We start from the raw sequence: 58851 nt of genomic DNA, 5'->3' as shown, positions 1-58851 counted from the left end.
TATGGGTGGTGGCTTGCCAACTCCAGGGGTTTCTGGATGAAACAGATGATCTAGATCCATTTCAATCTGGTTTCAGGCCTGGCTATGGAACAGAGACAGCCTTGATTGCCTTAGTGGATGACCTACGCAGGGAATTGGACAGGGGGAGTGTGTCCCTGTTGGTTCTCCTGGAACTCTCAGTGGCTTTTGATACCATCGATCATGGTATCCTTCTGGACCGCCTCTCTGGGATGGGGCTTGGAGGTACTGTTCTACAGTGGCTCCATTCCTTCCTGGAGGGGCGAACCCAGAAGGTGATACTGGGGGACTCTCTTCAACCCCCCTGGCCATTGACCTGTGAGGGTCCCTCAGGGGTCTGTGCTGTCCTCAATGCTGTTTCACATATACATGAAACCGCTGGGAAAAGTCATCCAGAGTATTGGGATGCAGTGTCATCAATATGCCGATGACACTCTACTACCCCTTTCCACTCCAACTGTAACTTCACCAAGGATGGTTACATCTTCAACATGAACCTCCATTGTATTTGGATTCAGGTTCACTTTATGGATGCTCAGGAGAGTGGTGGAGTCTCCTTCTTTGGAGGTGTTTAGACAGAGACCGAATGGCCATCAGTCACAAGGAGTGCTTTCATAGAATCATAGAACTGGAAGAGACTACATCCAGTTCAACTCTATTCTGCCATGCAGGAACTCACAACCAAAGCAGCCCCAACAGATGGCCATCCAGCCTCTGTGTAAAAACAGCCTCCAAAGAAGGAGACTCCAATGTAATCCAAGGGAGTGTGTTCCACTGTCAAAAACATCTTACCATCATGAAGTTCCTCCTAATGTTTTGGTGGAATCTCTTTTCCTGTACCTTGAATCCATTGCTCCATTGTGTCCTGTTTTCTGGAGCAGCAGAAAATAAGCTTGCTGCATCCTCAGTATGGCATCCCTTCAAATATTTAAGTATGGATAACATGTCCCCTCCTTAACCATCTCTTCTCCAGGCAAAACATGCTCCAGCTTCTCAACATCCTTTTTGAATTGTGATGCCCAGAACTGGGCACAGGATTATTCCAAATGAGGACTAACCAAAGCAGAATATAGTGGCACTATTTCTTCTCTTGATCTAGACACTATACTTCTATTGATGCAGCCTAGAATCACATTGTCTTTTTTAGTTGCCACATCCCACTGTTGACTCATGTTCAACTTGTGGTCTACTTGGACTCCTAGATCCCTTTCACACATAGTCTCCTTATGCCAGGTGTCCCGCATCCTTTATTTATGCATTTCAAATTTTCTACCTAAGGGCAGTACTTTATCTTTCTCTGTGTTGAAGTTCGTTTTGTTAATTTTGGCCCAGTTTTCTAATCTATTGTATTGAGGTCATTTTGAATTTTGATCCTCTCCTCTGGCGTATTAGTTACTCCTCCTGATTTGGTGTCATCTGCAAATTTGATAAGCATACCTTCTATTCCTTCATTCAAGGCATTGATCAAGATGTTGAATAGCATTGGGCCCAGGACAGAACCCCACTGGACATCCCACTGGTCACTTCTTTCCAGGATGAAGATTCTATTATCTTGACCACAGTTTGATGTTGCCTGGTCCCAAGTATGGAGTTGCATCAGCTTGTGCAGGGATGTAGCCAGGATTTTGGGAAGCGGGGGGGGGGGGGGGGGCGGCCCAAAGGCCCCCCTATTAAAGGGGGTTGGGGGGGGGGGGGGGGGGAACCCCCCCCCTCCTTTGTTCCTGCGGGGGGGGGGGTCCAGCCCCCCCCGCCCCCCCCCCCCGCTTGGCTACATCCCTGGCTTGTACTTGTGCTACATGGCTGTGTTTCTCCCCATTTGAATTGTCACAGCTCCATCTTGGGTCATCCTTGGAGGCTTGCATTGTTCTCAATTGGGGTGGTCTTTTGGAAGCCAGGGGGCTGCCTTAGCCCCCCCATGAGACTTGGAGCACCGTACTCCTGCCACAAATCTCCCATGCAATAAAGAAATTGTTTGCCCCAAGTTTTGCATGGGCTTTTCACCATGTTTATAACTTCTAACATTTGAAAACCAAGACACATGTGGCCAGCAATATCAGAATGTGGTCAAGATGGCAGGAACGAGGAAGAAGACACAGCCTAGCAGAGGCTGTGGCAGTTTGCTTTTACCTCTACCTTTCCCTTTCCTCTCCTCTCCCACCTCTTTATTCAACAAGGGTCCAAATCACACTGCAGAAATAATCCAGTTTGAGACCGCTTTAACTGCCCTGGCTCAGTGCTAGCGATACAATTCCCAGGATTCCCTAGCACTGAGACACGGCAGTTAAAGCAGTCTCAAACTGGATCATTCCTGCAGTGTGTCTTGGACCTAAATGCAAACTACTTTTGCGCTTTGAATTAAGCTTCAGTTGAAATGTGTGTTCAACAAATGGAATAGATTGTACAATTAATAATTATTTTATCACATAGTTTAGAATTGGAGGCTTTTTTTTCCTAGGCACTTTAGGAACTGTTTGGAAAACTACTATGCTTCAAAGTGTTTTAATAAAAAAATACAGTAAGGACAAAGGGAGAAATTTGGAGAGGGAAAGTCGTATTTTTGTCCCCAATTTTGTTTTACATCAGTTCACTTTAAATATGGAGCATTTCCCAAATGCCTTTATTTTTTTCCCAGACAAGCTTTCAGAGTCTAGTAGACTTTGGTGCCCTGGTTTGCTGTGTGAGGGAGCAGCAGCGGACAAACTGCGCAGCTCCCTTGCGCAGCAAAAAGAACACGCAAAAAGTGGGTCCTTTCTATGGCGCAGTTGTGATGCTGCAAGGCGCCAATGGAGCACTTGCGGCGTCATAAAGACGCCGGGACATGCGGACGCTAGGCATCCGTCACGTCAAAATGACAGTGCCTGAAGGTACAGGGCACCGCCATTTTGACACCCTTGTCACGGGCAAGGGGCGAATCGCATCTGGAAGCGCCGCCCCTCGCACGTAACAACGGCACCCCATAGGGCCCATCTGTCCAGCGCCTTTGTGATATTATCATCATGTCATCCACATAAATTCCCAGCTTATATTGTTTAATACTCTCACCTTGTTTGATGCCTCTCAGTAGGGTTTCTAACACCAAAATAAACAATAAAAGTGAGAGGGGACAACTGTCTTGCACCCTTTTGTATTTAAATAGTTCTTGCTGCCTTGCTGTTTATTAAAATCCGGGCCTTTTGAGCTGAATAAATTGTCTTTATTGCCCAAATAATATTTTCATCAATGTCCATTCTCTTCAATACTTGAAACTAGCAATTCCAGGAAATACTATCAAACACTTTCTCAACCTCTAAAAACAAATCAGAATAAAATACTAAAACAGCCTTTTTGTCATTATGATGTTCCAAGAATTCAATAATGTTAAGGACAGTTCTTACATTATTCCTTAACTGCCTTTTTGGCAATAAAGCCATTCTTGATTCTTGTATTTGGAGAAATATATTCTCTCAATCTGTAGTACAGGCTGAGCCTCCCTTATACTTAAATGCTTCGGACCAGAAGAGTTTTGGATTTCGGAGTTTTTCAGATTTTGGAATACTTGCATATACATAATGACATATCTTGGTGATGGGACCCAAATCTAAATATGAAATTCATACTGTCAGACTGGGTATCTCAGATGCCTTGACTCCATCATCCAAACCAAGATCCCTTCATCTATGGTTTGAAGTTCATCTGGGATTCCTGATGGGAATAATCTAAGATAGCCAAAGCTCTTTTCATGTTACACAGTTATAACACATTGATACGGCTTGAAGTGCCATGGCAGCTTCCTATGGAAATCCTAGGATTTGTAGTTTGATAAGACACAAGAGCTCTCCGGCTGAGAATATCTCAGGGAATTAAAATCCAAGGATTCCATAGGATGTTGCCACAAAAGTTAAAGGCCTAACATTGTGTAGAGACACGCAAGGGAAAACATCTCTATCAAAGCAGGTAAAAGCAAAGAAAGGCTTGATTGGAAATTCAGGCCAAATGTACTCAAACCACTTTCCTCTCCCCACCCAAAAGAAATTGGTGCCCAACAGCTGGAAAAAACAAAACAAAAATGGGGGACTATTTCTTGCTTCTGGGAAGCGCTCGCACACACACACACACACACAACCGCCAGACAACACCAAGAGCCAAGGCAGTGACGACTTTGTCCCTCTTTTTATTGTCTCGACTAGTTCATAAAAAGATCCAGAACCATGTTAACAGTCATGGAAGCATCCCAACATCAGAGTCCCAGACCAGCTCAGAACTGACCCCCGCTTTGGGGTATTTTCCTCCCATGTCCTCCAATGTGTCCCCCACTGTCACAACTTAGGCTCAAAAGAAAACACAAAGGCAGAGAGAAAAAGATAAAGAGTGGGAGGATCACATGAGATGCAAAAACAATGCTGCTGTACATTGCTTGGGGCAGGAACGGGGAGCGCCTACCCTTCTGGACATGGCTAGACAGCACCTCCCATCATCCTCACCACTGGCTAAAGCCCTTTGGAAGGGCAGTCCAGCAATGTCTGCAGAGCGTCTCCTTTGTACTTGCTGCTGCTGCTGTCCTGGTTCTCATAGCCATATTTCTTCACTATGCATGGAAGAGACACAAGGCAATGTTGTAACGGAACAAAAGGGGCTTTGATCCAAATGGCAGTTAACCAAAAGGGGCAGAGAAAAAAGGAGTGGAGTGTTGTGGACTGGAGAAGGTGAGCGTCAGTTTGGAATGGGTGACCATGCGCTTTAAAAATGGATTCACCCATGACAGGAAAGATCAGACTCCTAGACAGGGTTTTCACAGCCTCCACTTCCAACAAAGTAAAGACACAAGAGCTCACAGGGCTTCTGTGTGCTTCCAAAGGACCTTTCTATCCCACATGGTGAGGAGCTCCTTCTGTACCTGGCCTGGAAGGGAGAACGGGGCAATCCTGGAAACAGAGCTGTGCATTTCACCAGCAATAGCAGCATCATCATACTCAAACCTCTCCTTTCCCCCTGGTAATACAGAGAGAGTGAGAGCGGACAAACTCTCCCGTTCCTGACACAGCAAGGTAGCAGCTGTAGGGTGGTGCGACACATGGCATCCTTTGCATTTCAGCTACTGGAACTGGCCTATTTCTGCCCCAGGAAAAGACTAGCTTTGCTAGAACTAACACTGGACTGCTTTTTTGGAATGCACAACCAAAGTCTCCTGCCCCAAATGCACAGTGCCACTTCTCCTCTGGCAGGAGAGGCAACCATGAAGGGTTTCCGCACCCACCAGTCCAACTGGAATGTTGGCACCTACTTGAAGGCTGCCTTAGTGCGCAATCTCTCTCACACCTGTAAAACCTGGTGACACATTCAGATGCAAACAGCCATGGCGCAGCAAGCTCTTCTTCTCCAGGCCAGTAGAAAGAAATCCTGTCCTTCCGTGGAGAACCCGTGGGGTCAGGGCCAACAAGAACAAGGGTAGCGAGCAGACACCATCCATCACATTGTCCTTTGGGGGCTAGGAACAACTGGAATTGGCATCCTTTGCAGCTACGTGTGCGTGGGAGCTGGCGCTTTCTCCGCAACCCCCTGGACAAGCCAATGGCTGACCAACAGGAGGGGGATTCTTCTGGGATGGAGAGAGATGATGTCATAAGGGATAAATAGAACTTTATTTAAATAAACATTTGTCAACAGCTTTTTTTTTTTTTTTTTTTACAAATTACAAGTCCCCATGTCCAGATCCTCAGTGACGGCGGTGGAGGCAAATGTCAGGTCTAGGCCCCAAAGCTGCCAGGAGGCCCTTTGAGTAGATCCACTAGGATGTCCAGGAGTTGGCTGTGCTGGTGGTGGAGATCCCCAGGAATAGCTGCCATTTCGTAGCAAAGGCACGTCTCCACCATCTTGGAGAGCGCCACGCGGAAATCACGCAGAAGCCGGATGGTGTAGGAGTCCCCTTCCAGCACAAGGAGGTCGCTATCGACGAGGGAGACAGTTGCTCGCCAGCCATCATCTTAAAGGGAAAAAAGGAAAAGGAGAAAGTGAGACAGGAATCCCCAAGTAGGACCCAAGAAAGTGCCCTGATCCAGCAGGAAGGATGGGGGAGGAGGCATTTCACATCTACAGCCCTTGCTAGAGGTAGCAGGTCTAGCAAAGTGATGTCCAGGTGAGTGAGAAACCTGAGTCAAAACCTTCCCCATTGTATGTCTGAAGGCATAAACTAGTGTCTCACAATCCTTTGGACCACTGAATGTCAATTTACATAATAATAATTTTCTTTCTTTCCCTTCTCCTCAAGGCAGGGTACAGGATGTTAAAGTATCAACACAATCAAAAACAAATAAACCCAGTTAAAATTTGTTTTTGTGTGCCTTCAAATTGTTTCCAACCTATGGTGACTCTACTGTGGGGTTTTCTTGGCAAGATTTGTTCAGGGGAAGTTTGTCTTTGCCTTCCCCTGAGGTTGAGAGAATGTGACTTATTCAAGTTCACCCAGTGAGTTTCATGATCAAACTGATAATATAACCAAAGGTGCCTATGAAATAGTTTGGGTTACGGGAAATTCTCCAGAGGAACAGCATGATAGATCTGAGAGGGATGTTGTTAAGTCTCATTTTAGGGGTTGGCGCGAGAAGTGGGATACCAAATAAATAACTCAAGAGCCAACATTTGGCCTGTAAGAGGCATATCTTGTTAAGGCTGCTGTAGATCAGTAGTCCTTTTGGCCCTTTATAAAGACAGATGTCAAAAACAGAGTCTCATGATGTGTTAAAAAAAAAAAGAAAGAAAAGAAAGGTATTACTTTTCAAACAAGCCCAATGTGTTTAATCCAAAAAAGATTTGTGTGTCCTTTTCCAGGGGTTGTTAAAAGGTGGCCCAGTCTTGCGGCTGTGAGAGTTTAGCGCATACCATGCAGCTGCGGACAAGTCTACATAGGGACCACCAAACGCAGTGTGAAAACAAGAATCAAGGAACATGAGAGACACTGCAGACTGGGCCAGCCAGAAAAATCAGCAGTAGCAGAACATGCCACTAACCATCCTGGGCATAAAATACTGTTTGAAAACACCGACGTTCTGGACCATGCCAACCACTTCCATGTCAGGATGCACAGGGAAGCCATTGAGATCCACAAACATCTGGATAATTTCAACTGGAAAGAAGAAACCCTTAAAGTGAACAAAATTTGGCTACTAGTCCCGAGGAATAGCAAAATAAGGACTCAGCAAATGCAAATGGGAAACCATTTAGAGTCAGGGGCTTTCCCAGCAGATAATGATCACCAATTAGCAGACACTAATCCTCATTTGCATTAGCCTCCCAGCCTGAGGCCAGCCATCAGCACAGATCAATCCACATGCAAATCACTCCTGCCTTCCCAGGCTCAAACAGTATATATACACCTAACTTTTTCCAGGCAAAGCATTCTCTGAAGATGCCAGCCACAGATGCTGGCGAAATGTCAGGAAGAAAATTTTTTCTAGAACATGGCCACAGAGCCCGAAAACCCCCCACAAAAAACCAATTTTTTATTTTTAAAAGCCAAAATGACTATCCTATTGTGCTTTGGACACATTGCGAGACAACCTGACCCGCTAGAAAACATAGTAATGCTGAGAAAAGGGGAAGGCAGTAGGAAAGAGGGAGACCACATTACATTTGGATAGATTTAATCAAGGGTGCCTTGGATGCCCCAAGTTAGCAAGACTTGTGGATGGTCCAGGACTCACTCATAAGTCAAGCCAACTTGAGAGGGCAGTATTATTGGGTGTTTCCAGTCCCTTCCGTAACATTTAACAAAGCAGGCAGGCAGAGGTCCTCACTTACCACGCACGTGGATGTCTGTGTCCGTCATGAGCAGCACAGCCAGTGGGTGCACCTGAGATGAGTCACGCACAAACACCCCTCCATTGGATTTGACTGCCATGAAATATGTTAGCCAGCGACTGTACAGCTTTGAGGCCTCCCTACAGGGAGAAAGAAAGACCAATCTGACACCTGAGGCACCGCTCCCATCCCCTTTTTCCTGCCAAACAAGACCAGTAGAGCTGAACCATCCCTGGACTTGGCCCACTCACCTGTTGATTGTTGACTTGTGCAGAAGAACAGTGCCAGCCTTGGTCCGGTATGTGTAGCTATTGGGCTTGAACTTGCCCTGTCTGGTCACTTTGCCTTGCCTCACCTGGGAAGAAAATGGGCAAATGGATTTATGATCAAGACTGGCTGAGGGGATCCCACAGAAAATAAGGACAAGGCATAGATTTGTGTACTGAAAACAAGGACCAGGCACACATTTGATGCTGAAAGAGAAAAGGAAAAGCAAACATCTCCAACATGGCATGACAACAGAGACCTGTATAGAGAAGAGACCACTGGAAATTCACTGGTGACCCCTACAAATTTAGGGTGCTTCTCACTGGCACCCGAGATTCACCAACAAACTCGCCTACAAGGGAAGAGTGCTCTACTTCTGGGGAAGGGATATTACTTAGTGCAAGGGGTAGAAAACAGGCATTAGGGGGCTCCATTATCATCACAGAAGTAAAAACTTCCCCAAATTCTTTTTGAATATGTTTTTACTCTCAGCCTATGTATATGGGGGTAATTTCACCAATTTTGGAGCCCTCTCTAACCCAGGAGAGCCTTTTTTTTTTTCAAACAGGAAGACTAGGAAGCCAACTTCTGGGTCACTTTTTGTTGGAAAATAGCTTCTCTTGGGCCTAAAATAGTCAGGGTGGGAAAACAAGGTGAAATTGTTTTCAATGGCTCTTAAGGCATTTTGGGTGACAATTATTTTCCAATAAAAGTTTTGGGCCATGGGGGTTTGAAAATTGTCCTGGAGGCCACATGGGTCACATTTTCTCTCTCTTAGTGGGATAGGAAAAAGCTTCCTCTGTGATACCCTTGGAAAAGACAACCACACCAGTTTGCCTGTCTCCAGATACTACACTGAAACTTGGTACATTGGCAGAAGCCTACATCCCAAGGAGTAAGTAGTATCACTCCCTAAAAGGTAGGATGGGAAGACATGGGCTTATCCTGCCTAACCCAATGCTCACAGCAATAGAGGAGTATCCTTTAGGGGCCTACTCACCACAGGCAAGCTTCCCCTCTTTGCTCCATGGAAAGGATGCTCTTACCTGGATGAGGTTGGGATACAGCCCAGCCATAAGAACACCCTTCACCAGCTCCTCCTCCTCACTGTACTGGTTGCACACCGATGATGGCAAGAGGCAGTCCGAGGGAGTTGGCACCAGGTAGGCCTCATAGAGGTTTTCTGAGAACTGCTTCACCAGCCCTGTGGGGCAGAGGGAGGGCTGAGAGAAAGAGCACTCCAACACTCCAAGCACAATGGATACAAGCTACAGGAAAAGAGATTCCACCTTAACATTAGGAGGAACTTCCTGACAGTAAGGGTTGTTCGGCAGTGGAACACACTCCCTCAGAGAATAGTGGAGTCACCCTCCTTGGAGGTCTTTAAACAGAGGCTTGATGGCCACCTGTCACAAGGAGGGCTTTGAGAGTTCCTGCATGGCAGAATGGGGTTGGACTGGATGGCCCTTGGGGTCTCTTCCAACTCTAGGATTCTATGATTTACAATAGCTAGGGCCTCCCTCATTTCTCAGAGTCAGGAAAGAGCTGGGAGGAAGGCAGGTCACCTAAAGCAGTAGAAGGAAGCTGCAAAAAAGGCTCTTTGTGAGGTTGTTCTGCAAACCAGGGAGACACAAGCTGCTACCATTCCCTTTCTTTCCACACTTGCTGGTTTCTGCCACAAATCTGAACCCAAGTCTCCAATTTTCACATCAGGAGGAGGCAGCAGTTTTTCAGGGCCAAAAAGAGAAAAAGAGAAGGACACACTCCAGGCAAACCAAGCATCTAGGTAAGTTGTCACTTAACCCCAAGGGCTGTCTAATACAGGGCTACTCAAAGTGGTGGTGTGTGGACCCAGTGATGGTCCATAAGCTTTTGGCTGCTGGTCTGTGGAAAATTTTCAGGAAACGAAACTGGGCTGACTGCTGGATAGAAATATGGTGCCAGTCCCACGCACACTGCAAGTGAAACATTTCTAGAAACATTCCCCCATAAAAAAAATTCCTAAGGGCCTCCCACCTCTTCCGTGGCCATGAGGATGGGCTAATGGGGTTTTAGCTGTTTTAACTGTTTGTTATTCTTATTGTATAATTGTATGGTGTGTTTATTTTTTAATCTATTGTATGTTTATGCATAATGTATGTAAACCGCCCTGATCTGGGGAAGGCGCGGTATATAAATAAAACTTTTATTTATTATTATTTAGTACCTTACTTCAAACAGTCTACAACTCTAAAATCCCAACAAAATAATTATTTCATCTTCCATGCTTTAAAAAGAGAACTACAACAGGTGTCTTAATGCTGTTGAAATCATTTGTGTGCTCTGAACAAAGCCACTAAATGTAAACCAGAATTCTGAAAGTACTCCAATATTCTCCAATTTATAACATGAAGTAAAATCCCACAATAGAGAACACATTACTCTTCCTCTCACAAGGAACACTGTGGAAACTTATTAAAGCAAGATGAGCCAAAGACTTGAATTTTGGCAGGGGAAATCTGAGAAGTTCTGCCACAAATGGAAGAATGGTTCAACCTTGCAAATACCTGTCTGTGGAAACAAAGCCTGCTGACTCCCCCAGTATTTAGAGCCATGATGAAAGGCTACTGGGCCACAGGCTGGATTTTGCTGCCGAATTTATAGCACCAATATTTTGTTCTGTCACTGTTAACTGAGGTGGGACTTTCCAGGTGTTGTTGCACTGCCACTCCCATCAGCCCTAGCCAGCACTGCTAATGCTGATGAGGAATGCTGGGAGCTGTGGTTCAAAAACAAGTGTGAGGATACATGATTCCCAGCTGGGTTATAAACTATCATAGTCAAAATAATCCATCCCACAAGTTGCCCACTTTAGAAATGACAGCCCCAAATCTTCACAAAAGTGGAAGGCTCTGAATTCAGCAATGGACTGTGCGAGCTTCCTACTCTATGGCAAGTATGACACCTGTTCCCTTTCTGCAAGACTCACCATTAATAAAACGCAGGCTGGGCGCATAGAGAAGATAATCCTGCAGGTAGTTGTCGCGGGCACGGCTGTCTCTGCGCCGGAGCACATCCTCCCATCCTGCTACTGCCCGCACAAAGGCCAGGTGGTCGCTGCCACTCTCTCGGCTCAGAATAGCTTTGGCCTAGAGAATACAGAGGAGTCTGTTTAGACACCCAGAAGACCCTCTCTCACCCATCCTTGTTTCCGTCTGCCAAGCATCTGTCTTGACGGCGCATCTCACCTTGTCTACCTCTGTACGGTTCTGCAGGCTGCTGCTGAACGGATCCCGTGTGAGGCAGGAGACAATAACCAGGAGCGGATGGATGCAGCGGTAGATGGAAGCCAAAACGATGGCCTTGGCCAGCCTGGGGTCTGTGGAGATCTGTGCCAGGCGCTTGCCCAGGGTGGTCAAAGCCTCTCTGTGGTCTAGCACACCTGCAAGGGCCTCAGGGTCAGCAAAGGCATGCTTGGGAGGGAAAGTCTACAGTCTACAGCAGAGGAAAGGGAGTATCACTCTCCCTATCGGCCACACACCTTCAGTAGCCATAAAGACCCACAGAGTAGCCCTGGTCTGCCTGCACCTGCAACCTGAGCCTCCCACTCTCCCATCACTCACCAATCTCTTGTAAAAGGATCACTGCTTCATCCACAGCTTTGATGTCTGGACTGTCCAGGGCTTTGGAGAGGAATTCAACAGCCTATGACCAAAAACCGCACACATGTAAAAATCTCAGAAATTGCAAATTTTGAAAAAGAAAAATGGAAAAATACTATTTCTCATGAAGAAGAATGAGGAATTTTTCAGAAAAATTGGGGGAAAAGTGATATTAGTACCCTTCACAGACTGAAAGTTACTTTGTGATTTAGGAACATAAAATGTATTTTGTATAATTTGATTTGGTATATTAAAAGTATAAATAAATAAAAGTATTTATTTAGATAGTTTACTTTTTAATTTTTTAAAATACTTTTTGTTATAAATGAAGATTCAGGGCAATAACAGCGAGGAACACCCTGAAAAGTAATAATGAACCTTTTTGGGTTTGGCCTTTTATGAGGAGCTACCAAAATAACCCAGTAAAAACACAAGCCATCAACATAAGGACAATGAAGAAAGTTATTTTGTCTCCTCTAGTCCTTCATAGTGTCAAGCAGGCATACTGCATTCATTTCCATAAAAAGATTTAAGAAAAACAAGACAAGATGTGAGACTGCAATGATCTAATACTGTACATGGCAGCTAATGTGGTGTAGCAATTTGACTGTGGCACTATGATTCTGGGAGAACAGGGTTCAAATTCTGGCTCAGCCATGGAAACCCACTGGGCGACTGTAGGCAAGTCACTCTCTCAGCTTCAAAAGGAAGGCAATGGCAAACCTTCTTTGAATAAATTTTGCTGAGACTTCATCTTAGGGTTGCTCTAAGTGAGAAACCTGAAGGCACAGAACAATACTGTGCATAGCCTTATGAAAAAATCTTCATCTTATAGTGTTCAGAAATTATTTGGGAGAGCAAATAAATGACTTTCTTGTCTTAAAATACATTATTTGCTACTGTAAAAGAAAACATTTCACAATCCATTTCCTTTAATTTTTCTGGGAGAAAAAGTTTTAAGGGGGGAAAAGGGGGGGGGAGAAGCTGTCCCCGCTCAACATTTTCATGGTTTTTACCCCTGGCCTTTGCACCTTTCTGCATGATCACCACCATAAGGGGAGTCCTACACTGCCACTAAAGAAACACAGGGAAGGAGCTTTCTCAGTATCTTCCAGGTATAGTTTTGGTTCTGTTAGAGAAGAGTACCATTACCAAGGTTTAGATCACATGGACCTAACTGTCCCAACTGCTCAGCAATGGCTTCTAGATGCAATCTTAAAGCTTGATACCAGTACAATCACCTCATCATGCTTCTATGCTGGCAGCTTATGAAACCTAAAGATGGCCAATCTTTTTTTTTTTTTGGGGGGGGTAGGAAAGAGTGTGCAATCATGCTTATATACCCCAGGCACTACTGGCAACACAGCTACAAACAATGACCAGCAAACTATGCATCAAATTATTTAATAACTAAGGTCAAACAAATCTAAACATGAGATGGATTATCAATATCATTGGCTGATAGAAGTGGGCTGATAGGCAAAAACATCTCTTTTTTTGTTTGGTTTTGTTTGATCTGACTGTTAAATCTTCTGATGTATGTTTGCTGCTTGCAAATTGGGGTTGTTTAGAAGACTGATATGCCTGGACTGCATCACCAGGTAACCACTTTACTACATGCACAATCCTGGGCAGAGATAAACATGGAAGAGGAGAAGGCTGGGATCCAAGGCACAAGCCTGTCCTTCCCACAGACAGTTGTATTTTGATTTGAGTACATGAGTCTTTTGACAACTAGACAAAAAACTGAGGTCTACCATGGGAGAACCCTGGTCTAAGTACACCCTGAGGCCCCCAGGCAACCCACAAGAACCAGTTGGAGAGACAAAGGCAGTGAAGAGGAGCCCAGCAAATTTTACAGCCACCTCAGAGAAAGATGTGTGCATGTTCCACCTACCGTCTTCTCTGGCATGTGGATCTTGGCCTGAACCACCAGGTTCTCCAGTGGGGTGCGGAGTATTTCAGGCACTTGGAAGGTGGGCATCCTGTCCAAGCGACTGCGGGGGAAAAGGTGGTAGGCAAAGCCTGTCTGGCAGCGTCCAGCACGTCCTCGCCTCTGGATGACGTTTGACTTGGATACCCATACCGTCTCTAGACACGACACCTGGGGATAAAAAAAGAAGTTACAATCTCATCTGGCATGTGGATTGGCTGAGATGAAACTCATACTGGCTCTAGTGCCAACGAGTGTCAAAAAAACACTTCTGTAGAGAACAGTGCTCCAACCTAACAGCAGAACACGAAATACTGGATCCTAGGTTGTCCCAGAGACATAAATGAGATGGTGCCGTGTAAAATGCAAACTCTTCCTCACCACATATGCAGTCCCAAAGTGCAGATGCAACCCAACATTCACACAGCACAGTACTGGAGAAAGAGTTTCTGAGCAAGAGGAGGAAGCCCACCTTGGTCTTGAGATCATAGCGCTCTTCCTTGTGAGTCCCACTGTCAACAACATGCACAATGTCGTTGATGGTGATGGAGGTCTCGGCAATGTTGGTGGCCAGGACAACCTTTCGCACCCCAGGAGGTGGACGTGGGAAGATGTTCTGTTGGTCCATCATGGGGATGTTGGAATGAACTAATGGGGGAGAAGGAGTTCAATAAGGAGGGAGAAGAGACTGTCATCATCTTCTCCCATCTTCAGTGGGTGGGGCATCAATATATCTTGAGTGAGGCCTTCCTTGAGGCAGCTGGGCTGAATATTTCACTGTCTTCTTTCTGCACAGGCATCCACCCCACCCTAAGGAAAATAATAGCAGCCTCCTGACCTGGTAAGACAAGATAACGGCTGTTGTGAGATCCCAGACTCTCCAGGAGACGCTGCTGTACTCCTTTGATCTCCTGCCAGCCAGGAAGGAAGCAGAGGATCCCACCTGCAACACAGAAGAAAAGGAAGCTGCAGCTTTATTCTTATCTTCCTTCACATGGATTGCTCAGAGTGGCAAGCAAAGAGTGCTCATGGGGGTCTTCCAGAATGGCACTAGTCAGAGAAAGCTGTGCTTCAGAAAGGTAATTGAACTTGTGGCTGCCTCTGGGCTTTGTTCCTGATTCAGAGAAAGGTCTAACTTCCCAGAAAGCCAGTGGCAGAGAGAGGGCTTCTAAGGTATTTCTTCTGGCCCACAAGCTCCTGCTTGGAACTTTACAACTGTAAGGTTTCCAGAGCTCTTCACCTTCCCTGCTGACTTCTGGTTAAGGTTAAAGCTACTGTACAAGAATTTAGCTGGCTCTTACTCAATTCTTCCCTTCTCCTGCTCATATGGAGAAAGTGCATCACCACCACTTCAAAACTTTGTCCCCTTTGCATTTTCCCCACTAGTTTGGATTGGTTGTTATCAGACCCTTCTGTCCTAAATGAAATTTTAAATTGGGAAAACAGACACAGTTACAGACTCTGCCTCCTTCTGTTTGTGAATCAGTGAAGCCCACTGACCCATTGAAGCAGAAGAGGAAGATGGGAACAACAGGAGGCCAACATGTACCTGGTTCTCCATGGGCATCAATCTGAAGGATGAGATCAGTGATCAGCTCAAGGTCTAGGACACACTCCTCATCTGATTGCTGAGGGAGAAATGAAGAGGAGCAAAGATTTGGTTCAGTAACCAGGAACTGAAGCCCTGGAGAGAGACTGACCACCCTGGAGCAGTGAGAACTCCAGAAGGCTGGTCTACTACTGTAGGGAAGAATGTGAGGAGACTGCAGGACAGCAGGAGTAAATTCTGTAAGAATTTCTTACAGCAGTTATTACATTTTCTTAAGCAGACAGCTCAGAACAGTGGAAGGAGAGAGAAAGAGACAGACAAATGAGGTGAATGTGCCCTAAGCTCACCTTGATCTCGTAGTGCCGGTGTCTGTGACGCCCCAGCATGTTCATGATCTCTTCCAGGTAGTATTCCTTGACCGGATACATGAAGCCTGGCACCTTGACCACAGGGCAATCCCCAAAGTACTGTGAGAAGCGCTGGTTGTCCCCTGTGGCGCTCATCAGCACCAGCCGGAGGTTGGGGTTTTGCTTTTGGATGCCCTTCAGCAGGATCAACAGGAAGTCTGTGTTGACGTCCCGCTCATGGACTTCGTCCACGATGACATGGCTGACCCCCTCCAGCCGGGGGTTTCCCTGCAGTTTCCGCAGAAGGATGCCCACTGTGCAGAAGAGCAGGGCCCCTCCCCGGGCAGGCGGCTTGCTCTCCAGCCGCACTTGGTAGCCCACGTTCTTCCTCATGTTAGAGCCCAGCTCCTGAGCCACCCGCTGGGCCACAGAGATGGCACTGATTCGCCGGGGCTGGGTGATGATCATATTGCACTGGGCCCCACGCCCATCCAGGATGTAGTGTTCCAGCATTAGCTGGGGGATGCGGGTGGTCTTCCCACAGCCTGTGTCCCCAGCTACCACCACCACAGGGTTCTGCTCAATGGCAGAGAGAATTGCTTCCCGATGGGAATCCACAGGCAGGGAGTGACCCTCTGGCCAAGAGGAGCCTCTCCGCCTCCACAGTGCCAGGAGGTTCTGGCTGAGGCGCACTTCTTCTGACTCGGACATGGGGATGTAAGTCTTGCCTGTGATGGAATCGCTGAGGGACCCCGACTCCTTGCTCAGGTTCATCATGTCGTCCGCCAGCCGTGGTCTGGATTCTCGAGTGTCCACTGGGAACTGGGAAGGAGCAGAAAGTCAGCCAAGAATTTCTCCTTGGTGCTATGCCTCTGCCATGGACTTACATGTGTCACAAGTATTCCCATGGGTACAAAGGTTCTTTGGGACTGACTTAATGCCAGAGAAATAATTAAAAGTGCAAAGGGGAGACTGCCAAAGTCTCTAACAGTTTAAACAAAGAAAAAGCAAGGGTCTTCTCAGTGGCTGCCCTCTAGGCTCGGGAACTGTTTTAGGGGGGAGGCTAGAATGTTCTCCTCTCTGCTGTCCTTCCATTACCAGGTGAGGATTTTAAAAATCTGACAGGTTTTAGAACTGAATGTTTTAAAGGAAAGAGCTTATAAGAGAATGCTATACTGTTTTAATTGTACTGTTCTGAACTACTTCTATTGTTTTCAGTGCAAGGTTTTGATTGTTTCAGTATTGTTAATGACCTAGTTCTATTATAATGCTGATCATTTGCATATTTTAAACTATACTATAATCTATTTGATTTGCAATTTGAGTCCAGGTTTTAAGGATAAGGCAGGGTTTGAATAAAGCTAATCTCATCATCATCCAGTCCTCATTTTCAGTGGAAGTGTTATGTTTAAATGCTGTACAGTGCGCCCTTTGTTTACGCGGGGATCTGTTCCAGACTCCCCCGCACAAAACAAATAATGCCTATGCTCAAGCCAGATTTAAATTAATGGGGCTTGTGCACACGGCAGTGTGCACCCCATTTGTCCCTATGGGATGTGCTGCCCCTTCCTCCCCGCACGGCTTTCAGCATATCCTGAAAGCCGCGTAAAGTGCACTTGCGTATGACATGGGCGAGTGCACTGGCTATAAACTACTTCATCACTCTTGGCTGACAAGCACCTTGGTCAAAGGTCTGCAAGAAGGAGAACGTCTGTAAAGGCAGTGCAGAAGCTGAAACAGATGACTTTAGAAGGTCCGTACACTAAGCACCAGGAGAGTAAATTTACTGGACTAAATTCAGAGGTATGAAGCTACCATCACCGCATGCAAACCTCTTTGACGCCTAGCCAGCCCCTTCATCCTTCCTAATTCTGCCTCCTTGTTCTTAAACAGGCTTCCTGATCTCCCCAAGATCTTCACAGCCTTTCCTTTCCCAGGGGACTGTAGAGAAGTGTTTCTCCCATCCAAAATGTGGATTCCAAAATGACATTTTACTTCATAGACAGAATTCATACTACTAAACAGTATTGTTAATATATTTATCCTAGGCAGATTTGTGAATGTTTTGTAAACATTTTATGGCAACACCATACCTCAGCAAATTATATGACAGAGATACTGTAAAGCAAACAAGTCAATTTAACCAAATTTAAGACTGCTCCAACAGTTTTCCTATAGTGGGGGCATAAGAAATACAACAATCTTCTGCCCCTCTCCCCATAACCCACATTCATTCATCCTTTGGATTTGCACATATGCATAAACCCCCTTTGGCTTGTTTCACTTGGAAATTCAAGCCGCTCCACCCAACACAATCTCTAACACAAGAAAGACTTACATGGTTCAAGTAGTTCTCTATCTTGCGTAGTGTAGCCTCAGGGACTTTGATGTGGCAGGGCTTCCTTTGGTTCTCACCCAGCTCCCGGAGGGAAGTCATGTTATACATGGCATGGCTCAGAGGATTATTGTTCTTGTCTACCAAACCAAGACTCTGTAAAGGGGAAAGAGCAGAGTTAGGTCGGAGGACAAGCAAGGGATGGAGAAAGGCACTTAATAGATACCATGTTGACCATAGCCCTTCCCATATCAGGCTGCCCAAAATTTGAGATCCTCAGCAGAGGCCCTCTTAGATGTCCTGCTACCTCATGAGGAGTACATGTGACAGGGACTTTCTGTGCAGAGGCAGCTCACCTGTGCAATTCCCTCAGCAGCAGTCAAGCTATCTCCATCCCCTCTTGAGTTCTTAAAATGTAGCTAAGACTGTGATATTTTGTATAACCTCTGGTCCTTATTACTAGGGTGGCTGCTCTAGCAACTTCAACTACCTGCAATTCTAAAACTGTTTTTAAAGAAAAGTTGTGGTTTGTTTTCAATTGTTTGTATAGTGGACCCTTGGTATCCACTAGGATTTCGTTCTAGGTCCCCTGAGAATACCAAAATCTGTGGCTGCTCAAGTCCCATTAAATGAAATGGCAAAATCAATGTTTTTGGAATTTATATTTTAAAAAAATATTTTCAAGATGGAGACAGTTGAATCAGTGGATAATGAATCCATATATTTATATTTCTTTCCTCTGCTGTATGTTACCTGGGGCCTCCTGATGAGTTAGGAAGCAAATACAGGCAAACATCAAGCAGCTGCACATTTTTAGCTCTCTCACCACATCACCTTGGAGATCCCAAGAAAGCCCCTGCTTTGGACACAGTGCAGAAAGGGTGGTTGGGGAAGAGTAATATGAAAATAATGGGCACAAATGGGGCCTGCAGGAGAATGGTAAGTTTTTACCTGCCCAAATGAGAGATGGGGAAGGGACAGAGAGGAGAATTCAAAGATGGCCCCTGACAACTGAGTGATAGGGTTTTGGGAAAAGCTAGCTTTTTACCTTCAGCTTCTGACAGGCCAGAGCAGCTGCTTTGTTTTCCGCCTCCACCTTACGGCGCCCCTTGGCAGCAAATGTCATGGGGCAGGGCCAGCGCAGTGTCAGCTTGCAGATCTTCGTCTTGGTGCCCACAGTCCGGAACTGCATGTACTCCTAAAGACAAAGGAAAGGTCAACAGAAAGCCCCTGTAGTGTCCCAATAGTCAGACAATCTCATGTCATCAAACAACTGGGTTGAAGTAGGTCTCGCTAGGGGAGAACACTGCATTGGTGAGGGGCCACAGCTAAAAAGGCCTTCTCGTTCACAGCTAAAAAAGCCTTGTGGCTATCTTCCAAGCTTTTTTCAGAGGAAGGCCTCAAATTCTGACCTTTAGATCTAGGTAGCCTAGTAATGAGAGATGTATTGTGTCAAGTATTGGGGCCTTGAAGCATTTACAGGTAAAATTGCTCAAAAAAGTGTGTGTTGATTTCTGTGTATTTGTGGTTGTGTACATTTTACACTGTATTGATGTACATTGCTTTGAAATATTTGGACATAAGCTGCATATAAATATTTGCAAATAAATGCATAATAAAACCTGCACTTTGACTTGGATCCAGAGAGACACTGACAGATGGGGCTGCATGACAAGAAAATGTGTTCTGTCTTCAATCCTTCTGGTTCCTATATCATCTGTTCAGCACTAGGTTTGTTTGCACATGAACATATCTTCTCTCCTTTTCCATACTTCTGGCTACTCCAGTTCAAATTCATTACATATACCACCTTAAGAAGAACTATTCTTCTATTCTGCTCAGTGCCAGTCCTGCTCTTAAATCCCTGTGCTGGTTGGATGCTTTAAGAATTCTCTTTTCCTCCCTACAAATGATTTGCCTTGATCAAGTCAGTAGATAAGGTGATCCATGTGTGCAACAACTCACCTTGACTGTAGACGAGGAAGTGGCAATCTGGATCACCTGAGCCAGGAGGTTTTTGGGAAGGGGAAACTGGGTCAGAGCCCGAAGGGCTGTGCTGTCATCTGTCATTTCAAGAGAGAAGCCATCCCTACAAGAGAAGAGAATAACATACAGAATTACATACATGGAGAATTATTATTGGCCTAGAACAACCAATAGCTTAATCGTATGCACAGCTGCATAGAGAAATTATGCTCCTGCTTTATTACTGGCAGCTCAGTTGGAGTTGGGGGTCCGTGTACACGCAAGAGGCCATATCTTGAGGACAGGTTTGGAATGCTGGATAATAGATGCATGGGGACAGAGAAATGTAAGTGGGAGACAAGGACAGGAAATGAAACTACAGGCCCTTTTTCCATGAGCAGCCATACTTGCTCCTACCCGAGTTGCAAGGCAGAAACGGTCTTATTGTTTTTCCTGTTTCTCTTTCTAGTCATCAGGACTAGACCGCTGTTGGCTTAAAAAGTAAGAGGTGAGCTGACATTGCTAAAACAAGGTTGTGTGGGGACACACATCTCAGCAACACTGGTGCCAGATGAAGATCACTAGAAAGACAACCTAGCAGGTGTCACTTGCTACCAAAAGCAAGGCTGTTAAGGGCTCTTAACTGTTTGCATCACAGTGGCTTACAGAACGTCCATGATATTCTAGAACACCGCCATTATTATTCAGCACCTGCAGACCTCATTCAGTAACAGTGGGATTATCTCGAGGTGAAGGTTGCATTAGCAGACAGCAATGCAGAGTAGCCGGCTAAACTCGCAGTGATATAGAACATAAGAAGCTGCCTTCTATCAAGTCAAACCACTAGTCCATTTAGCCCAAGAGAATCAATTCTGACTGGCGGTAGTAGCTCCTTATGATTTCAGGCAGGATTCTTTCCTAGCTTTGAAATGGTATTTCTTGGTGGTTTCTTACACAAACATTAAGGCCTCACTCTGCTCAGCTTCTGCAAGCAAATGAGATTGGGTATATTTGGGTTGGACTTGATTCCCTGAGTTTCAGTTTGGGAAGAGAACTAATTCTTATTCTATGCAAGGAGGCACAATCTGTGTCCCTTCCTCATCCCTCCACTACCAGAGAGGGTTGCACAGCAGGTTGAGAAGGAACACAAGAAAGCAAACACACTAAAGCAGGGGTGGGGAATAGGAGGTCCTAAGCCCAGGAGAGGTCTTCATTTCTCAAGAAAAGAGGACACTGCTGGGCCTAAACCAACACAGAGATGGTGAAAAATGTAGTCAATCACCCTCACACCCCCTAGGTTGTGTGTTTGTGCCAATCTGTCTTTTAAATTTTTTTCAGGGGACACATAGGGTAGATATGGCCCTACAAGGTCTCTGGTAGGGGCAATGTGGCTTCTTAGCCTCTGACAATTGTATAAACCAGCACTAAAGACTGATACATTTACAGCGCTTAATAAATAAAGCTTAACAACAACAACAACATTATAGCCATGTGAAGGTAGCTCGGACCAAAAAAAAAAAAAAATCTCAGAAATGTAGCAATTTTGACTCAGAGAGTTTAAACTTGTTCCTCATATTGTTTTAAGCAGTTTTGTTTGATCTATATTGTAAACTGCTTTGAATCTCACACTAGAAGAAAGATGGGATATAAATCAAATAAATAAACAGTTGTTGCACTCGTGGTCTATCCTTCTCCGATGCTGCCCTCTATGGTTTTAGTTTGGGAACCAAAGCACTACACAAACTCCGAAGCCTCTCCTGATGCCTAGGAACAACCACACATAGAACAATGTCCCTTGCCTGCTGGTTTCCATGTTTGTGGACCTACCTCATATCTCTGGGCGGAGTGTGAGCCCCTGGATGCGTCATGGAAAGGTAGTCGGAAACGTCGATGGTGTCCTCTTCCAGCTCTCCCTCCTCCAGCTCCCCTTCCTCCAGTTCCCCCTCCTCCAGCTCTTCCTTCCTGATGGGTTTTGGCAACCGGCTGTGCTCCAGGGGCTGGATGGGTTCATCAGGCTCCATCCGTCTCCAGCAGGTGGACAGGTCAGCCAGCGATGGGCCAGATTTGGAGCGCCACCGGCCCTCAGGGCACCATCTCTCATCAGGGCAGCCCAGCTGCTCAGCAATGATGCGGTACCTGGCAGCATCAAAGAGCTCATTCCTGGGCCCCAGCAAACCCCAGCCCTAGTGGGAGAGCAAACAATAGATTATCATAGAATCATAGAGTTGGAAGAGACCACAAGGGCCATCCAGTCCAACCCCCTGCCGTGCAGGAAATCCAAATCAAAGCATTCCCAACAGATGGCCATCTAGCCTCTGTTTGAAGATTTCCAAGGAGGGAGACTCCACTACACTTTGAGGGAGTGTGTTCCACTGTTGAACAGCCCTTACTGTCAGGAAGTTCCTCCTAATGTTGAGGTGGAATCTCTTTTCCTGAAGTTTGCATCCATTGTTCCGCGTTCTAGCTTCTGGAGCAGCAGAGAACAAACTTGCTCCCTCCTTAATCCCTTCAAATATTTAAACAGGGCTATCATATCACCTCTTAACCTTCTCTTCTCCAGGCTAAACATACCCAGCTCACTAAGGTGTTCCTTACAGGACATGGCTTCCAGACCCTTCACCATTTTAGTTCCCTCCTTTGGACATGCTCCAGTTTTTCCACATCCTTTTTGAATTGTGGTGCCCAGAACTGGACACAGTATTCCAGGTGGGGCCTGACCAAAGCAGAATACAGTGGCACTATTACTTCCCTTGATCTAGACACTATACTTCTATTGATGCAGCCTAAAATTGCATTGGCCTTGTTAGCTTCCGCATTGCACTGTTGACTCATGTTGAACCTGTGGGCCACTTGGACTCCTAGATCCCTTTCACGCGTAGTTTCGTTCAGCCAGATGTCCCCCATAATCCTATATCTCTGCATTTTATTTTTCTGCCCTAAGTGCAGTACCTTACATTTCTCCGTGTTGAATTTCATTTTGTTAGCTTTGGCCCAGTTTTCTAGTTTCTTCAGCTCACTTTGAATCTTGATCCTGTCCTCTGGGGTATTAGCTGTTCCTCCTAATTTGGTGTTATCTGCAAATTTGATAAGTGTGCCCCCAATTCTTTCATCCAAGTCATTGATAAAGATGTTGATCATAGCTACAGTTGGTGAGGACATGGAAGAGTGCCTTCTTGGTGCCTGCCTTCAGGTTATGGAATTTCCCCCCCCCCACGCGTCTCAGTGGGCTCCCCCCCCCCTCTTTCTGGCAGTTTTCAAAGACCTTTTTATTCATCCAGGCCTCTAACTTTTATTTATTTTTTTAAATTAATTTTTATAAGCTTTTATACAACACACCATAAACACCTCTAACTTTTAACTGGGCACTGTACAAGGTTTTTTAATTGTAATGTACTGTAGTTTTATCATTATCTTGCAACTGTTACAAAGTAAGCAGTTTTTAATATTGCTGATTATTTAATTCCTTTTTTAAAAATTGTTATAACATATAACATATCCTGAACCACTTTAGATTCCACCTTGGGAGAAAGGCAGAAAAGAAATCCAATAAAAGCTCACCATCTCCCTAGGGCACAGGTGGGCAAGTGTGGGTCTCAAGCATCCCTCTTTTCTTTGAAAAAAAAATGCCCCCATACATTGGAAATGACTTGAGGCACACACACATAGACAAAGACACAAGCTCACATGCTAGTTGGTGACAGTAACAGTCAGGATGAAGGACAAATAAGCTGACTAAGAACAAGGGTTATTCCTGAGAGGAGCTATGCATGAGTTGAGATGGTACTCCTCTACACTCAGCAAATGGCACTCCCCCCCCCCCCGACATGGTCAGGAGGAGGAGAAGGAAAGCAGGACCTCATAAGCCTTTATTTAGATAGATAGCTTTCCTATTCCCCAAAGCTTCATATAGGTACTGTCATAGTGATATGAAGGAGAACTACTGGGCACCTCTCTTTGCAGCCTTGCCTGGGTGCTGCGCCTTATTAGCATTATAATGATAACCATGAAACTTGTTTTCTCCCCTCTCTCCTTCCTAAACCCTTTTTCCTCATGTCCCCTTCTTAAAGCGTTGTGCAAACTTTACAGCGCCCAATAAATAAGTAAGTAAGTAAATAAATAAATAAATAAATAAATGTATATAAATAAATGTTAATACTTATACTAATACTAATCCTTGGACTGGGATGATCTTAACCGTGTACCTTGTCAGTTGCTCTCCTAGTTTGTTTTGGCTAAAATGTTGGACTATAAATGCTTTAAATTAATAATAACTTAATCCAAACATTAGCTACTCAACTCCATCCCAAATCCTTCCACCCATTCCAAATAAAGAGATCCTACCACTTTGTCCCACTTCTGGGCTCTGACTACAGCTTGGCATAATGGGCAGCAAAATGTCAGATGTGCATGTGCACGCACACACCCCCCAATAGGCAGAGGAGAAATCCTCCTGCTTGAAGCATGACAAGCAACGACTCAAATTTTGTTGTGTGGCTGGCTCTGTTCACAGGTATGATGGTGTTTCCTCTTCATAAGGTTTAATTTGACCTTGGATATCCACAGAGACATCCTTGCCACTTGCCAAACCAGTCCAGGAAGCCACTGAGAAAATAAAATCTAAGACATGCCACAGAAGCTATGCCCAATAAACACACTGGAGGCTAGGGTTACCATCAACAGAGCTGGGAGATGAAGATGAAGAGCTGGGAGATGAAGAACAGCCCCCTCATCCCCTGATCACCTTGAAGAGTTGACAAGCAGCTGCAGCAGCTTGTCGCTCAGCATCAATCTTTTTGGTCCCATAGCCTTCTACCTCCACGTTCTTCGGCCACTTGATGACCAGCGTGACTTTCTGTTAGAAGGGAGAAAATAGCAAGAACTTAGCTAGACCGCATGTAGAACTGAGCTTGTTTTTCCTTTTGGTGGAAGGCTGAGAGTATGAAGTTAAATTGGCAAAGAGTAGGATCTTCATTGCACAAAACAAGCCCCCCCCCCCCCCAGGAATATAAGCCCTGCAGCTTGTTCTTGGACCTATGGGATAAAAGAAGGAAAGACAAGGGGGAAGATACTGAAGGAGCAAAGCACAAGTGAGGGACTCTGGGTACAGCCAGGGGAAAAAAGAATGAGAAGGCTGTGGCCAAGAAAACAAAAATATTTCACTTTCAAGTCATGAGTCTTCTTTGCCTGCCTTTGGACAGTGATGGGACAAAACCCAATATGCATGGAAGCCACTTTTATTGAATTCAGTGAAATATACTTGTAGATAGATATTATAGGACTGCAGCCATGATGCAAAAGGAGTCACATACTTGCTTTTTCAGGTGACTCCCAGTCCTGGAAGTATGCTGGGAGTATGATTCTGAGGCACATGCTCTTGGAATTTCTCAATGGATTCTTTGGGTGATGATGTTGAGGTTAGAATATACCAGTAGTAAGTCAACTGGTTCCTCTGCCTCAGTATTTTCTACACCAAGGCTTCCAATCATTTTGAATTGAAGAGCACATTTGGAATTTTGAGGTGGTGTCAAGGATAAGGGCAAGATCACAATATGGCTGCCAAGTGGGCTGCCCATTCACAAAATGGCTGCCATTCAGTCACAGAAAATCCCAGAAAGACAAGCATGGTGCAACTAAGGGACAACTCATTCAAAGACCCTATTTCAAATCTGTAGGTGGCTCCTTGCGCTGTAAAGTGCAGCAAATAAGCTGAAGCCACCTTCATTTCTTGAAAATAGCCATGTCTTTCCACTTACACCTGAAAACAGGAGATTTCTATAGACAATGGTCCCTCCACATTTGCTGGGGTTAGGAACACAGGACCCCCACGGAAGTGGAAAAAACACAAATAAATTTCCACTATTTTTTTCCTTTCTAGGAATTTCTAGGTCCTCTGGTGCAACTCTATAGTCAATATCTGTCAGAAGTTGACCACAGAATAATGCTGGAGGACCTACAAATACCTAAAGAATTGTTTTCCCTAGGAATCTCTAGGTTCTCCAGTGCAACTCTATGGTCAACATCCGGCAGAGCTTCACAGGAGGACCTAGAGATTCCTAGAGAGAATGTATTAACCAAATCTGCAACCGTCAAACCTGCAAATGTGGAGGATTAATTGTATATGTTTGAGGATAATTTACAAGTAGGAAAGAATGATGGGCCCTCAAAGGGGCACAGAAATAGGAAACAAAAGAGCTTCCTTCTTAAATGTGACACAGTTTTGCCATGCAGAGCATCCTGGCCTTCAGTTCAGGCTACCTTTTTCCGTGGCCCATTGGTATGGATGTACACCAGCTTGTCCCTTGCATGGGAGATGCCGAGAGCTCTTCCAATTACGCTGTTGAGCAAATTTTTAGGCTGGGGAAATTCCTTCAATAAATCCCTTGAATCTGAAAGAAAGGGGGGAAAGGAGAAATGAACTCTTGTCAACTGATTTGACTTACCATCAAGCATGCAATGCATCTGGCATTCATGGAAGGGCAGCATCGCACCAAATTTAGCAGATGGCAGAACATAAACAATTTTAAGCAGATTCGCCTTGAAGTTTATAGACCCTAATTCAAGAAGGCAGCAGCAGCAAACAGGTGTCTTAGCATGATTTTAATAGTCAACCTCCTGTCCACCCCCCCCACAGTGGCAGATAAAAAACAACAACCCGGTTGTATGGATGGACAATAAAGTTTTGACATGTGGTGAAGACATGTTTTATCTAATAGTCTGCTAATGAATGAATTCTACTCACTCAGTCTACCCTTGTACACCAGTTTTAATTAGCTTGGATGTTTGAGCTTAGGACTCAGCTCAAGCATCTTAAATATTTTCACACACAACAGCAACATAAAACCTTTTTTAGATAACGGAAATCCATTTCCTAGAGACACACACACTCTCACACACCCATATACCATTCTGTCAATGGGACCTGTAAACCAAGGAGAAAGGAAAGTGAAAACAACTCACCTACTTGCATTGTCCTATCTAAGAGGAAAGCAAGAAGGAAAAGATCCAGAATAAAAATAAAGATTTCTGAAAAAAACAGCTGTACTTTAAAGAGAGGGGCATATTTCTGGGGTACCTTCAATAGCTCATTAGTCCCAAAAAACTAGCTAGTCATAACCATGTTGCACCATGACAAATGTAATGCTATATCTCACCTCATCTGAAGATACCCCAAAGTAATAAAACATGCAAGATAGCTAGTGCATTACATAAACTAAGAACATGAGGTCAGATGCTTAGTTCAAATCATACGTTCACCCCCACTGCCTCAAATAACTCCACTTCTAATATGCTTCCATGCTTCACTGACTTCATACTGTTGCAAGAATTGGTGCAATAAATGTGTGTTATTTCTCCTTTGACAATAGTTTTAAACTTGTGGATTTCTGTTTCAGTATTATGTCAGGGATAGCTAAAGAGTAGCCAGAGCCAAAATTTTAAGCATCCTATTGCACATTTAAGAAACTGGTTTGATCAAAACAAGAGGTTTACTTAAAAAAAACATAAAGTACCAAATGCCCAGCACAGCCTCTTCCTCTTTTGAGTCTGGCTACAAAACAAAACAAAAAACCCAATGAAGTGTGAAATCATAAAACATATTGCAGCTGGAGACAAGAAATTCCAAAAATATAGCATACCTCAGTTAACAAAGCCTCTGACAAAGAAGCTCCTTTTTACAAAGTCTTTTTATACCTGCCCATTTCCCCCTTTTCCTCATCCTCTCTTTAGCTGGAATGTTTTAGCATCATCAGGAATATGGTGAAGAAGGACTGGAGATACATAGATTTTCAGTGTCAGGTTGCAGCAGCATGTCTGCATTAAACAATGCAGTGAAGCTTAAGGTGGGAAAAAGCAGGATTCTACTCTAGTCAATCCTACAATAGACAAAGGAAACACCAGTTGCCTCTATAATTGCTTACTTAGATAAAAGCAGAGAGCAGATAAGCCCGCCTCATCAGTTTCCTCCAACATGTTTTAAAAAGCACAGATCTACAAGTCTAGCTACCAAAATGGAAATCATAAGGTGAGAGAAAACACTGGTCCTGCATGCATTTTGGAAGAAGCTTTCAAGTGGTCTCTATGAGGTTCAAGATACTTTTGTTTACTTAATACAAGGCTTACCAGAGTCTTTAATTTCACATGTGCATATGGTTAAGTTTGGGTTAAAACAGTTTGCTGAAACTTACTGAACTGCTCTTCTTTATTTGCGATGTAGGAACCTATCCCTATTCTTTTCATGTCATTTCTCCAATTGGTACCAAAGTTTCCATTAAAGAAGTAATGCCCAGGAACTCATCTACTTTGCTAACCGAAGTACTGTATACCTGTAAGTGAAGGGGAATCCCATTTTGGGAGAAAGGTGGGATAGAAATCCATTAATTAATTAAAATGTGCAATAGTGAAATATTTACTGGTTGGATTTTTTTCCCTGCTAAAAATTCATCACACTGGGCAATACCTTCCTTAAAAAAGATTTATCCACAGCCTAACATAAACAAATCCTAAATTATTAAGTATTAAATGCTACTACAAATATACCTTAATAAGTGATAAAATATACTGCTAACCAAATATGCCTTCCAAAAATCAGTCACAATGCTTGAAAAGTGAAAATGAAGTGAAAAGAAAAAACTAAGAAAGAATTCTTCATATATACAGCCACTGCACTACCAACGTAAACATAAATTGCACCTGTGTGTATCTGATTTATAAGAGTTACACAGTTTTGCTCTTCCAAGGGCGGGCATCTGTAATGTCTGATGGCTTTAACGGTGCTTTGGCATATTTTTTTCTCCTTGACCTTATGGTTCCTAATTTACTGCGAACAGCTTTAGATGCAAAGGTATTTCTCTCCCTGCCCCCAACCTGTTTGGGAAGGAAGCCTGGCCAGCAAAGCCCATGAGCACTCCTATTTTTTTAAAGCATGATCTTAAGTATTCTATAAACCTGCTGGATACATATGAATGATGCTTAGCTGGGAGTCAGCAGATTGAGCTCCCCTCCATCCTTCCCAAAGGACTGCCCCATTTTCAAGCCTACCCAAGGCCCCTTTCCCCAAGGCCTGGCCAGTGGCTCTGTCACTCAACCCAGCAGCCCATGTCTCTCTTTGGTTGTATGAAAAAGGAGGTGTTTCTAATAAATAGGTTGCTGGCATAAAAAAAAATCTATCAGACCTCACCTGCTTTGTTTCTTTTACCTAATCTGAATGTACCTTCTGTTTCTGAATCTTTGGCATATACAGCGGACCCTCCATTCGCTGGGGTTAGGGGCACAGGACCCCTGTGTAAGTGGGGAAACCTCAAATAATAAATAATAATACTCCCCCCCCAGAGAACACTTCTATAGAAATCCAGTGAAACTCTATGGTCAAGATGTGCTAGAAGTTGATCATGGAATCACGCTGGAGGCCCTACAAACACCTAGAGAAGCTCTCTGTGGATTTTTCAGGCTATGAGGCCATGTTGTAGATGAGTTTATTCCTGACGCCTCACCAGTAGCTATGGCTGGCATCTTCAGAGAACTCTTCCAGAACACGGCCTCACGGCCTGAAAATCCTACAAAAAACTATGGATGCCATCCATGAAAGCATTCAACTTCACACGCCTAGAGAAGCATTCTCTTTAATTAGTGGTCCCCAAACGGTGCTCTTTAAGGGGTTTTGGACTTCAGCTCCTAGAATCCCAGGCTACTGGCCAACAAGGCTGAGGCTTCTGGGAGATGAAGTCCAAAATCTCTTAGAGGGCACATTTTGGGGAGCACTGCTCTAGATCCTCCAGTGTGACTTTTGGCAGAATTTGACAATACAATCATGCTGGAGGACCTAGAGAGATTCCTAGAGAGAACACACATTAATCGAATCTGAAAAGGGCAAAGCTGCAAATGCAGAGGGCCATCTCTAATCTTTTTTTCTTCACTGTGAGCTTATGGCTGCAGATGTATTGCAAGCACCTTTAGATATGACTGTATTTCCTCCACCTGCCCACTGCTTGGGAAGGAAGCCTGGCCAGCAAAGCCCACGAGGTGCTCTGACTCTTTGCAGCATGGCCTTGATCTCCTCAGAGGGAGAGAAAGAGAAAGGCAAGCCAGCTCCACTGGGCTTAGTCCAATGTAAAATGAAGAGACCTGCCTCCTTGCCCATCCATCTGCCATGGCCCCAGAGGGAGAGAAGAACTGTTGGACTTATTGCCCTTTCCCACCACCCTTCCCTTGACAGAGGAACACACTCCTTCCTCGGAGTGTAGTGGAGGCTCCTTCCTTAGAGGTCTTTAAGCAGAGGCTAGATGGCCATCAGTCAATGGGGAGGCTTTGATGGAGATTTCCTGCATGGCAGAACGGGGTTGGACTGGATTGCCCTTGTGGTCTCTTCCAACCTAGAGTTCTATGTTCTAGGTAGGGAAGGAACCTTGAGGGTCAAGCATTTGCCCCGTCCTCGTCTCCTCTTCCACCTGGAAGAAAACCAAGCAGTGGAGGAGCCAGAGGGGAAGCCCAGATGGAGTTGCAGGAGAATGATAGGAAAGGCTCCCCTGCTGCTCAGCTTTCTCCTGAGGAGAGAATCAATGTCATTTAATAAATAATTAATATTAATTAGCATTATTAATTAGCAATATTTAATTAAAGTGTATCTGCAGCCCAAAGAAGTTTAGCCTATTTGGCCCTGTCACACTTTGGGACATAAAATGAGAAGGCCTGAATTGTTGGAAAAGACAGTAATGTTGGGAAAGGGGGAGGGAAGCAGAAAGAGAGGCTGTTCTACGGATGGATGAGAGAGAAAGAAGACAGGAAGCAAACCCATTCATTGAAGATTATGTGGGGCTGGAGGAGACTGCTGAGGATCCCATGGGGAGCCAAAGGGCAAACAAAGGGGTCCTAGAGCAGATCAAGCAAGAATCATACAGAAGGGACCCCAAGAAGGGCCCTGATCCAGTCCAACCCCTTCTTCTGCCATGCAGGAACTCTCCGTCAAAGCATCCCCGTTGACAGATGGCCATCCAGCCTCTGCTTAAAGACAGCCTCCAAGGAAGGAGACTCCATTACACTCCGAGGAAGAAGAAGCATCCCTAGAAGCCTGGATGACCAGACTTAGACTGCCAGGCTTTGGACACATCAGGAGAAGGAAGGGCTCGCTGGACAAGGCCAGAATGCTGGGAAAGGTGGAGGAAGGAGGGAACGAGGAGGCCCCGCCGGGCCAGAGAGGGGAGGAGGCGGCTGCAGGAATCAGCAGAGCAGGGTCTCATCCACTGGGCGCCGTGGGCCCAGGCTGAAGCCAAGGCAGCGAACACCAAGAGCGACAAAAGATGGAGGCTCTCACCCAAGCGGCCCATGGTCTCCCCGTCGCCTTCCCCGTCGCTCTCCTCCGCCTGCAGCTGCTGCTGGGGCTGCTCCGCCCCGGAGGCTCGCTCGCACAGGGCCCTCGCCCGCCACCCGCTGCCGCCTCCGCCGCTCAGCCTGGGAGGAGCGCGCCACAGCAGACCCTGCAAGAGCCGGCTGGGCGCCGCCATCTTGGGAAATGGCGCCGCGCCGCACAAGGCGCCGGCTTCACGCCAGGAGGAGGAGGAGCCTCGCCCGGCGCGCGCATGCGCAATGGAGAGGAAGCGCGCGGCCGGCCTGCCTGCCTGCCAGCCTCCGCAGCGCCACCTAGAGGGCTCCTGCCCGAGTGAAAGAGACCAGCCACAAAGGTCCAAAACGCACTGCAGAAGCAATACAGTCATAACAACCCAGTTTGAGAAAGCTTTAACTAAGCTCTGGCTCAATGCTAGGGAATCAGCCTAAAATGCACTACAATCCACTCTGAGACCTCTTTAACTGCCCTGGCTCAGTGCTAGGGAATCCTGGGAAGTGTAGTTGGTTGTGGCACCAGAGCTCTCTGGCAGAGAAGGCGAAATGCTTCACAAAAATGTACCTTCTGTTTCTGAATCTGGCCTATACAGCAGGCTCTCCACTGTGAAAGTGAGAAAACCACAGATGATAATAATTAATAATTAATAGTAATTAATAATAATAATAATAAAACACTATTTTTTTTCCTGAGATCATGCTTTTCTAGTATTCTGTCGCTCCCAGAATTCCCTGGCATTGAGCCAGGGCACTTAAAGCAGTCTCAAACAGGATGGTTATTGCTCCAGTGGGTTTTGGACCCTAGACAGCAGGAAAAGCCCAAGCTTTGCAGTCTCTTCTCCTCATCTGGAGCTGACCCAGAACAGGGCTGGTACCTGCCAAGACTAACACAAGCACGTTTCGGTATGAGTTTCTGCCAATGCTGTTGTTGTGTGCCTTTCTTGGCAAGACTGGTTCAGAGGAGGCTTGGTATTGCCTTCCTCTGAGGCTGAGAGCATGGGACTTGCCCAAAGTCGGCAACCCCAGTGGGGTCCATGGCCAAGATGGGAATCGAACCCTGGAGTCAAATCACAATACAAAAATACAGAAGTCTTGAGTTGAGTCAGTGACTTGTGTCATTTATAGCCCAGTTGAGTCCAAGTTGATTCACTGAGTCCAAGTCAATCGACTCAAGTCTACATCACTAGTTTCTGCAGAGTACAGTAAAGTGGAGTCCAACTGAGAAAGACTGGCTTAGTAAGTCTTCCTTTCAGAGCCACACACGCTTCAGTTGGCCCTGGTCGGCCTTGGCAGGTACAAGCACCAAATCCTGCCTAATTTTGGAAGCTAAGCAGGGTCATCCTTGGTCAGTACTTGGATGGGAGACTACCATGAAACACCAGGTGTTGTTGGCTATATTTCAGAGGAAGGAACTGGTAAAACCACCTTTGAGTCTTCCTTGCTTAAGAAAATCCTGTCAAATTCATGGGGTTGCCAAAAGTCAACAGGCGACCTGAAGGCGCATACACACACAGTGCAAGGTCTGCTAATTTTAGATTTATCAGAGCTTATCACACTGTGACGGGAGGATTCTGGGAGCTGTAGTCCTCCACAAATGTGACTTTCTCTAAGCTAAGGATGTGATAAGCATCATGAAACCTCCCAAATTTTACTGGACTGCAACCACAGTTCCCAGTACGCTTTGCCATTGGCTCTGCTGGCAAAGCTGGCTGGGAGTTGCAGTCCAAGTACATCTCTGGATGCTTGCAGCATTCCTGGCGCTGCTCTGGGACATGGGAGAAATTTCTGGAGGAAATTCCATGTTAATCTGTGTATTGTTTTGGAATTTGGAATTTCCTCAGATCCAGGGTCACACAGTTTGTGTGTGTGTGTGTGTGTGTGTGTGTGTGTGTGTGTGTGTGTGTGTGTGTATCCAGCTCTCTTCTATTCCAACAGTCTCTGAAGATGCCAGCAACAGATCCTGGCAAAACATCAGGAATAAACTCTTCTAGAACATGGACACATAGCTCGAAAACCCAACAAAAAACTATGGATGCTGGCCATGAAAGCCTTCGACTTCACCTCCTGCACAAAATTGATTTTGCAGTGGAAGGCTCTCCCAGGACAGGAGAAGGGTGCTGGAGGTCCAGCCTCAATGAACAGGCAGCAGCAGGACTCAAGGCTTCCCCATCAAGCAGTAACCACAAAGGAAAGATGGCTGGACAGGTTCCAACATAACCTTTTGGAAGGCTGCTACTTCTTCATTGGCCATAGCAGGAGAAACACATCATGGCTGTCAGTCATAAGAAAGTGATTCTTGCCATATGGCAATCAGTGCTTCCCTCACCCAGATGCTAGAAATGCTGTCCTGGTATGTTGCAGGAATCCATGGCTATCTCAGCCCCTTCAGACTCCCTGGACTGATCTTTTATTGACCAAAAAACCTACAAAAATAACCTCTTCTGAAATGTTTCAGAAATATTAATTAGCCTTTTAAACGGTTGCAGGAGGTTTCTCTGCATTCTTTAATGTCAGAATATACTTGTCTTTCAAAACAAGAAGTGCCCTCCTTGCTGTGTCCAGTGTGGTGCCCCTTCTCTCATTTTTTGCCATTCTCTGTGACTCTCAGAGCTTTGGGGCAAAAAAAAAAAGTCTTCCCATACATGTCACATTTGCCCATGGGTACCCACTATGGAGATGTGTTTTTTTTCTTGCTTTTTTTCTGCTTTTTTACTGTTTGGGGGTAACATCCTTGGCTTCTCATTCCTACTGACAGACACCACAAGGTACTTTCCCCCCCTGCTTATCCGAAGTCATCATTAGGGCTGCTCAAATAGCATGAACAGGTACATTGGTGGCAGCACAAATAAAACAAGCACCCTTTTTGTATCAGACAAACTGGTGAAGGATGAGCCAGAGAAGCAGGCAAGAAATATGCAATCCAGTTTATCAAAAGGAGGTGGTTGGTGATGTAAAGAAAAGAGATGGTGAGTTTAGGCTCAAGAGGCTTCATGGAGGGAATGGCCAGAGTGACAAGAAAAAAAAGGAAAGAAAGGGCATGGGGATGGACGGTTTAGGAGACATGGAGGAAGTCTGGTACAGTAGGGAATGAAATTGCAAAGAAATAAGAGGGCTAGGCTTTGAGGATGGAATGGATCTGAGGGGAGGATGTGCCACTAGATTTTTCACAGTATCTCTATAGCTACTCTGGAGATAAAAGAGCTGTGAGCGTGTGAAACACAAGAAGGGAAGGGGCAGCAAGAAGAATCCCATCCTTTTCCAGGAGACAAGGAAAAGGCTGAAGGAAAATAATGCAAAATGGAATAGTGAAAATAGATGTCACAGAAAGCCCTGTACAACTTTTCTGCTCTCTGAACACACAGCGTGTAAGAAAGTTGCCAAAAGTCATCATTCATCCTCGTCAAGTCACTTTAAGACCTTTTAAATAATAAATTAAAAGTATCTGACAGCCTTTAATGACTATAATTTGGAATCCAGCAAGTCCAACTGAAGGCACTACTGGACTCTTGTTTTTAAAGGAGATTTGGGGCATAGCACTGATGGAGCCTTTCCAGGCAGGCTGGAAGGCAATGGCAACTTTCCTCTGTGATCACAGCACTGCAACAGAATCTATGGCCGGCCATGAGCCTCATCCCAAAGTTCCTGATTTGCTTGTCCGCCCATTTAAGTTTTTGGATTCTGTGGCTGCATTTGATCCAGCCAATGCCATCAGCTCCAACATTATCCCAACTCACCTGGCAATAGCGCCAAACATATATTTAGGGAAACTTTCCTGGAATACATTATACCTATTGAGACCTGCAGTACAAGAATGTCTAAAGGCTGCAAAAGTGATTTGGTATTTTTACTGAACAGACTGAGTAATTTTTTCTTCCTCATCTCCTTTGCAGCCACCTCCAATAACTCTTTATTCCTGCACAAATATCTTGTTTTAAGATCAATGCCTAGAACATAGAAGGAGCAACTAATGTGGAAAACTAATCACGATTTAAATGAGGAGCCAAGTTAAACAAGAGGGGACAGACACAACAGGACAGACGATGCAGATTTGTAAAGATTTCAGCATCAATGACACAAACCTGCACAACTAGGAACAAAATATAAAATATTAAAATGTTTCTGGTTATTTCAAATTAGGGGTAAAACTAAACCTAACCAAAGTTTGGAAAACCAGTAAATGGGCTAGTGGGGACAGTGAAGTAGATTTTCAATGTATCCATATGTCTACAAGTCATGGCAGTGGAATGCTACCTGAATCTTTGGAGGATGGACAGTACCAATGTAGCACCAGAAAAAGCTACAATGTAAATCTTCAACAATATGTACATGAGCACAGAGCCACACTCACAGAGGGCTTTGATGTTCTGACCAAAATGTGGCCTGATTGTACATCTGAAAAACATTGCTGGGACCATGGCTCAATAGTTGTCTTCAGGCAGCCTTCTTAAAGTTGGTGCTCTCTAGATATATTGGACTACAAGTGATGGCTGGGAACCCATGGAAGTTGTAATCCAGCATATCTGGAGGCCCCAGACTGGGAAAGATGACCCAAAGCATGAAATGGTTTTCAGTTCAACAGATGTCACATAACTTTCCTTTCCTAATTCACCAGCCATGCTCTCTATTTTTCTTTTTCTCTCTCTTTTTTAAAAAAGGTAACATTTTTGCAAAACTACCAGTCCAAGTTTGCAAGCTCAAAATGACACTCTAAAATCAATACTGGAAGCACTTGCCTTGGGAGTTCATTCATTGTCAAAGGAAGGAGACTAAATCATATGAAGGCTGGACTAAACGGTGACAGACTTAGTTCATCAACTTGGAAGCATTACTTTTGAAGACTCCCAGAACCCTTTAGCCAGCATTACTCCCCTTCAGTTTTTCTACCCATTTCTAAAGCATCTTGGGGCCAAAACACACTGCAGAAATAATCCAGTTTGACACCCCTATAACTACACTGGCTCAGTGCTGGGGAATCCTGGGAACTGAAGTTTGTTGTAGCACCAGAGCTCTTGGACAGAGAAGGATTAATGCCTCACGGAACTACAGTTTCCAGAATTCCCTAGCACTGAGCCAGGGCAGTTCAGTTAGTCTCAAACTGGATTATTTCTGCAGTGTGCTTTGGCCCTTGGTTTTGCACCCAACTCTCATCTTGATCAAGAAATCAGAAGAGTGGACAGGGGTCACCCCATAGTCCCCTCCCATTCCAGTGACTCCATTCTTACCTCTTCTACATGAAGAGAGAGAGGAGAACATCTCTGGCAGAGCAAAAGGGTCCAGTTCCTGGGGGGAAAAGAAAGGGGTGTCAAATGTAAGAACAGATTAAGAAAAGCCCCACTAATTATTGTTATTTTCCATATAATCATAGATTTTGAAGTATCATTCAGGGCCATCCAGTCCAACCCCCTGCCATGCAGGAAACCTCAAAGCATCCCTGACAGATGGCCATCCAGCCTCTGTTTAAAGACCTGTTTAAAGACCATCAAGTCAACTTCACCCTATGAAGACCTTATGAATGAGAGCCTTCAAATGCCCTGCTAAGGTGTTGCAAGCTCAGAGCTATGGATCCCTTGATTGAATCAATAGTTATCCACCTGCTGACAAGAACTTTTATATAAATCTTATTGTATGAAAATCACGTGACTCAAAAACAGCTGCCCTGAACTTGCAAGACCCAAACAGGGCTTGTTGATGGCCAGGACTCTGAAGGTCCCTCATTCATTGTTGTTACACAACTTCAATTTAACCCAACATATTGTGACCTGTACTAGAGTTTTCTCTGCCAGATTTCTTCAAAGGAGGCTTGCCACCATTGTCTTCCTCTAAGACTGAGAGAGGGTCACCCAGTGGGTTTCCAGGCCTGAGCGAGGACTTGAACTCTCGTCTCCTGGAGTCACTGTCCAACAGCAAAACCACTGCATCACCTTTGCTCTTTCATTCTTAGGGCCATCAAAAGTCATAGCCATTGTGAGAGCACATAACAACAACAAGACTGTATGCATAACATTTAAAGCCCCTCACTTAGCTCTCACAATGTGGCAGACCTGGAGAAATCTACGTTTTTGTTGTTTTTTTAAACTCCAAAAACTCATCAACTAGCATAGCACTTCAATCGTCTTCCTTGAGGGCAGTAGTCTAGCAACAAGTTCCTGCTTTTCCCATTTTGCCCTAACAAAGCAAAGAAGGAAAATATAACAGCAAAATAAGATTAACGTTTAAAGCAACACAGAGGATAATAAGCCCAGCAAGGCCTTGAGAAGCATCCGTTCGGGTTCACAGCTGGTCTGTGAAAGCCCTGCTTAGTTAGCTGGTGCCATTGCAATTAAGTTCATGACTGTACATCAATCCCATCAAAGGTTCAAGAATGACACCTGGCTGAATGAAACTACGTGTGAAAGGGATCTAGGAGTCCAAGTAGACCACAAGTTGAACATGAGTGAACAGTGTGATGCGGCAGCTAAAAAGGCCAATGCAATTTTAGGCTGCATCAATAAAAGTATAGTGTCTAGATCAAGAGAAGTAATAGTGCCACTGTATTCTGCTTTGGTCAGGCCCCACCTGGAATACTGTGTCCAGTTCTGGGCGCCACAATTCAGAAAGGACATTGAGAAACTGGAGCGTGTCCAAAGGAGGGCGACAAAAATGGTGAAGGGTCTGGAAACCATGCCCTATGAGGAACGACTTAGGGAGCTGGGGATGTTTAGCCTGGAGAAAAGAAGGTTAAGAGGTGATATTATCGCCCTGTTTAAATATTTGAAAGGATGTCATATTGAAGAGGGAGCAGGCTTGTTTTCTGCTGCTCCAGAGAACAGGACCCGGAACAATGGATGCAAGCTACAGGAAAAGAGATTCCACCTGAACATTAGGAGGAACTTCCTGACAGTAAGGGCTGTTCAACAGTGGAACGCACTCCCTCGGAGGGTGATAGAGTCTCCTTCCTTGGAGGTCTTTAAACAGAGGCTGGATGGCCATCTGTCAGGGATGCTTTGATTTGGATTTCCTGCATGGCAGGGGGTTGGACTGGATGGCCCTAGAGGTCTCTTCCAACTCTACGATTCTATGATTCTATGATTCTTTCTTGCAATGTGGAAGTATCACACCTACAACAAAGGGACCAGATACAAAGGAAGACATAAGCTTAACAGTTGTGTCAAGAAGTAGCTTCACTAGAAGCCACTTTTCTCTGTCTCCTGCTTCTCCTGTCAAAGAAATGCCTCATCTCAAGGAGCAATGGCTATTGATTATTCAAGTTTAAGGATTTCCCAACCTCCACCTTGGGCAGCTGTTTCCAACAGGTACATACAGTAGCTTGGTTGACATCACTGAGAGCAGGAAATAACATAGAAAAACATTAAGCATGTTTTGATTCCCAATAAGAGTCCAAATCAGCAGGCAATGCCTGATAAACATTATGTTATCACAGAGACACAGAAGTGACTCATGACATGAAACCATGGAAGAATATCATTTCAGGGGTGGAACTGGGTTTAAAGTGGAGTTCCCAGATTCAGCATATATTGGTTTAAATGAATTGTGTAGTATCTCAGTATCCACAGAAGTTCTTTAGAGACGTCTGGCAACCTTAACAAGATATCTTTTTGATGGGGTGGGGAAACTTGCAAAAGCTTTGTTGTGATCACTCATTTCTGAGAGAGAGGGTCTTCTTGGTGGCTGCCCTTAGATTCTGGAACTCCCTCCCCAGGGAGATCAAAATGGCCCTGTCCTTGTGGGCCTTCTGCCAACAGGATCAATAAACCGTTCTATTTAGACAGGTTTTGAAAACAAAAAATTTAAAGACTAGGGGTTACTGTGTGGTTTTAACAGAACTGTTTGTAAGAGCTTTTAACTTTTTAAATTGCATTTCGTTCTTTTATTTTGTGATTTCTTTTAATACTGTAATAGTTTAATTCTATTTTAATGCTCACTTTTTGTATGCTTTGTATTTTATAGTTTTTTTAAACTGTGGGCAGCTTTGAGTTCCAATTTTGAGGGGAAAGTGGGATATAACTATAAATATAATAATAATAATAATAATAATAATAATAATAATAATAATAATGAGGGGGAAGAAGAGTGACAAGCACTAGATTAGCAAAATTTAGGGATCATCCCTCCCACCAGCGAAAACCCTTAAGGAATTTTTAATGGTCCAAATGACCCTTTCCTTTTGGAGCATATGAAAGGGACAACCTATTACAGCATAGTCTCTCCCACTGCAGGAGAACATCTGTTTGACAGGGTTGCTTTAAAGATAGGTAAACGGGACGGGATTTTTATGACTAGACCTTGGAGGAACCTGGAGACTGAAAACTGGTCCTGGACCTTCTGATTTTGCTCATCCTTGCTTTAAAGGAACAGTAAATATTCTTGATATGTTTAACTGGAAACAGCTTTTGACAAAGCTTTCTATATTTTAACAAACTGTTCCATTACTGTTTTACTTATTGCATTTATATATTGCAATACTGGAGATCACTTTGGGATTTCTGAAATTAAAAGCAGTATAGAAATATCTTAATAAATAAACAAAAGATTAAAAGGAAAACAGGAAAGGCATGAGGAAAAGTGTTCTTGCACAGCGAGAGTGATCCCAAACTCTGACCCAACAGAGCTTTCTCCATCTCCCAGTTTCCTTTGACTGACCTACATTGAAAGTAACAGGGCAAAATAATCAATCAAGTTATCTAATCAAGGTTCTAATAGCAGTGGTCCCCAAACTATGCCCTTTAAGAGATTTTGGACTTCAGCTCCCAGAAGCCTCAGCCAGATTCAATCATTACTGTCATGTTCTGAAATGCATCAATCTGTAGGATGCTGCCAAGAGACACAATCAATCCAACAAGTCCAGTTCTATCTATTGCATTTGTCTCCTATATTTCCTTTAATGAACTGACGGTGCTGTATGTGGCTTCCCATTTTATCTCCAAAAGGAAAATCGGGCTGAAAGCGAGCGAGAGAGACTGACCCAAGGCAACTCCATGAGGTTTGTGTGTCAGTGGAGACTTGAAACTGGGCCTCCCAGTTTTGGGACAAATGCTCTATCCTTACAGTTCTTGTTGGTTAAGATTCTCTTAACTGGGCATGCTGGGGACAGAATCCAGGACTTTCTGTGTGCAAAACAGATGCTACGTTGATGAGATCCTCTTCAGTTTTTAAGACAAAGCAATACATTTGATAAATCCACAATCTGACAATGCTTGCCTGTTTTCTATACATGAAACAAAAGACATTTCCCTGAGGTGAGATCCTTTCTGTTCTAAACTGCAGCTTTGGGGATGGGGAGACAGGGACTAAAAGCACACTGCAGGGAATGAGTTAAACACTTATCCCTCTGCTTGTCATGATCCTGATTCCTTCCCAAGTACTATTTAAAGTTTTTAAAACAAGAGCACATTGCCAAAATATGTATTTAACATGACATATAGCTTGGCTCTAACACAGATAAAGGGGCTGAAAATGTTCATGATGCTTCCAAGAGCCATTCTCAGCTGTTTTGACTATCTATAACAGTGATTCCCAAACTCTGGTCTTCTAGGTCTTTTGCGCCTGCATCCTTGACCACTGGCCATGCTGGCTAAGGCTTCTGGGAGCTGAAGTCCAAAACACCTTAGGGACCAGAGTTTGTGAATCACTGATTTATAAGCTACAGGGGTCCCAACTAATACTCTCTCTCCCCATGGCAAAACCCATGATGAAATACTCTTGTAGCTTCAACTGGAGCCACTCAGTGGAAGAAACCTTTCAGCGCCTGGAGATAAAGAGAACCACCTGCCAATGTCTGCACACCTGTCTGCTGGTATAAGAGCAAGTGCTGATTAAGAAGCTGGGATCAGTGACTTTTAGCCAAAGAAAAGCATGGGGTTTGGGAATCTGCTCTAGGAACTTAGCAAAAACATGGCCAGATGCAGGTGACACAGCTGCCCATCTCTGACTAGACTAACAGAGTCCATGAACAAAATACGCAAAGAAAAAGCAGATATCCTGAGGCCATCACAGCCAGCGCGACTAGTGACCGACCCAAGAGGGATTTCTGATGCATTTAAGAGTTGTGCAGGTGAGAGCTTCAGCAGGTGACGCTTTACACACCCCCCATGTGTGCCCCTCTAGACCAAATAGTCTTTCCATCCTTTACAGCGCTTCATAAACAAAGGTTAATAATAATCATCATAATCATAATCATAATATTCTAAGCCCGGCCCAGAGCTGCTGCCAAGTCAAAATCCTAAATTGCTAGGAGCTCCAATTTGGCAGAAAGAACCGCTGCTCAGGAAGCTGACTGCAACTGGCCTCAAGGGAACAGTTTCCTCGTCACAACTCTTCTAAAGAAAAAGGTTTCTGCATTTTTCCCCTGCCAGCAACTGGGATAAAACCAAAGGCCAAATATTGAGGCTTTTAAATTCCCGATGAGCCCCCAAAGCACAGATATGGTTCTAGGCTGCAGACTGGGGTGTTTACCATAGAAATGGAGAGGCAAGAAGTCTACATTGAATTCGGGGGAAGAGCTTCTATAGTTAAATTCTGGCTGCATTTTTAAAAACCGAACAGCCATAAAGGTGGCTCAGCAACGGAAAGAACAGTGTCTGGAGTCCTCAGCAATCTGTCAACTACTTGCTCTCTTTTATACAGAGTAGCTAGCCAGCTCAGGCCTCCAGGATGGCATCCCATGGGTCTCATACCTACAGTAGACTGGTCTCATAGAAAAGGGCAAGACCTGTCGCCTCCTCGCCTCCCACTAAACCAACCCACCAGAACTATCCCCCTGCCCTGTTGATTGATCTCTCCCTGCCTCTTTGGCTTGTCCCTTGTTCCTGCCCAGCTCCGGCCAGGAAGACGCTGGGGGCCTGGATGTCTGTGTGGCAGAAGCAGAGGCCAAAGCAGTTTTTGACTTTCAAAGTGGCACCTGCCTTTGTTGGCTTTCGGTAGGAAAAAGCAGGGAAGGAAAAGGAGGAATCTGCTGGGACCATGAAGACCCACTGCTTGATTTTCGCAGCAGTGTTTGGGAGATGAGAGCCCAGTTCCTCCGGGCACCTCCATCGGGGCCTGGGCCATGGACCCCCCTCCCTCTGATCCGGTGCCTCCCATCTCTCTTAAAGCAAACCCTGCTGTGTTTCATCCCATCTCCACCCCATCACCTCCTTCCAAAGGCTAAGGATCAACAGCCTGGGCCTCCCTGCCATCCCAGCTTCCCAAAGCAATGGCTTTAAGCGCTTAGTCCACTTGCAACAAACCCAAGGCGCTCTCCCTCTCTTTTCTCCAAGCCTCACAAAGCTCCACTCCAGGCTTAGCAAGACCTGCCAGCCCTCAGGCCTGGGGCCCCCGACCAGCCCCCCAAAGAATATCTCCCTCCCAAACCCTTCATCTTTCTTTCCACCACAAAGGACCTCTCCCTCCCCTTAAGCCCCCCCCCCAATTCACCCCAGGCCCTCCCTCTTCCTTTCCCCCTTCTATCCTGCCCCTAAGCCCCCCGTTTCCCCACAGGTGCCCCCCTCCCTTAATCTCCCCCCAATTCAACCCAGCCCCCTTCGGCCTCCATCCCTAGGTCCCCTCAACCCAGCCCTTAAGGGCCCCAGGGCACCGCAGAGCCCTCCTCCATCTCTTCAGCCTGGCCCCCAAGAGTGCCCCCTCTTCCTCACCCTCCCAACCCGACAAAGGCCCCTTTCCTCCCCCTCCATCCCTTCGGCTTGCCCCTTGGAGCCCCTCCATTCCCCACAGGCCCCTCCAGTCTCGCCCCGAGGCTCCCCAGTTCCGCTCTCCCAGCCCTACGCCCCCGTTCCCCACGGGACCCCTGCCCCTCCCTCCCTCCCTCCCCTTGAGTCCCCCAACGCTCCCAGGCCCCTCCTTCCCTCCCTCATCCCCTAATCCTCCTGTTTCCTCCTCCTCCTCGTCTTTCTTTCGCGTTGAGGCCGCGGCGGAGCCCTTTTCTTTCTCACCTCAGCCCTTCGCCGCTTCTCTGAGGCGGGAGCAGGAGGCGGCGGCGAGGTCCAGGCCTCAGCCCGAGCCCAAGAGGCCAAAGGAAAAGAGGGCTAGGGCTGCTGCTGCTGCTCCTGGCGCGCTCTCGCTCCCTGACTGACTGAGTGACCGGCCGGTGGCTCCGATGGATGCTTGCCTCCTCCTCCTCTCACAGCGGCGGGACTACACCTCCCGGCAGGCTCCGCGGCCGGCTTCCCGTAGGCGCTGACGCCACCGGAAGTGAGGTCAGAGAGGCGGCGAAGGAGGGAAACGAAAGCGAGAGAGAGGGCGATGGAGCGAAGGGGAGATTGAGGCGGGAGGCGGGGCTTCCTCCTCCACTGCGTCGCCAAGGCAACGCGCGGGCCAATGGGAGAGCGGAGGGGGCGTGGCCGAAGAGGGAGGCGGAAGAGGGCAGGTGGGCCAGGCGGGCCGCAGGTGAGTCTCCTCCGCGGCAGCTGAGCCTCGGGCCTGGGCTGCTGCATCTGCCCGGCCTCCAGGCCTCCCTCTCGGCGCACTTGGACACCGCTTTAACTGCCGCGCGGCCCCACGGGATTCTGGGGTCTGTGCTTCCGAGAGATGCTTAGCCTTCGCTGCCTGCGTCCGCACTGCAGAGTTAATTCAGCTCCGACGCCGCTTTAAAGGCCGCGGCTCCCTGGAACTCTGGGATCATCCGCACTGCCGAATTAATGCAGTTCAACACCGCTTTAAATGCCCTGGTACCATGGAACTCTGGGATTTGTAGTTTTGTCACAGAGTTTGCATCCACTCCCCAGAAATAAATGCAGTCTGACACCGCTTTAACTGCCATGGTTCGATGCTATGGAATCCTGGGATTTGAAGCGCTGTGAGATGTTTAGCCTTCTGTGTCAGAGGCCCCCAGTGCCACAACGAACTACAATTCCCAGAATTCCATAGCATTGAGCCATGGCAGTTAAAGCAGTGTCAAACTGGATTATTTCTACAGTGCAGATGCAGCCAGGGAAGGCTAAGTATCCTGCAAAACTACAAATCCCAGAATTCCATTGAGCCAAAGACATTAAAACGCTGCCACAAAACTACAAATCCCAGAGTTCCACTGAGCTGTGTCCGTTGAAGCCCTGTCAAAACTGGATTAACTCTGCAATGCGGAAGCAGCCAGGGAAGGCTAAGCATCCCGCAAAACTACAAATCCCAGAATTCTGTTGAGCCACGGGAGTTAAAGCGTTTTAACTTCTGTGGCTCAATGGTGTTCTGGGATTTGTAGTTTTGTGGGATACTTAGCCTTCCCTGGCTGCATCTACACTGCAGAAATAATCCAATTGGACACCGCTTTAACTGCCACGGCTCCATGCTATGAAAACCTGGGAAGCGTAGTTTGTTTCAGCCTCAGAGCTCTCTGGCAGAGAAGGCTGCTTTACAGTATTTCAGGAGCGCAGATGCAGACTCTGTCAGGGAGAGCTCTGGTGCCAGAGAACAACTGTCAGTCCCAGATTCCTGAGACACAGCAGTTAAAGTGGGGTCAGACGGCATTCATTCTTCAGTGTGGCATCAGCCTATGGCAGGGCCAGGGTTCCCCAGGAAGCTTTTCCAGAGTTAGGGTCGGATTTGATCCTGCATTGCCTTCAGTCAGGCTGACCAGGTGCCACAACCACAAAGGAGGACAAGCGGCAGTAAAACGTAGGACACTCCAAGAAAAATGCAGGACAAAATGAAAGCTAAAATAAATGTAAATTCATGCCTGTTAGTTCTGCTCGAAATAGAAGACCTTTTGGAATTCCTCCTGGACAGAAGGCTGGAATGTAGGACATGTCAGGGGAAAGGAGGACACCTGGTCACCTTGCCCTCGCTCGACATTTAAGGCTGCGTCTGCAGTGTAGACATAATGCACTTTGACACCACTTGAACTGCCGTGGCTCAATGGCATTCTGGGGTTCTTGTTTTGTGAGATACTTAGCCTCCCACAACAAACTACGCATCCCAGGATTCCATAGGATGCAGCCGTGACAGTTAAAGCCGTATCAAACTACATTAATTCTGCAGTGTGGCAGCAGCCTTAGGGTTAGGGTCAGATCTGAACCAGAGCTGCCCTCACGGTTGCATCTGCACTGCAGAAATAATCCAGTTTGACACCTCTTTAGCTGCCATGGCTCAATGCTAATGGAATCCTGGGATATGTAGCCTTCTCTGTCAGAGACCTCTGCTGCCACAGCAAACTATAAATCCCAGGATTCCATAGGATGGAGCAGTGACAGTTAAAGCAGTCTCAAACTGCATTAATTCTACAGTGCAGATGCAGCCAGTGTTTCCAAGGTTTCGACATGGATTTCAGGATCCAAAATCCATCCAGCCACTGCTTTATTTTGAATCTGCTTTAGGATCAAGAATTCAAGCATTAAAAGGGAAGAGGTCAAAGGAGATCATATTTCTCATTATGTATTTCACGTTAGCATCTTTTACTCCCAGCTTTTGTTGCCAACGTCTTAAGTCTTTTTTTTAAGAGAGAAACACCTAAAGCTCTGTCCAGATGTTGTAAAATGAAATGCATAATAATGGGCTTCTTCTGCGCTGACCAGCCATATTCTCATTTTAGGTGATCCTAAACAGGACCAAAAATATTACTCTGATTATATTGAGTCTCATCTGATTTCAGAAGCTCAGTGGGATCAGAACTGTTTGGATGGACTTCAGTCAGGAAAGAATCTCAAGTAACTACAAACAGAGCTATGAAAAGAATCCTAGGTGCAAAACACACTGTAGAAATAACCCAGTTTGAGACCACTTTAACTGCCCTGGCTCAGTGCTAGGGAATCCTGGGAACTGGAGTTTATTGTGGCACCAGAGCTCCCCGACAGAAAAGGCTCAATGTCTCACTAAACTACAGTTCCCAAAATTTCCTAGCATTAAGTCAGGGCAATTAAAGCAGCCTCAGACTGGATTATTTCTGCAGTGTGTTTTGGACCTTAATATAAAGGTTATTTCCCATATTACCACTCTTGCAAGGCCCCCCATTTTTCGTGTTTTGTTTCTTGTCCTATTCTTGAGCCAGGGAAGTCAAAGCAGTCTCAAACTGGATTATTTCTGCAGTGTGTTTTGGACTTTAGCTCCCCAAGGGTGAGAATTGCAAAGTCTGGACACTGCCACCAAAAAGGACCTGGGAAAGTGGTGGACAAAAGGGAAAGCTCAGCCTTTTCCTTCCTTGGTTAATTTAAATTAGTTACTTTATACAGTGGGCCCTTGGTACCCACTAGGATTTAGTTCCAGAACTCCCTGTGGATACCAAAACTCATAGATGCTCATATCCCATGAAATTTAGGCCTGATTCCCACTACCTTTCAAACTGGATCACAAATCGGTTTGAACCAGTTCAAATGATCCTGGTTCCTATTTGAACCAAATTGCTGAAGTGATTTGGAGATTATATTTTTCATTGCTTTATTGGTCTTGGTTAAAATTTTGTCCTTGTGTATGTAATTCCAGACTCACGCACATGTATATTCAAACATCTCTCTAGATGAAATGTGGATGAACCTGAAGTGGGAAGAGCTGGTTTTGATGCTCGCCATGTGGATTATGAGGCAGTGCAACAGTTCTTTCAAGCCTTTCCCATTGTATGAATCACGAAGGGGAATCACATGAAGGTAAGGAGAGAAACCCATCAGGTGGATTACGCCTCATAGGACAGGGATGGACAAAGTGCAGCCCATTTTTGTGGGCCCCAAGAGCCCCCCAGGGATCAAAAAAAACTTTTGCAAAAAAACCGGTCCTTCCTTCAGGAGTCAAAATGAAATTTTGAAAACTTTGGCAAAAATCTTTTTAGCTTTGGTGATGGTGTGCCTTCTAGTCATTTCCGACTTATGGTGACCGTAAGGCAAACCTATCATAGGGTTTTCTTGGCAAGTTTCTTCAGAGAAGGTTTGCCTTTGCTTTCCAGTGGGTTTCCATGGCTGAGCCAAAATTCAAACCCTGGTTTCCCATGTTCCCTAGTCCAGTGCCCAAACTATTACACCGCACTGGCCCTCTTGGCCTTAGAATGTCCCAAAATGCCCTCCAGATGCATTTCATTTGGGGATAAAAAAATTACTCTTACTATTGTTGTTGTTATAGGAGAGGTGCAGCCCTCCAAAGTCTCCTGGGGGCTCATGGGTCTTCCACTGTTGCCCATCACTGTCTTAGAACATTTACCATGGGGAAAAAGTAAACAAACACCACGTCGTAGGAATGCATAAGAGCATCCTCGGAGTGTAGTGGAGTCTCCTTCCTTGGAGGTCTTCAAGCAGAGGCTGGATGGCCATCTGTTGGAGATGCTTTGATTGTGATTTCCTGCATGGCAGAATGGGGTTGGACTGGATGGCCCTTGTGGTCTCTTCCAACTCTATGATTCTGTGATTCTATCACATAAACTATTCAAAATTCTTCTCAAGATGTTGCCTAAAACAGTAACTTTGGAAAGGAACTTGCACTGGTTACTTGGAGCATCATCAAAGTACATCAGCCAAGTTGCGCCTTCTCATGATGTAGCCAAAGTACGACAGCCTCAACTTTGGTCATTGTGGCTTCCAGGGAGAGTTCAGGCTTCATCTGTTCAAGGACCCATTTGTTTGTCTTTTTGGCCATCCATGGGATCCTGAGCACTCTTATCCAGCCCCACATCTCCAATGAATGGATTTTCTTCCTATCTTCTTTCTTAACTGTGCAGCTCTCTCATCCATACATGGTTATCTGAAATGCAATGGCCTGGACAATTCTAACTTTCATGTTTAGTTGTATGTCTTTACTCTTCATTATCTCTTCTAGTTCTTTCCTCGCTGTCCTCCCCATTTCTAGACTTCTTCTGATTTCTTGACTGAACTCCCTGTTCTGATCAATGTCTTATCCAAGGTATGGGAACTCTTTTACTATTTCTATTTCTTCATTGTCTAGGTTGAAATTGTGTAGATTTTCTGTGGTCATTATTTTTGCTTTCTTTATGTTCAACATTAAGCCTGCCTTTGCACTTTCTTCCTTGGTCTTTCTTAGTAGTTGTTCCTGGTCTTTGAGGTTTTGTGCTAGTATTATGGTGTCGTTTGCATATCTCAGACTCTTGATATTCCTTCCTCCTATTTTCACTCCTCCTGCTTCTTTGTCCAAGCCTGCTTTTCCTACAATATGTTCTGCATACAAGTTGAATAGGTAGGGTGATAAGATGCCTGCTTATTGGGAACCATTCTGTTCTGCCTTATTCTGTCCTGACGGTAGCATCTTGTCCTGAGCACAGCTTCTTCATCAGGACTATCAGATTTGTTGGCATTCCCATGTCTTTAAGGGCGTTCCACAGTCTTTCATGATCTACACAGCCAAAGGCTTCACTATAGTCTATATAGACTTCCAGGGAGAGTCATTTTAATAATAATAATAATAATAATAATAATAATAATAATAATAGGTTTTATTTATATGCCGCCCAATCACTGGGAATCCGGGTGGCTTACAACAGAGGGGATAACAGACAGTTCCCTGCCCACCGGCTTACAATCTAAAAGACACAACACAAAAGGAGAAGGGAATGGTGGGGGAGGAGGGGGTCAGGTCCAGCATTCTTCTCTCCCTCTGAGGCCTGGACCAAGGCAGATGGACCGGAGGGAGGGCTCTTCTTCTTCAGGCTAGCCCCGATGGAGCTGGGCCAGACTAATTCCCTCCCTCACAGGCCGAAGGATGACAGTTATGGAGGGAGGAGCCTCTTTCTTCAGGCTAGCCCTGATGGAGCTGGGCCAGCCTATTCTCTCCCTCACCGGCCGAAAGATGACAGTTATGGAGGGAGGAGCAATATTGTTATTTTGATAATCATATTGTTATTTACCATGTTTTCCTTTTAAAATGCACACAACTAATTAATGGTAATTTGCTCAGATGCTAAGCTAAATGTATGGAGTGAGTGGGTGGGAAGAGCTTGATCTTCATCTTATATTTCTCTTCCTTCCTTCCTTCCAGCACATCTCTGTTCTAAACTAAAGCCAAAGCTGAACATGGCGGTTTTGGATACACACAAATATAGTCTTTTACTGTTTAATAGAAGACTATAAGCTACATTTTTGCATTTCTAATATTTTTTCCTATGGAAAATATTTATTAACGCATAATATTAATTTGTTGTTGCACCTTAGTTGCGTCACCTGATAGAAGAAGATGGGGAGCTTGCTGTTAATCTTCTTTTCCAAAGGAATAAAATTAGCATGGTGTAAAAGCTTAAGAGGAAAAGCCTTAGAGTAGGATGGTCAGTCATTGCCAGGCTCATGTTTTGCACACCTGAGTATTTTGTACTGGGCAAAAAGGAGAAAGAAGTCCTAGATATAGAGCTTTTGGAGCAAGCTGATGTTTTTCCATAAAAATAATGAATTGGCTGAAGCGTGTGTGTGTTGGATAACTGCTGGTTCTCCAGATGTTGTTGCAGTCTATTTCCCATCAGCCCCAGTCAAGCTAGCTATTGGCCAGGGGGATGATGGGAGTTGGAGTCAAACATCAGCTGGAGGCTAACAGCATCAGGAATGGGATGATTATGGTTCCAAGAATTAAGGTAATTTGACACAGCTTTAACTGCCATGGCTCAATGCTATGGGATTCTAGGATTTGTACTTCTGTAGATATTTAGCCTTCTCTGTCAGAGAGCTCTGGTACCACGAGAAACTACAAATCCCAGGATTCCATAGGATGGAACCATGGCAATTAAAACAGTGCCAAACTGCATTAATTCTGCACAGTCCTAGATACATTAAAAAAAAAAGATTGTCTTTATCGGAAGGATTGGCTACTCTATGGTTGGAAGTCATGCGGCTATGGACATATTGTTCGACTTCAAGTCCTAGAAGCTCTAGCCAGCTAGCTGATGATGAGGGATACTGGGAGCTGCAGTCCAACATGTCGAGGGTTACATGGTTCCCATTCTTGGGTTACTGAATTGGGGATTTTCTCCCTCTTATAATTCCGTCCTTTATAGTACCTGTAAGTTGCTTGATTTGTCAAAGTTGGGAGTAAAGGCTTGTGAGCTGCAGTGCCATGTTTCCTTTGTTTGCAGCGGGCCGCCTGTAATGTGAACAGCTTTATAACCGGTCAACTTCACCTGATGAATTTCTTTTGTTGTTTCTTTCCCCTCTTTTTACTTCCCTCCACCTTTCCTACTACCATCATTGTCTTTTCCAATAATTTGTGGCCAAAGGACAATGGCCTCAGTCTAGTCATCTTGGCATCTTGGGAGATTTCTGACTTGGTCTGTTTTCGGAAACCATTAGTTTGTCTTTTTGGCTGTCTATGGGAACCTCAGCACTCTTCTCCAGCAACACATCTCAAATGAGTTGATTTTCTTTTTATCTGCTTTCTTCACTGTCCAGCTGTGACATAAAAACATAGTGATGGGGAATACAGTGGCTTGGATTATTCTAATTTTGGTGCTCAGTTGTATATCTTTACTCTTCAGGATCTTTTCTAGTTCTTCCATGGCTGCCCTTTCCATTCCTAGTCTCCTTATGATTTCTTGGCTGCAGTCTCCATTCTAGTCAATGTTTGATCCTAGGTACAGGAATTCCATGTTGTTGTTGTTGTTGTTGTGTGCCTTCAAGTTGTTTCTGAGTTATGGCGACCCTAAGACGTTCTATCATGAGGTTTTCATGGCAAGATTTGTTCAGAGGAGGTTTACCATTGCTTTTCTCTGAGGCTGAGAGTGTGACTTGCCCAAGGGTTTCATGCCAGAGCAAGGAATTGAATCCTGGTCTCCAGAATCATAGTCCAACACTCAAAGCACTTCACCACACCGGCTTCTCACTATTTCCTCATTGTCTAGGTTGAGTTTGTGTAGATTTTCCATGGTAATTGTTTTTTACGTTCAGCATTACTCCTGCCTTTGCACTTGCTTTCTTGACTTTCCTTCTGGGTCTATGATGCTTTATGCTAGTATTAGGGTGTCATCTGTATATCTTAGATGGTTGCTATCCTTTCTTCCTATTTCACACCTCCTTCTTCTGTATGCTCTATGCTCTTTGTATAATATGTTCTGCATTTAAGTTGTGAACAGATCCAGGGTGAAAGGATGCAGCCTTTGTCTTTTCTGCCTGTGGCAAAAGTGTTCACAGCCTAGGCAGCCTATCATAAAAAAAGATAATGTGCAACTGCTGCTAGGGCTGCATCCACATTGCAGGATTAATGCAGTTTGGCACCACTTCACCTGACATAGCTCAACGCTATGGCATTCTGAGGTTTGTCGTTTTGTAAGAGATTTTGTCTTCCTTGGCTGAATCCGCACTGCAGAAATAATCCAGTTGTTGTTGTTTTCTTATATCCCGCCTTTCTTCAGGGACTGAAGGCGGTGAACAACAGGTATAAAACAATACAGTTTAAAAACAGTACAACAATGTTAAAATATATAAATATAATCTTAAAAAACCGCATTAAATCTGCAGTTTTTAAGATGGACCTTAAGGCCTAATATGCACAGCAGTTAATCCAGTTCGGCACGGCTTTAACTGCCATGGTGCAGTGGTGAGGAATCCTGGGATCTGTAGTTTTGTGAGAGGCTTATCTCCCTTTACCACAGAATTCTTGGTGCCAGAACAAACTACAAGTCCCAGAATTCCTTAACAGTGAGCCGTGGCAGTTAAAGCAGTGTCCAGATGGATGATGTCTGCAGTGTAGAGGCAGCCTAGGGACTAATCTGCACGGCAGGATTAACACAGTGTAATTTGTAGTTCAGGCTTCTTTGACAGAGGGCTCCACCAAACTACAAATCCCAGGATCCCATAGGATTCAAAGGTCCTGTTTGTCCCGTCTTTAATTGTTTTAAGGATGTATAGGATATTCTAATTATTGTTATGTTGGAATTGTGATATAGTTGTTGGGGAGGGAGAGGGATGATGGGCGTTTTAAAATCTATTTATTACTTTATTTTTGCGTTGCATGGATTTTGCTGCTGTTGTGAGGCCCCTCGATCCTCTGGGAGAGTGGGATTAAAGTTGTTGTTATTATTATTATTATTATTACTAAGCCCTGTTAAGTCTGTAGAATCGAGATTTAGGTTCAAAACACACCGGAGAAATAATAATCCAATTTGAGACGGTTTTAACTGCCGGGGAATTCTGGGAATTGTAGTTTTGTGAGACAGCCTTCTCTGTCTCTGGTGCCACAGCGGACTACAATTCCCAGGATTCCTTGACCCTGAGCCAGGGAAGTTAAAGCGGTCTCAAAGTGGATTGTTTCTGCAGTGTGTTCCGCATCCATTCCTTAGTGCAGTTGTAATCAAGGCCCAGGCATGGCTTTGCTAAATCTCTACCAGAAATCTGCAAGGAGCCAAAGCTGGGAATGGCTGAGTCTGTTGCTGTTGTTAGAATGTGGTCCTTGCTTGGTCCCCCGCTCTCTGGTGAGAAAGCAGCGAAGGCGCATGCGCAAGCCAGGCATTATAGCGGGAGCGTCGTGCGCATGCGCTCCGCTCGGGTCGCCATGGAAGGGCGTGGCCGGCAGACGTAGGACGCGCGGTGTGTGTGTATGTGTGTGTTGCTGTTTGTTATTACTGCGCATGCGTGGCAAAGAAGCCCTCTTTTTCACGTGCGCGGAGGGGAGGGGGAGAGTCCGCGCACGCGCAGAAAGCGTCGCGTCGTAGGACACAGCGTTGGGAGAGTCCGCTGAGGCGAGTGTTTTTGGCGGGGCCGCCATTGCTGAGGGCCGCGCATGCGCGAGATCGCCTGAGGGAGAAAAGGAGGAGGAGGTGGACATTGTGGCGGCGGCCGCCATGGAGAGCCCGGGCCCGCCCTGAGGAGGAAGAGGAGGCGGCGGTGGCGGTTCCCTTCATGGCCTCCGCGGCGCCCGCCATGTCGTCGTCTCCTGGGTCCGAGGAGGACGTGGGCCTCGCCGGGCGGCATTCGGAGGCCGGGGCCCGGCAGGCCGCACTGTGGGGTCGCGCGCGGAGCTTGTGCCGCCGCCTCCGGGCGCTGCAGGCCCGGCAAGTGGAGCGCCACGTCCGGCAGCAGCTGGTAGGGCTGGCCAAGGCGGCGGCGGCAGCGGCGAATGAGGCCCGTCCCTCGCCGCCGTCCTCGCCCCCGCCTCCGCTCCCGTCGTCGCCGTCCGTCTTGGGCTCGGAGCTGCGCCGCCTGGGCTCCTCCGCCAGCGCCCGCCTCCGCGCCGCCCAGCGCCACTGCGACTCCGACGCCACCGACAGCGCCTCGGTCTCCTCCTCTTCCTCCGAGGCCGCGTCCTCCTCCGAGGCCGCCTCCTGCTGCTCCTCCTCCTCCTCAGCCTCCGACGGCGAGGGAAGCGAAGCCCCCGCGGCGCCCCTCAGCCGCCCCCTCGACGTCCGGTAAGGAGGAGGAGGAGGCCCCTCTGCTGCCCTGGGGGCTTGAGGAAGGAAGGCCCCCAGAATCCCCTGCCCTGGGCCCAGAATCCTAGCCCCCACTGAGGCTGACATCGGCCAAGGCGGCCTCAGCCGGGAGCTTTCTGCCGGGGCTTCGGGGCACCATGCTGGGGAATCCTGGGAGTTGCGGTTCAGTGCGGCAGAGAAGTCTCGGTGTCTCACGAAACGACAACTCCCAGGATACCTCGTCATTGAACCAGGGCACTGAAAGCAGTCTCAGACCGGATTGTTTGTGCAGCCTGTGTTTTTTGGACCCTGGTTGTGTGATTGATTGCTGGGATGCCGTCAGGAGGAGCGAAAGGCTGCCCCTTAGCATACTCGGATCTAAAAGGAGAAGGCCATGACCTTCTCACAAAACCGCCCTGGAGTAGCTGAGGAAAGCCGCTCTTTGTTTCCATCAGGCCGAGGAAGGAGGAAATAGGCAGCCGGCCTCCATGTTCCAGGGCTTGAAAGCGCGTTAAAAATAGGTGTCTTCCAAGAAGACAAAGCCCTGGGTCCTTGATCAGAGCAGAGCGAGAAGGCACAGCTCCCTCGGAAGGAAAGGTGGAGGGAAGGAGAAAGAGAGGGGCCTTGGGTAGGAAGTGGCAGGACAGGGTCCTCCGCATGGCTGGGAGTCAGCTCAAGGGCCAACAACAACAACAGCAACAGTTCCTAAAAGCAAACCTTGGTTTTGACGTTTTACAGAAGGGACACCCTTTCACTAGGCCACTGTATATAATAGGCCTTGAGCATCTAGGGGCTTTGGGTGTCCATGGGGCATTATTGAACCAAGGGCACTCTGTATATCTTTGGGTCCTGAAGTGAGGATTGACTTTGCTATCGCAGATCCCATTGCTGTGTAGGGTGGTTCTCACAAAACCACAAGGACTCTTTCTGTGCCTTCCAATCTTTTCTGAGCTGTGGCCACCCTAAGGCAAGCCCATCACAGGGCTTTCTTGGCAAGGTTTTGTTCAGAGAGGGTTTGCCCTTCTCTGAGGCTGCGATGTGCTTGAGGTCACCCAGAGGGTTTCCCTGGCCATGATTCGCACCCTGGTCTCCAGAGATCATCTGGAGTGGCCCTTAGGCTCTGCAATGCCCTTCTTCCCAAGGAGGCCTCCTTCAGCCAAGACCTTTTGGTTCAGAAAGGCTTTAAAGAGTGTCCTGGGGGTGTTCTACTGTTTTCTAAATGTGTGGTTTTTAAGTGCTTTTATCTTTCTTTAATTGTATTATATTTGAAACAAATGATCTGTTTTAATTTTGTAATAGTTTAATTCCATTTTAATTCTACTCTGCTTTTAGTCTATAAGCTGCTTTGAGTTCCAGTTTTTTTTGTTTGGGGGGGGAAGCGAGATACAAATAAATATACAGTGATCCTACTAAGACACCACTAGACCATGCTGCCTCTGCAAGGAAGACTGCTCTTTATTTATTTAAGGTCAGCTTGATATCTTCCTAAAATAAGAACTGGGAGCTAGCATGAAGTACTGGTTTGATGTGGGACGGCAACTCTAGAGACCAGGGTTCAAATTCCGTCTCTGCCATGAAACCCACTGGGTGACCTTGAGCAAGTCACACTCTCTCAGCCTCAGCAAAAGACAATGGCAAAACTGCTCCAAATGAATCCTGCCAAGAAAGTCCCATGATAACTTCACCTTAGGATTGTCATGACTCATAAGCAGGGGTAGGCAACCTTTTTGAGCTGGAGGCCGGGTTGTTGTCCCTCAGACAACTGGGGGGCTGAAGCCGGGGGTGGAGCTTCCACCCTCCAGGGGTGGGGCTGCATGCCAGGGGTGGAGCTTCCACCCTCTGAGGGCGGGGCTGCATGCCGGGGGTGGAGCTTCCACCCTCCGGGAGCCAGGCTTCCTCCTCTTTGCAGGCCCCTTACGGGGCCCCAGGCCCTGTCAGAGGCCAGCAAAAAAGCTGGCGGGGGGCGCCAGCACTGGAGGCCTCCTCCTCTTTGCCAGCCCCTAATGGGGCCCCTGGCCCCGTCAGAGGCCGGCAAAAAAGTCCCAGAGGCCCGCTGCCGCTGCCGGAGTGAGCCTGCTAGAGGCCGCTGCAAATGGCGGCGAAGTCTCATGCGACCTTTCCTGTGGTTGCGCGTGACTTTGCCTCTAGGCCGCTGCCATTTTTTCTCAAAATGGTGGCAAAGTCTTGCACGACCACGGAAAAGGTCGCGCGAGACTTCACCGCCATTTTGAGAAATAAAATGGGGGTGTCCGGAGCGGTGATTAGCTGCAGTCGGCAGAAGTTAGCCGGGGCCGGCCGAAATGTCTCCACGGGCTGCATTCGTCCCGCGGGCCGGAGGTTGCCAACCCCTGCTCATAAGAAATGACTTGAAGGCATACAACAACAAAATTACCATCAGGCTCTGTGTCTGAGGTGTATATGAAACATAAGTGAATTTGATGTTCAGAGTCTGAACCCAGGTTGGTGGTTCCCCATCCAAGTACTAACCAGCCTGACCTTGCTCAGTTTCCAAGATCAGGTCCTTGCCCTGATACCTTCAAGGCATTTAATCTTTCTTGCATTGGTTGGAGTGTCAGTCTGATAGACTCCAAGAGATCTCATTATGTAGCTGGAATCTAATAAAGGAGTTCCAGAATCCAAAAAAATCCCAACCCAAGCATTTTGGTGGATAGGGGAAACGCAACCTGGTTTTTATATCCCGCCCTTTAGCCAGAAAGGCTCCTGGAATGGCTTACAAATACAGGGTGCTTAAAAAGAAGGGGTGCAAAAATAAAGCTGTTCTTATTTGGTTTTGCATCATTCTTTTTTAATCAGCCCAGAGCTAACTTGACAGTTGCCTGTTCTCAGATTTAAACAGTCTAAATAAATTCTCTTCCCCCCTCTATTTAAAGAGGAAGGAAACAGTGTTGGATAGTTTTGCTTGCCTCCAAGAGTGGGGTGTGTGTGTGCGTTTGTGCATCTCTTCTGAGTAGCCACCCAACAGATCCTCACTTGGTGCCTACAAACTGCAGGGAGGCCAGAAGGCTGTGGCCTGATGTCCAAGTGGAAAGGCAGATCCAGCCACTTCTCTGCCACGTTTCATGTTTCCTGAAAGTCTTGACCAGTTCTTGGAGGTGTGTCAAAACTTGGCACCTTGTTGCCGGAGGCAGTGGGCGACTGGCTCTCCTTCGTGCCTGAAGCTGCCCTGTGCTTAGGTGACACTGCCAATACATGTCATGTGTATATCGTTTTAAGTTGCCTACAGTTCATAGGGCTAGAATTCAAAGGTGTAGCCATATTAGTCTGTAAACTCAGTATGTAAAGGGATCTTGTGGTACCTTTGAGACTAACTGAACGAAAATAGCTGGTAGTGTAAGCATTTGTAGCCTTACATCTATTTCTTTAGATGTTTCTAAGGAAGTAGACTTAAGTCTACGAAAGCTCATGTTGCCAACTTCTTTCTTTTAGTTAATCTCAAAGGTGCTACAAGATCTCCTTACATACAGGGTTTGTAGGGTTTTCTTAGGTAAGGAATGTTTGTCATTGGCTTCTTCTGAAATATAGCCTACATTGGTCCCCCATCCAAGTGCTAGCCAGCCTGAGCTTGCTTAGCTTCCATCACCTGGTGCCTTCAAGGTATTTAAACTTTCTTGTATTGTTTAGACTGTCACTGTGAGAGATCATTTTGGAATTGCCATTCATCTATAAAACTCACTGAATAGCAGGGAGCAGGTTGCTCCCCCTCAGTCTAATCCCCCTTACAGAGTTTTTAGGAGGGTAAAATGAAGCAAGAAAGAAGCATGCCTTGACCTCAGGTCCTTGGAAAAAGAGTGAGATCAGAATAAACAAACAAAGTGGCTTTAAGTTCCTTGCAGGTAAAATCTCTTTCTTGGTCTGAGTTCAGCATACTGTCCTGGTTTGAATGGGGTCCTGCCACTGGGTGGCCTTGGGCAAGTGGCACTCTCTCAGCCTCAGAGGAAGGCAAAGGCAACCCCCCTCTGGACAAATCTTTGCATGAAAACTCCCTGATAGGTTTGCCTCAGGGGCACCATAAATGAGAAACAAAGGCACACAGCAACAGTAGGACCAAGGGTGAGGTGAAACGGAGGAGGAGAGACATTTGAGGGGTGTGGAATGGACATTTTCTGTTCACATTAATGGTTTTGCCATCATTAGCATAGCAAGGGAGTACATTAGTTTGCTTATGTATTGGCTGTATCCAATAATTGTTTTAACAGTGGTTTAACAATGTTTAGCGGAAGAACCCAGGATCTTACAAAGATGCAAGGTACGCATGGCTGAGTGTGGGGCTTTTTGACTTTTTAAATTAGCTTGTGGATTTTGGGGCGCTGCTTTGGGCCTTTTGTGGTGGGGTTGCAGTGTGCGTAATCTGAGAATTGCCGCTGTGTGGGACTTTGGGGGTTGTAGGGTTTCCTTTGCCTTTGGAGGTGGATGGTTTATGGGGCCTTGTGTTTGGAGATACTGGTATGGTGAGTTTTGCCTCCTCCATTCTTGTGTTATAGAACATCTCTAGAACTCACGAGTTTTGTGAGGAAGCATTTTTGTTTGGGTATTTTTTTCTTTGTTTTTGCTGCGTGTGTTTTTCTGAGTATCCCCAGCTTTTCTTCTGGGAAATGCGTATGTATTGTTGTAGTTTATGTGGGTGAAATGTGCTTTGATATTTGGAAGTCATGGGCTCCCATGAAGGAGCTCTGCTCTAAAGGAGCTGTGTCTGGTGAGCCTCCTCCATGAAGACATTCCTCTGCCTTGACAAAAATTTCAGATGAGGCTCCATGCTGAGCAAAGAAAGAAGAAGAGAAGTTCCTTTTGCTCAGAGGGGTTGGTGGGTTTAGGTGGTTCAGAGGGGTGGTGGTGGTTGGTGTTAGTGGTTTTGGTTAGTGTGTGTTTAACTTGGTCATTTTTTGTGGTGAGCGGGTAACTTGGTTAGGACTAGGTTAAAACCCGTAGCCTAAGTCGATTAGGTAATGGTTCATGCACCACCGATTCATGCAGCAAGATAATGTGTATATTTAATGCCCAAATGGTATACTATTCTGTACCGCAGAACTTTCCAAACATTTTAATGGCCGCATGATATAAGAATATGTTCCAGTAGTCAAGTGGGAGGTACCTTAACACCCAGAAAAGACATAGCTAGTTAACCAGAATGTGTTTTGTTGGGTTGAAAGAGGGGTGAGCCAAGAGCCCTCATCTTGGAAAGAGCTCTTTGTTGTCATTGCAGCCTCTCATTACTCCCTGATTGTATAAACTATCAAGTTCTGAAATGAGTGTAAAGGTTATTGAATAGGTAAATAAACTTTTAAGACAAAGCCCCATATGTTAATATTTGTGTAGCAGCAGGTACAGTGATGGAGTACATCCAGAGTAGTTACTATGGATTTGAAGCTGAGTTTCTCCATGTTCAGTCTATTTCCGTTTGAACCTAAAGGACATGTTCGGAAAGTCAGGCCTAGGT

At 45.8% G+C, this 58851-nt stretch overlaps 1 protein-coding gene across 8 annotated transcripts; it reads right to left on the bottom strand.

Annotated features, from left to right (window-relative positions):
- Nucleotides 1–5614: 5614 nt before the first annotated feature.
- DHX30 (DExH-box helicase 30) lies at nucleotides 5615–43269 on the bottom strand. 8 transcript variants are annotated; one of them, XM_042474858.1, is made up of 21 exons: nucleotides 43087–43269; nucleotides 36382–36439; nucleotides 26786–26803; nucleotides 26084–26214; nucleotides 24570–24680; nucleotides 21656–22011; nucleotides 19829–19952; nucleotides 18912–19061; nucleotides 17867–18019; nucleotides 15529–16350; nucleotides 15182–15260; nucleotides 14471–14575; nucleotides 14105–14280; nucleotides 13597–13803; nucleotides 11661–11742; nucleotides 11286–11479; nucleotides 11027–11186; nucleotides 9105–9262; nucleotides 8043–8146; nucleotides 7792–7931; nucleotides 5615–5977 (listed from the first exon to the last, which is right to left on the bottom strand). In XM_042474858.1, the coding sequence occupies exons 2-21, from the start codon at nucleotides 36410–36412 to the stop codon at nucleotides 5742–5744; spliced, it is 3537 nt and encodes a 1178-aa protein (XP_042330792.1). In that variant the 5' UTR covers nucleotides 36413–36439; nucleotides 43087–43269; the 3' UTR covers nucleotides 5615–5741. The 8 variants fall into 8 exon arrangements, with proteins under 8 accessions (XP_042330792.1, XP_042330789.1, XP_042330794.1 ...); XM_042474855.1 differs by lacking the exon at nucleotides 43087–43269 and adding an exon at nucleotides 40122–40520; XM_042474860.1 differs by lacking the exon at nucleotides 26786–26803.
- Between the last annotated feature and the right edge of the window lie 15582 nt (nucleotides 43270–58851).

This window comes from Sceloporus undulatus, chromosome 6 (assembly GCF_019175285.1).
Source record: "Sceloporus undulatus isolate JIND9_A2432 ecotype Alabama chromosome 6, SceUnd_v1.1, whole genome shotgun sequence".
NCBI lineage: Eukaryota > Metazoa > Chordata > Lepidosauria > Squamata > Phrynosomatidae > Sceloporus > Sceloporus undulatus.
This window is presented reverse-complemented; position numbering and strand designations above follow the sequence as displayed.

Bases quoted from the DNA above. Each gene is read 5' to 3' on its own strand.
- DHX30 (XM_042474853.1), bottom strand. From the start codon at position 31,323: ATGGCGGCGCCCAGCCGGCTCTTGCAGGGTCTGCTGTGGCGCGCTCCT. The intron at 24,681-26,083 runs GTAGCCTGAACT...CCCTTCTAACAG, and splicing joins CCAATGGGCCACGGAAAAAG to AAAGTCACGCTGGTCATCAA. The intron at 11,743-13,596 runs GTAGGTGGAACA...TTTTGGTCATAG, and splicing joins TCCACATGCCAGAGAAGACG to GCTGTTGAATTCCTCTCCAA.